The 72,089-nt window shown below is 33.9% G+C and overlaps 1 protein-coding gene across 1 annotated transcript; it reads right to left on the bottom strand.

Annotated features, from left to right (window-relative positions):
- Positions 1-33,664: 33,664 nt before the first annotated feature.
- On the bottom strand, positions 33,665-59,527 carry LOC139870081 (uncharacterized). Its single transcript, XM_071857932.1, has 3 exons — positions 59,100-59,527; positions 33,887-34,702; positions 33,665-33,688 (listed from the first exon to the last, which is right to left on the bottom strand). The coding sequence occupies exons 2-3, from the start codon at positions 34,700-34,702 to the stop codon at positions 33,665-33,667; spliced, it is 840 nt and encodes a 279-aa protein (XP_071714033.1). The 5' UTR covers positions 59,100-59,527.
- Between the last annotated feature and the right edge of the window lie 12,562 nt (positions 59,528-72,089).

Here is a 72,089-nt window from a genome sequence, read left to right as displayed (position 1 = left end):
TCTTGTAAGGTGATCATCCAACCTCAAGAAATCTTTGTTTCTTACAGTAGGTTATCATTCTAATACAAGGTAATAATCATATTTAAACTTTGGTTCAATTTCTATAACTATAACAATCTTATTTCAAGTGATGATCTTACTTGAACTTGTTTTCGTGTCATGATTTTGCTTCAAGAACTTCGAGCCATCCAAGGATCCATTGAAGCTAGATCCATTTTTCACTTTTCCAGTAGGTTTATCCAAGGAACTTAAGGTAGTAATGATGTTCATAACATCATTCGATTCATACATATAAAGCTATCTTATTCGAAGGTTTAAACTTGTAATCACTAGAACATAGTTTAGTTAATTCTAAACTTGTTCGCAAACAAAAGTTAATCCTTCTAACTTGACTTTTAAAATCAACTAAACACATGTTCTATATCTATATGATATGCTAACTTAATGATTTAAAACCTGGAAACACGAAAAACACCGTAAAACCGGATTTACGCCGTCGTAGTAACACCGCGGGCTGTTTTGGGTTAGTTAATTAAAAACTATGATAAACTTTGATTTTAAAGTTGTTATTCTGAGAAAATGATTTTTATTATGAACATGAAACTATATCCAAAAATTATGATTAAACTCAAAGTGGAAGTATGTTTTCTAAAATGGTCATCTAGACGTCGTTCTTTCGACTGAAATGACTACCTTTACAAAAACGACTTGTAACTTATTTTTTCCGACTATAAACCTATACTTTTCTATTTAGATTCATAAAATAGAGTTCAATATGAAACCATAGCAATTTGATTCACTCAAAACGGATTTAAAATGAAGAAGTTATGGGTAAAACAAGATTGGATAATTTTTCTCATTTTAGCTACGTAAAAATTGGTAACAAATCTATTCCAACCATAACTTAATCAACTTGTATTGTATATTATGTAATCTTGAGATACCATAGACACGTATACAATGTTTCGACCTATCATGTCGACACATCTATATATATTTCGGAACAACCATAGACACTCTATATGTGAATGTTGGAGTTAGCTATACAGGGTTGAGGTTGATTCCAAAATATATATAGTTTGAGTTGTGATCAATACTGAGATACGTATACACTGGGTCGTGGATTGATTCAAGATAATATTTATCGATTTATTTATGTACATCTAACTGTGGACAACTAGTTGTAGGTTACTAACGAGGACAGCTGACTTAATAAACTTAAAACATCAAAATATATTAAAAGTGTTGTAAATATATTTTGAACATACTTTGATATATATGTATATATTGTTATAGGTTCGTGAATCAACCAGTGACCAAGTCTTACTTCCCGACGAAGTAAAAATCTGTGAAGGTGAGTTATAGTCCCACTTTTAAAATCTAATATTTTTGGGATGAGAATACATGCAGGTTTTATAAATGATTTACAAAATAGACACAAGTACGTGAAACTACATTCTATGGTTGAATTATCGAAATCGAATATGCCCCTTTATATTAAGTCTGGTAATCTAAGAATTAGGGAACAGACACCCTAATTGACGCGAATCCTAAAGATAGATCTATTGGGCCTAACAAACCCCATCCAAAGTACCGGATGCTTTAGTACTTCGAAATTTATATCATATCCGAAGGGTGTCCCGGAATGATGGGGATATTCTTATATATGCATCTTGTTAATGTCGGTTACCAGGTGTTCACCATATGAATGATTTTTATCTCTATGTATGGGATGTGTATTGAAATATGAAATCTTGTGGTCTATTGTTACGATTTGATATATATAGGTTAAACCTATAGCTCACCAACATTTTTGTTGACGTTTAAAGCATGTTTATTCTCAGGTGAATATTAAGAGCTTCCGCTGTTGCATACTAAAATAAGGACAAGATTTGGAGTCCATGTTTGTATGATATTGTGTAAAAACTGCATTCAAGAAACTGATTTCGATGTAACATATTTGTATTGTAAACCATTATGTAATGGTCGTGTGTAAACAGGATATTTTAGATTATCATTATTTGATAATCTACGTAAAGATTTTTAAACCTTTATTTATGAAATAAAGGTTATGGTTTGTTTTAAAAATGAATGCAGTCTTTGAAAAACGTCTCATATAGAGGTCAAAACCTCGCAACGAAATCAATTAATATGGAACGTTTTTAATCAATAAGAACGGGACATTTCACCACAAAACATTTTAGAAAAGTAGAATTATATATATTCATAATAGGTTTCAAGTTTTTAAATTATAGTCTGTTGGTGAAGCATGGGATAAAGTCCAAAGGTTAAATAAACGTATGAAATCATCTTAATGAAAAATGTCGAGTTACTTAACTTGTCGATATCCAACATCTAAGTTATTTACACTCCACGTTCTTATTTTAATATTAAATAAAATGAAAGTTAACATAGTTTCTTATCAAGGTTACGAGGAAAATATTATAAAACATGCCTTGAAAATTAAACAGGAATTTCCACTAACCCTTGTCTAGTTCCCGTTAATTGACACATTTGTTCTTATTTATAAATCACTTTACCATTTTCCGAATGTTGTCAAAAAGAATAGATTTCTTAAATCACAGTGGACCTCATAACATAGGCCCGTAATCATATCATAATGTATCTGATAATTCAATCATTTGATATCATCTCTTAATTCTGTCGATAAATATATCGAAACAAATACGTTCATGTAAAGTATCATATATCTAATACTTTGTTAATTTTTTCATTTAATATTATATATTATATATACATATCTATATACTCATAATTGTTCGTGAATCGTCGAACACGGTCAAAGGGTAATTGATTACATGAATGTAGTTCCAAACTTTTTGAGGTTCAACATTACAAATTCTGCTTATCGTGTCGGAAACATATAAAGGTTAAGTTTAAATTTGGTCGGAAATTTTCGGGTCGTCACAGAGATGCATATAAAGCTCGCCAGAAATCGACACCCGGGGCTCAAAATACGACCCGATGAACTTTTGAATTAAAACTTATGATTAATTCTAAAACTTATGATAAAAATAATGAAACTCATTATTAATTAATTACTTATGATAAAAGAAGTAATTATTATTATTTAAGAATTATGATATAAATATTTATTATATCATTTAATTATTATTTATGATTTAATTAACATTTTAATTTAACTTATGATTAATGACACTTTTATTATTAATGGAAAATACTTATGATAAGTATTAAATTTATTTTATAAGAATATTATTATAAGACTTATAATGAAGATTAAATAATTATTTAATTATTATAAGACTTAATTATTATTTAATTATGATTTAATTATTAAATACTTATGATTTAATAATTATATTTAGAAACTTATGATATGATTAATAATTCATTATTAATTAATAATACTTATGATATGATTTAAAATTTATTATTAATTAATAATATTTATATTATGACTAATATTTAATTAATTAATTAAATACTTATGTTATATTAATTATATCATTTCAACTTATATTAACTTTAATAATTCATTTTATTTAATTAAACTTATGTTATGACATAATTATACACTTTTAACTTTAATAAACATTATAACTTATGTTATTATTATAACTTACACTTTTCAAATTAACGTTGACTATGTTTGACCAAGTTTGACTTTTGAGTTGACTTTCGGTTGACTTTGACTTTTAGTTGACTTTTGTTGACTTTCTAAATAAGGAAACTTTCCTAACTTAAAAACTTTCTAAAAATAGAACTTTCTAAATTTGAAAACTTTCCAAAAATAGAAACTTTCCAAAAATAGAAACTTTCCAAAAATAGAATCTTTCCTAAAATAGAAACTTCCCAAAAATGGAAACCTGTTAAAAATAGAAACTTTCTAAGAATAGAATGTATGTGTCTGTACGCTGTTCCAGTCAAACCGATGCTTGCCGAGTATAGTTCTATGTCTACTTGAAACATGTACAATAGCTATCATACTAAGACTTGACCTAAGTTAGTTATTTATATCAACCTGCTTTATTTATAGGTCGGCGTTGTGATCTTTCTTGATCACTTTACTTTACTTGCTGTTCGCTTGTTTGTGAGATTTCTTCAGTTGCTATTAAGGTGAGTTATAGTCCCGTTTTTACATACTTTTCAAAGTATATTTTTGGGATGTGATTACATGCATTTTCATTTACGTTTAGACACAAGTAACAGTTAAATTTAATTATTCATTGTGAGTTGGACAAAAATATTCCCTAGTCTGGTAACTGTAATCATTAGTTTCTACCGGTGAACGCGAATCCTACGGATAGATCTATCGGGTTTGACAACCCCATTTCGAGCTAGTCGCGCTAGCAATTTATAATCGGAATGTTTAGTACTTCGTAATTTGTTGTAGATACACTGTCCAAGTGTATATTTTTATTGTGTTTGGCAAGGGTAAATAAAGGGTTAAGTGGTTACCAGGTGGTTCATTGATAATGGAATAATGTTTAATGTTTTCTAACATTTTTAAATCTTGTGGTCTAAAGTTTACTTATTATTTAAACCTATAATTCACTCAACCTTTGTGTTGACAGTTTACTTGCATGTTTTCACAGGTACTTGAGTTTTGTGATGCTTCCGCTGTGTTTAGAAGAGTCTGCATGCATTTGGGCAGATTTTATGAAACATTTTATGAAACTTAAGCTTGCATTCTATTTTTGGATAATTTAAACTTGTGGGTTTGTTGGCAAGGTTTTGTGTCAACTTTTGGTTTATTACTGTGGTTGGTTGTTTAAAACTACATATTTTGGTTTGTTTCCTTTTTGGGAAACTTTTGAAATAAAAGAATGCAACTTTGTTTATTTAATTCATTTAAGTCCGATCAAACTGTGGGACCAACTGACGGATCCGTTAAGTGTTTTGACGGGGTCGTCACACAAACCCTATGGATCCATATCTAACATTCGCGTTCACCGGTTCAAAAACCAATGACTAAACGTTACCGAGCTAAAGGGAATGTTTATGCCGTTGTATAACCCACACATATATAAAGTTTAAGTACTCGTGCCTAGTATGTAAAACGTAAAATGCGCATGTATTCTCAGTTCCCAAAATAGTTAAAGTAAAAAAAGAATGCTATAACTCACAATGATAAAGTAGCGGTAAAGTATGACTCGGAAAGTAAGCAAGTAATGAAGGTTGTCCAAACGGGTCCTCAACCTAAGTCAAATAGTACTAATTCAGTAAATCGTCTGAATAGGTTTAAAAGTATGTAAATAAGGTCTTAAGGGTCATCATCATTCATCATCAAACAAAAGGCGTAAAGTAAGTTTCGTTCATGAAAGTAGTTTAAAACAAAGGCTGACTTCGATCAGTCACCACGGCCTCTACCCTTACTGAATTAAGGTGAGACTAGTGGCCATGGCTCTGTATATGAGTCCTTTAAGTGTGGTAAAATTTACAGAAGCAAACTCGTCTTCGTTTGACCGTGGCGACGGTCTAAGTCGAGTAGGTCAGAAATTTCTGCACAACGTTAAAAGGACATAGTGACGATCGGAGGGCCATAAATCCTAAACCGTAACTCGGATTAAGACGAGTCCTATATGAAAAATTATCTAATCGAAAAGATTTATCTGAAAATCAAGGTTACAGCAGCCCAGGTGTACTGGTCTGTTACAGAAACCAGAAAACAGTAGGCCGAAGACAGAAAACAGAAAAAAAATAGTGGGTTCCGGTGGTCTTGGTGCTTGATGTTCATCATGGTTCTCATCCTTGATGCATATAGCTTCAAGTGTACAACTCATTGATGTGTTTACCTCATCTTGACCAAGTTTTGACCATCATAACTCTTGTGTAAGTCTAAGACATGAAGCACAACTCACTTAAGTGTTGTATGTAGTTTGATGAACCAAAGTTACATCAAAGTCTTAGGCTTGTCACATACATGAACTATAAAGTAATACTTAGCAAGTTTGACTTATCAAGACACTAGTGTAAGTCTAAGATGTATATCACAACTCACTTAAGAGTTGTATGAAGTTTGATGAACCAAAGTTGCATCAAAGTCTTAGATTTAACACCTACATGAGTTATAAAAGTAATATTAAGTTATGAACTTGAAAGTAGACTTATGTAAACAAGATCTTAAGTTGTAGAACATAGTTCTTAGTTAGATCTTGAAGATCTTAGACCCAAAAGTCTAGGTCAAACATAAGTGTACAAAGTTATAATTAAAAAGTTTCATTTACATGTTCTTGAACTAGTAAAGTTAACTTTTAGTTCAAGAGAAATGAGATCAAGATTAACTTGTAGTACTTGACCAACAACAACCAAAATCATAAAATTAAAGTGCAAGTAATGAAGTAGTAAACTAAATAAACAAGTTAATAAGTCATGGTTGTTCATACTTTAAAGATTCAAACCAAAGTTTGATCTTTAAGAAAGTAAACTTGAAGTTTACTTCATGAATCACAAGTATGCTTTACAACCATGAACTTACCATCTTTGAAACAACATATGTAGAACATAAACTAGTAAGTTTAGTTCTTGTGTGTTCTTGTAATTACAAGATAAAATGAAGAATGAAACTAAAGAGTTTAATTCTTGGAAACTAGTAAGTAAATAATAACAAGTAACAAAGTAACAACAACTAACAACTACAAACAATTAACAACAAAGAACAAAGATGATGGTGATTTAAGGTGTACATAATTTGGTTTTTAAGACAAATAAAAGGAAGGAGAGTTGTTCATAACACTTACAAGAAAGAAAGAAAAATGAGAGAAAAGATGAAGCAAGCATGTGTGTGTTTTTGGAAATGAGAGAATATGAGTAAGTAAGTAATGAAAAATTGAAACCAAAACTCCCCTTGTAGATGCAAAAGCCGAAGGTTAAGGCAAGGAGGAGGGGAAGAAAAAAGTTCTTTGGTCACTTGCATGTAAAGCCTACAAAAGTTGGTTAATGGATGGGTTTACATGGGGATTATGTGTGAACTAGATTTCAAGGTGCCTTAACTAACTAGTTTCCATTTACAAGTAATACTTACACATGGTAGGTTGGGCTAAAAGGTCCATTAAGAAGTAGGTTGGGCTTATAAGTCCTCATTCAAGAGTCCATTAACATTAACAAGGCCCAAGTTCAATTAATTAACAAATAAATCCAATTAAAGCCCAATTAACTAACTAATCACCATAGTTAATTAAAATGATTAATAAAATCAATCATGAATGTAAATAATACTTGAAAATATTATTCGTGTAAGTTTCGGGTGTCACAAAGACGTTTCGGGCAATTAAAGTCAAGTACGGTGTATCATGGCAACAGGTAAATGTAATAACATACATTCGTTTTATCACAAGTATTAATAATAATAATAATAATTATTATTAATAAATAACGTTGGAAAATCCAGGGTCGTTACATTACCCACCTGTTAAAGAAAATTTCGTCCCGAAATTTTAAGCTGAGGTAGATGGAGGAGTCGGAAAAAGGTGAGGATACTTCTGCATCATTTGATCCTCTCGCTCCCAAGTAAACTCAGGTCCTCGTTTGGCATTCCATCGTACTCGTACAATCGGAATTTTGTTGCGTTTCAAAGTTTTGATCTCACGATCCATAATCTCAACAGGCTCTTCCACGAAGTGGAGTTTGTCGCCAATAGTAAGTTCTTCAAGTGGTATGATAAGTTCAGGTGCAGCAAGACACTTCTTCAAGTTTGACACATGGAAGGTAGGATGAACTGAGCTCAATTGTGCTGGTAGATCCAAACGGTAAGCAACGGGTCCAACACGTTCTAAGATTTCAAAAGGACCAATGTATCGCGGGTTTAACTTTCCGCGTTTTCCAAAACGAATCACACCCTTCCAAGGTGCAACCTTCAACATTACGCGGTCACCTACGTTGAATTCAAAGTCTTTACGTTTAAGATCAGCATAACTCTTTTGGAGATCACGGGCAGTCTTAAGTCTAGCTTGAATCTGAGCAATCTTCTCCGTGGTTTCGTGGACTACCTCGGGTCTGGTGATTTGCTTTTCGCCTACTTCGGCCTAACAAATAGGAGATCGGCACTTGCGACTATACAATGCTTCAAAAGGTGCAGCATTAATGCTTGAGTGATAACTGTTGTTGTACGAAAATTCGGCGAGTGGCAAATGCCTTTCCCAAGCCTTTCCAAAATCAATAACACATGCACGCAACATGTCCTTCAAGGTCTGGATCGTTCGTTCACTTTGCCCGTCGGTCTGTGGGTGATATGCTGTACTCATGTCGAGACGAGTTCCCATGGCTTCTTGCAAAGAACGCCAGAATCTAGAAGCAAAACAGGGATCGCGATCTGAGATGATCGATAAAGGTACACCATGACGAGATACAACCTCTTTGATGTATAATTGGGCAAGTCTCTCCATTGTATCCGTTTCCTTCATCGCTAGAAAGTGTGCAAATTTGGTAAGGCGGTCAACAATAACCCAAATAGTATCGTATCCGCCCACCGAAGACGGCAGCTTAGTAAAGAAATCCATTGTGATCTTTTCCCACTTCCATTGTGGGATTTTCGGTTGTTGCAGTAAACCAGAAGGTCTCTGATGCTCGGCTTTAACCTTCGAGCAAGTCAAACACTTACCAACATAAGTCGCAACGTCCTTTGATGTGATGCGAGGTGTATACGAAATAGTTATTATTTTTAATACGAAATACGTTACAAATTACACAAGTTTTAATTATTTATTTACAGATGGGATATACCTAAACCTTGCTACAACACTATAGTCAGTGTACCTAATCGTAGAGTAGTATAGTTTTTAGTAAGTCCGGTTCATTCCACAGGGAGCTGGCTTATTTCACACTATATTTTAAACAACTATATTTGTACCAAATATATATTTTTATAGATAATAATGATATAAAAGGGGGTTTACCATTTAATGACCGGTTTGTCGATTTTATATTTTAAGTCACAATTAAAACCTAATAAAAAATATAAATGACGATAATTTAAGTGCGATAATTAAAAGTGCAATAAATAAAATGATAGTAAATAAAAATGCGATAATTAAAAGTGCAATTAAATATGAAATAAAGGAATTATGCTTATTTAAACTTCTGTAATCATGATGTTTGACGTGTTAATTTTTAGTTTATTCCCATGGGTTAATTGTCCTTTGTCCTGGATTATTCAATATGTCCGTCTGGTTTTTGTCCATAACAGTCCATCAGTCATAAATATAAAGTGCGAGTGTCCTCGTCAAATTATTATTATATCCGAAGTCAAATATTCCAACTAATTGGGGACTTAAACTGTAACAAGGTCTTAATACTTTGTTTAATAACTACACCAGGATATCGACTGTGTGTAACCCAAGGTTTTAATACTTTGTTATCAATTATGCCAAGTGTCCTTGTACATAATTTCACCCCTGTTTTAATAATTCCATAGACTATTAATCCATTCTCGTATCCGGTTAAATGAACGATTATTCGTACATATAAATATCCCGGCCATCGTGTTCGATTGAGTGTATATGGTTATTTATAGGTACGTCCAATTCTTTATATTAAAATTAACAAACTATCATTTAGTTAAACAAATATAAAGCCCATTAATAGCCCATAGTCTAATTTCCACAAGTGTCGTTCTTTTGTCCAAACCCCAATTATGGTACAAAGCCCAATTACCCAATTTTAATATTTTTAGTCAAACATCGCGATTACTTCGGCATTAAATAAGCATAATAATAATTTAGCTACGAGACATTAATTTAAAAAGAAGAACATAGCTTACATTGATTATTTATCGCGTAGTGTTACACGGACAGAACTTCAACTTCAAAACCCGTATATAACCTTTACATTACCTAAACTAATCTAATATAAAACTAAACTAATAATAAATATATATTATATATATATATATATATATTGATAGACAGATTGATGGATGGATGGTGGTAAAAACTCGGCAGAATTCGTGGCCTTTTAATAGGAAATTTTGATCCTGGTGTGCTCCGCGATCGTGGAGGTTTATAGACTAAATGCTCCGCGAGTGCGGAGGTCCGAAATCCAGCTCACAAATTTTTGGCCATTTGCTTGTCGACGTTTTATTTAAATATATATAATATATAAATAATTTATATAATTATTTAAATATTATATTATATTCTTGTGCATAGTTGACTCATAATTTTTAGTCCGTTGCGTCGAGCGTTGAGAGTTGACTTTGGTCCCGGTTCTGGATTTTCGAACGTCCTTTCGTATAATTTAATATCTTGTACTTTGCGTTCTGCAACTTGTACTCTTGTCATTTTTAGACGTTTCTCATCAATAAATTAAACCATTTGAATTGTATCTTGTACATTTGAGCTTTTTGGACGTTTGCGTCTTCAAATCTTCGTTTTCGCCTTTTGTCTTCGCACTTATTTATTATAAACGATTACAACTTAAAATAGAACAATTACAACTAAATAATTTACATATTGGAAGGATATTGATACTAAATATATGTTCATTTATAGCACTATCAAATATCCCCACACTTGAACGTTGCTTGTCCTCAAGCAATACAGAACTAGAAATTAAATTACACGAATCACTTCTTTATTCTTCACACTTTATACATCAGTGATTTTGATACGGCGGTATGAACAATGATAGTAACGATGTGGTTTACAGTCCCACATAACTATGAAAATTTAGATCCTTTAAGGAAATTGGATCTTTATGAAAACATTTGATCTTTTGAAAATTCAATCTAGCTTTTACCCTAGATAAGTTTTCCGGAATAACCCTTCACCGGTGTTTGCAAAATATTTTTGTAGATTTTGTGGGTATCAGATTTTAAAATTTTAGCTCAAAACTTGCGGTTTTGTGTCACCCACTTGCAAACCTTGTATTAGGAAAGCAACACGTCCAGTATACTTGCTCCGTATATTACCTTTCGGTAAACTACCGTCCGGTTGTAAAGGAAAGCGTTGAACAAGCAACTGTTAAGGCAATGTCTAATGACATGCATTTGATTATGGTCCAAAAACATGTCGGATGCTATTACTATCCTTTGTATGAGCAATAGTAAAGATCATCCTATGATTTTTCGGTCTGGCACAAGGTCCTGTCTTCGACCATGCTATGCAACCATCGTTCTTACGGTTGACACCCGATTTGGTTCAGGTGACCTAATGAATTTCAGGTGAATTTCTAGGATTTTACGTTCAATGGTAATGAACGCATTGAAAATAGGTTTTCAGAAAACAAATCGGTTTTAATTTTGATCAAAATATTTTCTCGTTCAAGCTCGAGTTTAGATATCATTGAATTCCATGAGTTTATAATTCTCAATCTTTAATGTCAATCTCAAGGATTGAGTAATATCAGGCTTAGAAGCTGATTTTTAATCTTTAAGGAGATTATCCTTTCTGGGGGTCTGATTCATTAGTCTTATCAAGCTAATTTGCACGGCACCCTCCCCATTTTACGAGACAGATCCTCTCATGGTTAGGATAAGTCTGACCACATGGCGACCCTGTTTGATGCTGAGGTCCGTGGATTTTCTGCTGATTTTAGAGATGACTTTTCTAGATTTTTCGTCAACCTACAGCTGGTCTGGACGACAACTTCTTGACCTAAATCAAGAAGCGCGTGTCTTTTTAGGAAGACTTTACTTCCTTTTAATGATGGAATTGATTCATCGTGTAGATCCATCTCTCTTTCAAATATATTACAGTAAACCGGGTAAAACAGTTAATTTAGTCTAAAACAAAAGCACCTACAATAACTTTACAGAAACATGTGATAGATAGTTTTTAATTGAATAACTTGGTACATTCTCCCCACACTTGGCTTTTTTCATGCGTCTTTTTATATCTTAATAAATAAATTCAAACGTTTTAGTTGTTTCTCAATTTATGTCCTTTTCGAGGTAACAATAATTTCGGCATTAACACCTAGTTTTATTGTTCATAAATATGTATAAACATGCTTTTGAATTCATTTAGTTGAAAAATTTTAAAATTTTCACAATATTTAGAAAATAAGCCAAGTATAAACCCGAGAGAATTTATAACCCTTCCTCACACTTGAGATCATGCAATGCCCTCATTTGCATGAAATCAGACTCTAATTATAAATTCATGAGGGTGATTAGTGTAGAAAAGTGACTGAAAATACCCAGTTCGTAATTACAAAGCTCGTCGAATGATAGATGGCGCGCCTCATCGTTCATTCCTTCTTGTTTTATCACACATGTTTTTCTTCAAAAACAGTTGCTTTTCTGAACTGTTTGCTAATTTTTGCAAATGGTCTTTTACCCTTACTCATCATGCATGTTTATTAACGAGTTATGCACTAACCCGAACCCCTAATTTAATGTTAAGTGGGGTTAGACTTCCCTACACTTAGCTGACGACATGTGAAGTCGGTAGAATAAGTTCCACAAATTAGAATAGTGAGCCAGTTATTTACATCTCGGGTGGTGTATAATATATCAATGGGTTTAAAGTTTAGAACCACTCGATTTTCACTACTTAATTCTTTTTTAAGTGTAGCTTTTAGTAAATGGAAATGTCTCTTTTTTGGTTCTTGGTCAAATGGATCGATATACACCGATATACATATTTCTATAGGGTGGACAATTCCTAACATTTTCTTCCGTTCATTCTCGGGATCAAAGGTTTCACCTCTATTACCCAATTGGGTGAAATCTGAGGTGTCATTATCTATTACAGCTCGTAGTTCATCTTCGATAGATGACTCGTCTATTAAGAATATTGGGTTGGGAGATTGTGGAATGGTGAATTTCGGGATCGAAGTAGATTCTTTTTCATTAACAGTACTTATCGGTCCCACCACTTTGGTCTCGGGGGTAAAGTTTTCAACGTTATCGTTTTTCCAAGCGTACCAATTTGTCACCCTTACTTCTTCTTCATTCATTGATGTATCGTTGATTTCGTCGGTAGAGGCTAATGTGTCGATATGTTGTGAAATTGGTAAAGCTGAATAAAAAGTATCATCGGGATAATTGGTGATTTCGGAGCTCTCGAATTCATCAAAATTGGATGATATGAGATTTTCTTGCACACGACTCCTCAGATCAACAGGTGTGTAATCTGATAGAGTTTCAGCTTGCCGATTTACAAACTCTCTCATTTGTTCATTTTGAGCATCGAGTTCTTCGAGTTTGATTTTCATATTGTCTAAAAGATTTTCCGACACATAATTTTCCTCGTCTTCTGGTTGTTGAGTTTGGAAATATTCTTGGGAATAATCCCAATTTGAATTGTATTCTTTATAATCGTTCCATTCAGGTTCCGTGGGTGCGTAATGTTCCATAGGAACGTAATAAAAACATTCCCATGTTGAGTGATAATCTCCACAGATTTCACAACCAGTTATTATTTCGTCATTCGTGATCCAAGATTGACCGAACGAATTGTCATCAACACCCGTTTGAGAGTATTGATTTCGTATGTCATAAAGAGTTTCCAAAATATTTTCGAGATTTTCCATAATGCGCTTATTACCAAATTTTAGCTACAATGTGGTGCATTTACTTAATTATCCTATTAGTTATAAAAATAAAAATTATATAAGTTATCAAATTAATAGACTTTTCTGCTTTTGCCCACGTTTCGAATAGCCAATAGATGCAGCAGGGAGCCAGAACCCTTTAAATCGAAAGCTCACAACTCAGCCACTAACAAATTCAACTATTACTACGAAGCAGAAAATTTGGATGTCTATCAATTTAACCGCTTAAAATAATTTTTTGTTTTGAAATTTAAAGAAATATTAGATAAGAAATAGAGAAAATTCTAAGTCCTAAAAACTAGAATGGCGAGAAATAAGAGAGAAAAAGAGCTCGTCGAAAAACGTCAAAAAATAAAAATAAGAAAGAAAACGTCGAAACTTAAAAGTCTAAAAATTATATCTAAAAAGTTGCGCCTAAAGGTCAAAAGGTAAATGCAATTTTATTCGGAAAATGACAATTACTTAAATTGGCACTAAAATCTATAAACAGCGGCGCAAAATTCTAAAGTTCCTAAATCTTAATCTAAAGAAAGAGCACTCAAGGGATTTTACGGCAAATCCTGAAAGTCTAGAAATAAAAATAACTATGGCAAAAACTACGTTTAAAACTAAGTATGAGCGATAAAATATAAATATTACGAGTAAACGATTAAAAAGGTACAAAATATAAAAATATACTAAAAGTTGTAAAAAGTACAATTTTTATAAAAATATTATTTTTATATTATTTATTTTATAAAAGTATTAATTTTATAATTTAATTAAACTAATTAAACTTAAAATATATATTAATTAAAAACTAAACTAAATAATTAAATAAACAAAACCTAATTAGGGTTTAAATTAAATAATATTAATAATAATTACCGTAATTAATGCTGAACTAGGGTTTTCTGTGGCCGGTCAGAAGACCTCCGCGAGTGCGGTTAGTCCCAGTTCAAAAGCTCCGCGAGTCGCGGAGGGTTCACTTTCAGCTGAGAAAGGTTCGAATTTTTTTTTTTTACTTTTATATTGTTTTTCTAAAAATTATATATAAATATATTTATAAAAATATAAATTAAAAATATAGCGTTTCGCCGAGTTCCCCGGCAGCGGCGCCAAAAACTTGATGTGATGCGAGGTGTTTACGAAATAGTTATTATTTTTAATACGAAATACGTTACAAATTACACAAGTTTTAATTATTTATTTACAGATGGGATATACCTAAACCTTGCTACAACACTATAGGCAGTGTACCTAATCGTAGAGTAGTATAGTTTTTAGTAAGTCCGGTTCGTTTCACAGGGAGCTGGCTTATTTCACACTATATTTTAAACAACTATATTTGTACAAAATATATATTTTTATATATAATAATAATAATATAAAAGGAGTTTATCGTTTAATGACCGGTTTGTAGATTTTATTTTTTAAGTCACAATTAAAACCTAATAAAAAATATAAATGACGATAATTTAAGTGCGATAATTTAAAGTGCAATAAATAAAATGATAGTAAATAAAAATGTGATAATTAAAAGTGCAATTAAATATGAAATAAAGGAATTATGCTTATTTAAACTTCCGTAATCATGATGTTTGACGTGTTGATTTTTAGTTTATTCCCATGGGTTAATTGTCCTTTGTCCTGGATTATTCAATATGTCCGTCTGGTTTTTGTTCATAACAGTCCATCAGTCATAAATATAAAGTGCGAGTGTCCTCGTCAAATTATTATTATATCCGAAGTCAAATATTCCAACTAATTGGGGACTTAAACTGTAACAAGGTCTTAATACTTTGTTTAATAATTATACCAGGATATCGACTGCGTGTAACCCAAGGTTTTAATACTTTGTTATCAATTATGCCAAGTGTCCTTGTACATAATTTCACCCCTGTTTTAATAATTCCATATATAGACTATTAATCCATTCCCGTGTCCGGTTAAATGAACGATTATTCGTACATATAAATATTCCGCCCATCGTGTCCTATTGAGTGTATATGGTTATTTATAGGTACGTCCAATTGTAAATCTTTATATTAAAATTAACAAACTATCATTTAGTTAAACAAATAAAAAGCCCATTAATAGCCCATAGTCTAATTTCTACAAGTGTCGTTCTTTTGTCCAAACCCCAATTATGGTACAAATCTCAATTACCCAATTTTAATATTTTTAGTCAAACATCACGATTACTTCGGCATTAAATAAGCATAATAATAATTTAGCTACGAGACATTAATTTAAAAAGGAGAACATAGCTTACATTGATTATTTATCGCGTAGTGTTACACGGACAGAACTTCGACTTCAAAACCCGTATATAACCTTTACATTACCTAAACTAATCTAATATAAAACTAAACTAATAATAAATATATTATATATATATATATATATATATATATATATATATATATATATATATATATATATATATATATATATATATATATATATATATATTGATAGAGAGATTGATGGATGGATGGTGGTAAAAACTCGGTAGAATTCGTGGCCTTTTATAGGAAATTTTGATCCTGGTGTGCTCCGCGATCGTGGAGGTTTATAGGCTAAATGCTCCGCGAGTGCGGAGGTCCGAAATCCAGCTCACAAATTTTTGGCCATTTGCTTGTCGACGTTTTATTTAAATATATATAATATATAAATAATTTATATAATTATTTAAATATTATATTATATTTTTGTGCATAGTTGACTCATAATTTTTAGTCCGTTGCGTCGAGCGTTGAGAGTTGACTTTGGTCCCGGTTCCGAATTTTCGAACGTCCTTTCGTATAATTTAATATCTTTTACTTTGCGTTCCGCAACTTGTACTCTTGTCATTTTTAGACGTTTCTCATCAATAAATTGAACCATTTGAATTGTATCTTGTACATTTGAGCTTTTTGGACGTTTGCGTCTTCAAATCTTCGTTTTCGCCTTTTGTCTTCGCACTTATTTATTATAAACGATTACAACTTAAAATAGAACAATTACAACTAAATAATTTACATATTGGAAGGATATTGATACTAAATATATGTTCATTTATAGCACTATCATCCTTCTTAAGATTCGGCCACCAATACTGTTCTTTAAGGTCGTGGTACATTTTGCCCGCTCCAGGGTGAATCGAATATCTCGATTTGTGTGCTTCGTCAAGTATAAGGTTCCGTAGATCTCCATAATAAGGTACCCAAATTCTTCCGGCATAACATCGGAGTCCAGACTCCCTAACCTCGAATCGAGAGACAAGTATGTTCAAATGTTCGTGAGATATATTCTCCTCCTTGAGAGCCTCATCTTGTGCTACTCTGATCTGGCTGTTGAGGTTCGAATGGATGGTGATGTTCAGAGCCCTAACACAAAGAGGTGCCGTCCTCTCCTTTCGGCTCAAAGCGTCAGCTACAACATTGGCCTTGCCAGGATGATAACGGAGTTCACAATCGTAGTCGTTGAGCGTCTCGATCCATTGACGCTGTCTCATATTCAGTTGCTTCTGATCGAAGATGTGCTGGAGACTCTTGTGATCGGTGAAGATAGTACTCTTAGTTTCATACAAATAGTGTCTCCACAATTTGAGAGCAAAGACAACGGCTCCAAGTTCAAGATCGTGAGTAGTGTAGTTCCGCTCGTGAATCCTAGGAGATAATTGTTATATGTATACATATAACTATTGATGTTGAAATGCTTCAAGATTCGAAATACTGATTGCTGATTCCTGGTAATTGGTATGGCAATTATTGTTACAGGTTATAGATGAATACAAGATGGGGTTTCAATGAATATAATAATTTTTCAGAAAGTCCAAATTCATTGAAGTTGCTGGTAATTTTACCGCTGATGTGGTGAAGTATAAATCCGGTAACGATGACGACAGGCAAACTTATATATCGAGGTTATAATAAGGCTAATTTGAATGGAAGTTGAAGTTGATTTGCCAAAGCTGTGATAAAATTGGCTAATTTGAAAAAGAGTTGAAATGTTATTTTTTTTTCTAATAAATGCCAAAGGATCTGACGCGGCTACATATTAAACTTTTACTCAGTTGCCGAGAGTTTCTCAGGTGCATAACTATATGCATAAATCTTTCCTTCCGTAGATGAAGTGTGGTTGATTCATCCTATCGATAGAGGTGTTTTCAAGAATCATGAAAGGTTTGAACGCAGAATGTAATCGTGAAGATACAAATGAGGTTTAAGACGAAATCAAGTGGCAACTTGAAGAATTGTTTAGTTTTATATGTTATAATTAATATTTTAATTCATTTTAATTGTCCACTGTTATTAGTCCTCAGTTGATTAGTTTATAGTATGCTAGGAACAGTTAGTTAGGATTTTGTTAGCGTGGATTATTAACAAAATTTCTCAGAGTTAATTTTTTTGTTTCAAACAAATTTTATTCCATCAAATGTTTTCTTCATTATGCCACTTGTTGGATTCTGATAGGTCAAAATCCAATATGAAATTGAACTCGGATGAAAATAGTTGCTCTTTGGTGAACGGATACGTATATACGTGAGTTTGAGCAGTGTTGTTAATGACTGCTGAGTCTGAATTGAAGAATGTACAGTGTAACTTATTAATGTGAAATATAAATATTCCTCGGGTATTACCTACCCGTTAAAATATTTTCACCATTAACAATTTGTACAAAAGAGTTTTTGATTACAATCTTTATGAAAATATATATACATATATATTTTCTTCGGATGTAATTATAGATTTAATGAGTCAATATAATATTAGACTCATTTGATTTTCGATTTGAGCTAGAATAAGTAATCTCTAAAACTATTAGAATCCACATATTCTTCGCAGAATATTAGTAAAATTATGGATCAATACTTCATCATTAATTGCTTGTTGGTACTTCTTGGTATTCATGGTGCGTTTGATGTTGATGTTCGTGGAACAGATTGTGATGTTGAGGTGTGGGATGCGAATGTTGTTGCTGGTGGTACTATTTATGCTGCTGGTGCTGCTGATGGTGACGGTGCTGATGTTGATGGTGCTTGTGATGCTTGTAATTCACGCACCATTCTCGTCAGGGTTTCTATCCTACCCTCTATCATTTCTATCCACCCACTCATCTGATTTGATAGATCTTGATCTGATTTGATAGATCTTGATTATCAATTCGAAGTTCCCTAACTTCTTCTGATATCCCCCTTCGATTGGTATTCGGAAGTAGAGGTTGAATATTTTCTGAGATTGCAGTAATGCGACCTTCGAGGCGGAATATTTTGGAAAGAAGGGTGAAAACAGTGTTGCGCATAGGTTCACCGGTAAGTACATCATTTTCTCCGATGTTAGGTGGTAAGTTTGGTTCACGATAGGGTTCGCCTTCTTCATTTCTCCATCGAGTGAGTAAGTCTCGGACCCACCTCCATCTCCTCCAGAAAGAAAAATAGCTAAATGGTGGAGGCACTTCGAGTTCATTGACTTCGGAGTCTACTTCAATATACATCTCGAAATCGCTTCCGAAACTAATGGAATCCAAACCAGATGTAGGATCCATCTTACACGATCAATTAGAATATTTTTGATATGAAATGATCTTCGGATATCGGATGATATTCTAATTAAATAGAATACCTAATACCTATATATATAGTATAGAAGGTCCCGTAGATTGCGGAGGGAATTAAGGAAACGTGTCAAATAAAGTCTACAGTGACAGATACGCTAAGATATGGATTAGCAGATATGCTAAGATATGAATTTGTCTGTACACCATCTAGACAATAATTGCAATAAGAAGTGTCGAGACTGACAATGATAGATAGATATTTTTCGACAAAGAATGATAAGCAAAACTTTTGACATGCGGACCAGGTTGAAGTCCAGACTCATTAATATAACCTAACAACTACTAGGTCGAAGTCCAGACTCACTAATGCATCCTAACAACTCCTAGTTAGACACACTAATGCAAGACCTGGTTCGTTACGACCACCGCTCTGATACCAACTGAAAGGACCCGTCCTAATCCATCTGGACGAAGTCCATATCAATTACAAACGATTCACAATAGTTGGTTACATCGCGAGGTACTTGACCTCTATATGATACAATTTTTCAAATATTGCATTCGTTTTTAAAAGACAAACTTTCATTACATCTAAAGTTGACGACATGCATACCATTTCATAATATATCCAACTAAAATTGACTTAATAATAATCTTGATGAACTCGATGATTCGAATGCAACGTCTTTTGAAATATGCCATGAATGACTCCAAGTAATATCTATAAAATGAGCAAATGCACAGCGGAAGATTTCTTTCGTACCTGAAAATAAACATGCTTTCAAGTGTCAACCAAAAGGTTGGTGAGTTCATTAGTTTATCATAAACAATTATTTCATAAATTTAATAGACCACAAGATTTCATATTTCTATTTCTCATAAACATACGTCCCATACATAGAGACAAAAATATCATTCATATGGATTGAACACCTGGTAACCGACATTCACAATATGTATATAAGAATATCCCCATCATTCCGGGATCCTCCTTCGGACATGATATAAATTTCGAAGTACTAAAGCATCCGGTACTTTGGATGGGGCTTGTTGGGCCCGATAGATCTATCTTTAGAGTTCGCGTCAATTAGGGTGTCTGTTCCCTAATTCTTAGATTACCAGACTTAATAAAAAGGGGCATATTCGGTTTAATAATCCAACCATAGAATGTAGTTTCGATCACTTGTGTCTATTTCGTAAAACATTTATAAAAGCAGCGCATGTATTCTCAGTCCAAAAAATATATATTGCAAAAGCATTTAAAAGGGAATAATGAAAACTCACCTAATGTATTTTGTAGTAAAAATACATAGAACGATATTGAACAAGTATAGGGTTGGCCTCGGATTCACGAACCTATATCATTTGTATAATTATTAATATTCATGGTTGTAATTGAACACACATATATATAAATATATTAATTATATCATTTTTGTTAATAATATATATATGTTTTATATGTTCATTTTATATATAATAAAATATTAGATTTTGTTATGTTATATGTGTTAAATATATATGTTTATGTGTGTATTTCATTTGTTTATCAAAAACGGTAATTCTGTTATATTAAATTAATACTAGTAAAAATAATGATAATAACATTAATAATATACATATGTTAATAATAATCCTATTAATGATAATAATCATGATATTAATAATAATACTTGTAAAAATATTAATTTTACTGTCCATGATAGTTATTAATGATTTACTAATAATAAAAACAATAATCTTATTAAGAATGACAATATTAATAATGATATTGCTATTAATGATAAATTTGTTTAGTAATAATAATAATAATAATGATATTTATAATAATACTTATGTTAACAATAATGATACTAATATTAGTATTACTTATATTATCATAAACTCATTCATAACATTATAATTTAACTTAATCAATTCCTAATATAATTATTATTGTTTTATAACAACAAGTTTGTATAAAAAAAAAATTTATTATTATCTTCATTCCTAATTCTATTTACATATTTATATTTATATTCATTTTCATATCATACATATATTTTTGTCATCAAAACCTATCAATCATTATCATTTTTTTTTATAATAACACTAACATGTATAATACTTAATATTAATAATAATAATAATAACAATAATAATAAATATAATTACAATAATAATAATAATGATAATAATAATAATACTTGAAATAAAAGTAATGAAAATATACCCTTTAGAAGCTTTTTGTAAAAAAAAATGCCCTGAACGGGACTCGAACCCGTGACATCCCGCTCGTTACACACTCCCCCAATCCGTTGGGCTGTTGCCCATTTCGTGTTTTATAACTCCAATTTAATTAATATAACCCGTAATATTTTCCCTCTATTGCATCTTCTTCTCCACTCAGACATCATCGACCAAACATCACATTACTTAACATTCAATCATTTAAATGATTGAGAATCAATATTTAATTAATCTATATCAGTTATGAATAAATTGAAATCGAAATAAAAAAAATAAAAAAATAAACCGCTGCTGTTTGGTTCGGAAAAAAAAATAAACTCATATTATACTTATGAATTCTAGATCATATTAGGCTAAACTTATAACGTGAAATAGATTTAAAATCATTACTAAAAACTACAGGAACCCTCAATTTGACTTAATTCATAACAGAAGGTTTGAATTCGACTGAAGAACATTGTTTGACTTTTTCAATTTAAAACTTTGACTTAAGAATTAGAATTTAATAGAAGGAATTGGAAGACAGGAATTTGCAGATAGTTTAAGTATAAGATAACTAACAACACTGCAATTCCACTTTTTGAAATTCATTACAATATCGTGATTTGGCCTAAAAGTTGAAGAACAGGACATATATCGATGTCTGTTAAAAAAAAATTTTGGTTTAAATTGATTTAGCAACTCTGGTTGTTGTAACTGCTATTGATAGAAAAAAAAAATTAGAAACACTCTGTTTATCCCAGAAGTGATACGTTAAATATATAATGTGTGTATTAATCTTTCTTTCCTCAGACAACAAGAACACTAGAAAAAAATAATTATATCAATAAAGGTTGATTGCGATTGTAAACAGAATTTGGAGTGTTTTGACAATTTGGGTCGTGATTTGTACTGACTCAGAGATTGAGGATCAATTTAGCACAGTTGATAGCAACAAGGAACTGATTTATACCATTTCCTTGATTTATACATTATATAATAAATATTAATAATGAATAAATGTATTAGTAATTATAAAAATAAATAATAATAATAATAATACAAATAATAATAAAACTGATAATAATCATATTATTAATGTTCATAATAATAAAATGTATTAATTGTTAACAATCACAATTACAATAATGATAAAAAATAAAAATAATAATTCTTTAATGAAAATGGTAATAATAATAATCAATAATATTACTAATATTAATCATATACCAAAATTATAATTTTACTTCTAGTTATAATAATATTGATATTTACAAATCAAATGTAGAATTTCAGTATTATAATTTTAATAATATTGTTAACAATAATATTATTGTTAATACTAATATAGTATCTATAATTACATAAAGGTTATATTCGCACTTGTAATTTAATATATTACAAATTATAAACTTTATTCTTGTTACTAATTATATATTATGTTACATAATAACTTATATTAAATATTTAAAATTCGTAATTTACAATCCCTTATTATTTATGTTCAGAATTTATATATATATATATATATATATATAGTAACTTATTTATTATGTATTTTATTTTCACATTATTAATTCCAATTGACAGGGGGCATTTTATTAGTTCAAAATAATACCTATGTATGTATATATATATATATATATATATATATATATATATATATATATATATATATATATATATATATATATATATATCTATATATTTATTTACAAACAAATTTTTGTAGATCGTTGGGCATAGGTCAAAAAGGCAAATGCATCTATGTAACAGTTCCAAAGTTTTCGAGGCTCCACATTACAGACTTTGCTTATCGTATCGAAATCAAATAAGATTCAAGTTTAAATTTGGTCGGAAATTCCCGGGTCATCACAGTACCTACCCGTTTAAGAAATTTCGTCCCGAAATTTGAGTAAGGTGGTCATGGTTAACAATAAAAATGTTTTCATGACGAATATGAGTTGATAAGTAGAGTTTTATTATCATTGAGTAATATGGATAAAACGGTTCGATTTCTCGAAGCGTACGAGTGAAGTTATCACTATATAGTGAAATGAGAAAGACATGTTTCATCATAACTTTTGACTAATCATGGTTGAATTTAGAAGATATGGTGCGTCATAGCTTTTGACGTAGAGGGTTGAATTCCGGAATTCAAGGAATTTAAAGAAGATCTTCAAAATCTAAAAGATTTGGTTCTTCGGCGAATAAGGAGATTAAGATCTCTATAATTAAATACAATGATCTACCTCGATTACTCTATCTGATATTTCCATTATAAATTAAACTTCTTCGTTCCATTATTCTCACCATTTCTGTACTTTCTTTCTTAGTTCATACATCCAAAAGATTGTGAAAATGCTTAATCCCGTTCTAATCCTTGTTCTCATTCTGACTATCGTAATGTTCATTCTTCTTTTCCAACTTTCATCCGAAGAATCTGTTTATTTCTACTATGCTCTAGTGGTTATTGTATTTATAATCCTCCCGTGTCTTTATATTGCTATACGCACTGATATTCACGGTTTGTAATTTATGTGTTGTTATTGGGCTGTATATCTTCCCTGATATTTCGAAGTCCCTGCTTCTATCTTCTATAATCATTGTCATCTCCAGTTAATACTCCTTCCTCTTTGTTGCGATTTATACTCCAATTTATATTTCTTTTGGAGCTTTGTCCCTTCGTTTCTTCTTTTTACGATTGGACATCTCTTGTAATGGTCCAGAATTCGTAAGTATGGAGTTTCGAATGACTATAATGTTCTAAACCAGAAAGAACGTAATAACACGATTTAATTTGTCAAATTACCAGAATCATTGAGAATAGAGCTATCAAGAATATACTTTCTTGATATGTTCAGAAGTTAATTAAAATGAAAGAGTTATGTAACATGACACCTGATGGTGGTATGATCTACTGTGAACCATCATGTCCCATTAGAACTCAGCATGATTTACTATAATATAATCACGTTGATCAAGTGTCATTATATTATACTAACTCATGCATCAGTTCCCAACATTACTTCAATAACATTCATATTTTAAGCTCGAAAGTTTACAGAATATAGAAACTAACAGTTTCTATATGATGTAACACTGATAGCACGAAGAGATAAATGATTTCAGATAGTATTAGTTATAAAAATATATTCAGAAATATCGAGGATATTTATAATGAAAGATACGATAATATCTTTGAATATTTAAGATCAGAGGATGATGGAGACTATTGTCCGCAAGGATTTAGGGTAAAGAGCAATATATTCGCTTAAGACTTCAGCAGACATTGAATCATTCGGATTCTTTGAAGTCAAATTTATTCTTTGTGATTTGTCCACGGTTTTCTTCATAGTTTCGCATAATCTGCTTTTCGGTACTAAATTTTCTATCGAATGTTTCCATTATAATGATACACAGGAAGCACGAAGAGGTAAATAATTTCGGACGAGAATATTGATGAAAATATCCTCAGAAATATCGAAGATATTGATGATATTTTGGAATTTCTAAGTTCGATGGTTGATGGAAAAAGATTTTTCCGTAAGATTTTAACATGACTTCGGAGCAAGATATTCTCTAAAGATTTCAACGGATCCAGAATTATCTGAATTCTTTGAATATAGGGTATGGTCCTTGTATTTGTCCTTGGTCTCCTTCATGATTAACTCTATCCTTTTTCCAGTTCCAATATTTCTGAGCTTTTTCCAACATATTATTCTTTATCATCAAACTTCCGACGACTAAGGTCGTTTACGGTTGCCTATAGTTTCTGCTGCTTCATTCAGCTTTTTCAAAGTTCAATGTATTGATTCGTAAGCTGGGTGCCTCCTCAAAATTTCAGAATTGAAGATTATAATCCTAGGAGATAATTGTTATATGTATACATATAACTATTGATGTTGAAATGCTTCAAGATTCGAAATACTGATTGCTGATTCCTGGTAATTGGTATGGCAATTATTGTTACAGGTTATAGATGAATACAAGATGGGGTTTCAATGAATATAATAATTTTTCAGAAAGTCCAAATTCATTGAAGTTGCTGGTAATTTTACCGCTGATGTGGTGAAGTATAAACGGTTTTCCGGTAACGATGACGACAGGCAAACTTATATATCGAGGTTATAATAAGGCTAATTTGAATGGAAGTTGAAGTTGATTTGCTGAAGCTGTGATAAAATTGGCTAATTTGAAAAAGAGTTGAAATGTTATTTTTTTTTTTTCTAATAAATGCCAAAGGATCTGACGCGGCTACATGTTAAACTTTTACTCAGTTGCCGAGAGTTTCTCAGGTGCATAACTATATGCATAAATCTTTCCTTCCGTAGATGAAGTGTGGTTGATTCATCCTATCGATTGAGGTGTTTTCAAGAATCATGAAAGGTTTGAACGCAGAATGTAATCGTGAAGATACAAATGAGGTTTAAGACGAAATCAAGTGGCAACTTGAAGAATTGTTTAGTTTCATATGTTATAATTAATATTTTAATTCATTTTAATTGTCCACTGTTATTAGTCCTCAGTTGATTAGTTTATAGTATGCTAGGAACAGTTAGTTAGGATTTTGTTAGCGTGGATTCTTAACAAAATTTCTCAGAGTTAATTTTTTTGTTTCTAACAAATTTTATTCCATCAAATGTTTTCTTCATTATGACACTTGTTGGATTCTGATAGGTCAAAATCCAATATGAAATTGAACTCGGATGAAAATAGTTGCTCTTTGGTGAACGGATACGTATATACGTGAGTTTGAGCAGTGTTGTTAATGACTGCTGAGTCTGAATTGAAGAATGTACAGTGTAACTTATTAATGTGAAATATAAATATTCCTCGGGTATTACCTACCCGTTAAAATATTTTCACCATTAACAATTTGTACAAAAGAGTTTTTGATTACAATCTTTATGAAAATATATATACATATATATTTTCTTCGGATGTAATTATAGATTTAATGAGTCAATATAATATTAGACTCATTTGATTTTCGATTTGAGCTAGAATAAGTAATCTCTAAAACTATTAGAATCCACATATTCTTCGCAGAATATTAGTAAAATTATGGATCAATACTTCATCATTAATTGCTTGTTGGTACTCCTTGGTATTCATGGTGCGTTTGATGTTGATGTTCGTGGAACAGATTGTGATGTTGAGGTGTGGGATGCGAATGTTGTTGCTGGTGGTACTGTTTATGCTGCTGGTGCTGCTGATGGTGACGGTGCTGATGTTGATGGTGCTTGTGATGCTTGTAATTCACGCACCATTCTCGTCAGGGTTTCTATCCTACCCTCTATCATTTCTATCCACCCACTCATCTGATTTGATAGATCTTGATTATCAATTCGAAGTTCCCTAACTTCTTCTGATATCCCCCTTCGATTGGTATTCGGAAGTAGAGGTTGAATATTTTCTGAGATTGCAGTAATGCGACCTCCGAGGCGGAATATTTTGGCAAGAAGGGTGAAAACAGTGTTGCGCATAGGTTCACCGGTAAGTACATCGTTTTCTCCGATGTTTGGTGGTAAGTTTGGTTCACGATAGGGTTCGCCTTCTTCATTTCTCCATCGAGTGAGTAAGTCTCGGACCCACCTCCATCTCCTCCAGAAAGAAAAATAGCTAAATGGTGGAGGCACTTCGAGTTCATTGACTTCGGAGTCTACTTCAATATACATCTCGAAATCGCTTCCGAAACTAATGGAATCCAAACCAGATGTAGGATCCATCTTACACGATCAATTAGAATATTTTTGATATGAAATGATCTTCGGATATCGGATGATATTCTAATTAAATAGAATACCTAATACCTATATATATAGTATAGAAGGTCCCGTAGATTGCGGAGGGAATTAAGGAAACGTGTCAAATAAAGTCTACAGTGACAGATACGCTAAGATATGGATTAGCAGATATGCTAAGATATGAATTTGTCTGTACACCATCTAGACAATAATTGCAATAAGAAGTGTCGAGACTGACAATGATAGATAGATATTTTTCGACAAAGAATGATAAGCAAAACTTTTGACATGCGGACCAGGTTGAAGTCCAGACTCATTAATATAACCTAACAACTACTAGGTCGAAGTCCAGACTCACTAATGCATCCTAACAACTCCTAGTTAGACACACTAATGCAAGACCTGGTTCGTTACGACCACCGCTCTGATACCAACTGAAAGGACCCGTCCTAATCCATCTGGACGAAGTCCATATCAATTACAAACGATTCACAATAGTTGGTTACATCGCGAGGTACTTGACCTCTATATGATACAATTTTTCAAATATTGCATTCGTTTTTAAAAGACAAACTTTCATTACATCTAAAGTTGACGACATGCATACCATTTCATAATATATCCAACTAAAATTGACTTAATAATAATCTTGATGAACTCGATGATTCGAATGCAACGTCTTTTGAAATATGTCATTAATGACTCCAAGTAATATCTATAAAATGAGCAAATGCACAGCGGAAAATTTCTTTCGTACCTGAGAATAAACATGCTTTCAAGTGTCAACCAAAAGGTTGGTGAGTTCATTAGTTTATCATAAACAAAATTTAATAGACCACAAGATTTCATATTTCCATTTCTCATAAACATACGTCCCATACATAGAGACAAAAATATCACTCATATGGATTGAACACCTGGTAACCGACATTCACAATATGTATATAAGAATATCCCCATCATTCCGGGATCCTCCTTCGGACATGATATAAATTTTGAAGTATTAAAGCATCCGGTACTTTGGATGGGGCTTGTTGGGCCCGATAGATCTATCTTTAGAGTTCGCGTCAATTAGGGTGTATGTTCCCTAATTCTTAGATTACCAGACTTAATAAAAAGGGGCATATTCGGTTTAATAATCCAACCATAGAATGTAGTTTCGATCACTTGTGTCTATTTCGTATAACATTTATAAAAGCAGCGCATGTATTCTCAGTCCCAAAAATATATATTGCAAAAGCATTTAAAAAGGGAATAATGAAAACTCACCTAATGTATTTTGTAGTAAAAATACATAGAACGATATTGAACAAGTATAGGGTTGGCCTCGGATTCACGAACCTATATCATTTGTATAATTATTAATATTCATGGTTGTAATTGAACACACATATATATAAATATATTAATTATATCATTTTTGTTAATAATATATATATGTTTTATATGTTCATTTTATATATAATAAAATATTAGATTTTGTTATGTTATATGTGTTAAATATATATGTTTATGTGTGTATTTCATTTGTTTATCAAAAACGGTAATTCTGTTATATTAAATTAATACTAGTAAAAATAATGATAATAACATTAATAATATACATATGTTAATAATAATCCTATTAATGATAATAATCATGATATTAATAATAATACTTGTAAAAATATTAATTTTACTGTCCATGATAGTTATTAATGATTTACTAATAATAAAAACAATAATTTTATTAAGAATGACAATATTAATAATGATATTGCTATTAATGATAAATTTGTTTAGTAATAATAATAATAATAATGATATTTATAATAATACTTATGTTAACAATAATGATACTAATATTAGTATTACTTATATTATCATAAACTCATTCATAACATTATAATTTCACTTAATCAATTCCTAATATAATTATTATTGTTTTATAACAACAAGCTTGTATAAAAAAAAATTTTATTATTATCTTCATTCCTAATTCTATTTACATATTTATATTTATATTCATTTTCATATCATACATATATTTTTGTCATCAAAACCTATCAATCATTATCATTTTTTTTATAATAACACTAACATGTATAATACTTAATATTAATAATAATAATAATAATAATAATAATAATAACAATAATAATAAATATAATTACAATAATAATAATAATGATAATAATAATAATACTTGAAATAAAAGTAATGAAAATATACCCTTTAGAAGCTTTTTGTAAAAATAAATGCCCTGAACGGGACTCGAACCCGCGACCTCCCGCTCGTTACACACTCCCCCAATCCGTTGGGCTGTTGCCTATTTCGTGTTTTATAACTCCAATTTAATTAATATAACCCGTAATATTTTCCCTCTATTGCATCTTCTTCTCCACTCAGACATCATCGACCAAACATCACATTAACTTAACATTCAATCATTTAAATGATTGAGAATCAATATTTAATTAATCTATATCAGTTATGAACAAATTGAAATCGAAATAAAAAAAAATAAAAAAATAAACCGCTGCTGTTTGGTTCGGAAAAAAAAAATAAACTCATATTATACTTATGAATTCTAGATCGTATTAGGCTAAACTTATAACGTGAAATAGATTTAAAATCATTACTAAAAACTACAGGAACCCTCAATTTGACTTAATTCATAACAGAAGGTTTGAATTCGACTGAAGAACATTGTTTGACTTTTTCAATTTAAAACTTTGACTTAAGAATTAGAATTTGATAGAAGGAATTGGAAGATAGGAATTTGCAGATAGTTTAAGTATAAGATAACTAACAACACTGCAATTCCACTTTTTGAAATTCATTACAATATCGTGATTTGGCCTAAAAGTTGAAGAACATGACATATATCGATGTCTGTTAAAAAAAATTTTTGGTTTAAATTGATTTAGCAACTCTGGTTGTTGTAACTGCTATTGATAGAAAAAAAAATAATTAGAAACACTCTGTTTATCCCAGAAGTGATACGTTAAATATATAATGTGTGTATTAATCTTTTTTTCCTCAGACAACAAGAACACTAGAAAAAAATAATTATATCAATAAAGGTTGATTGCGATTGTAAACAGAATTTGGAGTGTTTTGACAATTTGGGTCGTGATTTGTACTGACTCAGAGATTGAGGATCAATTTAGCACAGTTGATAGCAACAAGGAACTGATTTATACCATTTCCTTGATTTATACATTATATAATAAATATTAATAATGAATAAATGTATTAGTAATTATAAAAATAAATAATAATACAAATAATACAAATAATAATAAAACTGATAATAATCATATTATTAATGTTCATAATAATAAAATGTATTAATTGTTAACAATCACAATTACAATAATGATAAAAAAATAAAAATAATAATTCTTTAATGAAAATGGTAATAATAATAATCAATAATATTACTAATATTAATCATATACCAAAATTATAATTTTACTTCTAGTTATAATAATATTGATATTTACAAATCAAATGTAGAATTTCAGTATTATAATTTTAATAATATTGTTAACAATAATATTAATGTTAATACTAATATAGTATCTATAATTACATAAAGGTTATATTCGCACTTGTAATTTAATATATTACAAATTATAAACTTTATTCTAGTTACTAATTATATATTATGTTACATAATAACTTATATTAAATATTTAAAATTCGTAATTTACAATCCCTTATTATTTATGTTCAGAATTTATAAGTATATATATATATATATATATATATATATATATATATATATATATATATATATATATATATATATATATATATATATATATATATATTTACAAACAAATTTTTGTGGATCGTTGGGCATAGGTCAAAAAGGCAAATGCATCTATGTAACAGTTCCAAAGTTTTCGAGACTCCACATTACAGACTTTGCTTATCGTATCGAAATCAAATAAGATTCAAGTTTAAATTTGGTCGGAAATTCCCGGGTCATCACATAGGATAGGTGCGGTGGTTAACTTCTTCTTCAAAGTTTGAAATGCTGATTCGTGTGCGGGTTCCCAAATGAACTTCTTACCCTTGTGAGTCAGTGCGGTCAAAGGACGCGCAATCAGAGAAAATCCTTCAATGAACCTTCGGTAGTAACCGGCGAGACCTAGGAATTGGCGAATGTGGGTCGGAGTAGTGGGAGTCTCCCACTTGCTGATAGCTTCAATCTTGGTGGGATCAACTTTGATACCCTGGTCGCTCACAACATGACCCAGAAACTGAACTTCCTTTAACCAAAATTCACACTTGGAGAATTTGGCGTAAAGTTGCTCTTGTCTCAAGAGTTCAAGTACTAATCGGAGATGTTGCTCATGCTCTTCTTCGCTCTTAGAGTAGATGAGGATATCATCTATGAAGACGATAACAAACTTATCCAAGTACGGCTTGCAGACACGATTCATGAGATCCATGAACACGGCAGGTGCATTGGTTAATCCGAATGGCATCACGAGAAACTCATAATGACCATAACGGGTCCTGAATGCAGTTTTCATCACGTCACTTTCCTTCACCCTCAATTGGTGATAACCGGATCGTAAATCGATCTTTGAGTAAACGCTCGATCCTTGTAGTTGATCAAAAAGATCATCAATTCGTGGAAGAGGATACCGATTCTTGATAGTCAATTTGTTGAGTTCACGGTAGTCGATACACATACGGAAGGATCCATCCTTCTTCTTCACAAACAACACAGGTGCACCCCAAGGTGAGAAACTTGGTTGGATAAATCCACGGTCTAACAGTTCTTGTAGTTGGCTCTGTAATTCTTGCATCTCGGAAGGTGCGCGTCTATAAGGTGCGCGAGCTACAGGTGCAGCTCCTGGCACTAAGTCAATTTGAAACTCTACTGCTCTCTGCGGCGGCAATCCCGACAATTCCTCAGGGAAGACATCGGAAAATTCGCTCACAATTCGAACGTCGTTCACGCTTTTCACCTCAGTTTCTACTGTTTTCACGTGCGCTAGGACAGCAAGACGTCCCTTCTTCATAATCTTTTGCGCTTTCACGCAACTAATGAGGTTCAACTTCGAGGTACATCTCTCTCCATAGATAACCAGTGGCTCGCCATCTCCTTGTGGTATACGAAGTGTTTTATCTCCACAGATAATATCAGCCCTTATCTTACTTAACCAATCCATACCGACGATCACGTCAAAACTTCCCAATTTGATGGGTATCAAATCAATTTCGAAATCTGCACCAGCTATGTTGATAATAGCTCCTCGACTAATATGGTCAACTTTCTCAAGTTTTCCATTGGCGACCTCGACAAGCATACTCTCTTTTAACGGGACTAATGACCAATTAATCTTATCGCAAAAATGTCTACATACATAACTTCTATCCGCACCAGTATCAAACAAGACAGAAGCTAAAAGATTATTGATTTTGAATATACCTGTCACCAAGTCGGGGTTTTCGCGTGCGTCCCTTGCATTAACATTGAAAGCTCTAGCGCGCGGTGGTCCGCCGTCTTTTCGCTTGTTTGGACACGCATTTCTGAAATGGCCCGTCTGTCCGCATTCGTAGCACTTCTTCGGTCCATTGGTGTTCGGCTTCCCATTTAAAGTGGTGACCTTGCAGTCTTTTCCAACATGCCCAGACCGTTGGCACTTCTCGCAGACAACATTGCAATACCCAGTGTAGTGTTTGTAACACCTCTTGCATTGAGGTAGGGTTCCCTTGTAGTTCGGGTTGGGGTTGGTGTTGTTGTTGAGGTTTCCACCGTTGTTGTTTTCCCTGAAACCCTCATGTCGTTTCGCCGGGTTCTGTTCATAGTTTCTTCCCCTGTTGTTGTTGTGGTTATCCCATTTGCGCTTCTCACTAGTACCCGCTTCAGATTTAGTTTTCTCCGGTTCATCGATGGTTATTTGGTTCACTAAAGTATGCGCCATGCGCATCGCTTCGGGAACATTTGGTTGTTTGGATGAGGTGACGTTTCCCTTAATGCTCTTAGGGAGTCCCCAGAAGTATCTCTCCATTCGCTTGAATTCTGGGGTGACCATTGTCGGACACATCAGGGCTAGTTCCAAAAATCTCCTGTTGTAACCATCAAGGTCGTTCCCAACGGCCTTTAACTGCATGAATTCCATTTCCATCTTTTGGATTTCGGTTCTCGGACAATACTCCTCAATCATGGCACACTTAAATTCCTCCCATGGCGTAGCATACGCCTCATCAATGCCTTGTGCCTGTGCCATTGTGTACCACCACGTGAGCGCGCTGTCAGACAGCGTGCAAGAAGCAAATTTGGTTTTGTTGTCCTCCGAACAGTTGCTAACTCGGAATACTGATTCAAGTTTCTCGAACCATCTGGTGAGACCAACCGGTCCCTCGGTTCCACTGAAGTTATGTGGTTTACAGCTCTGAAATTCCTTGTAAGTACACCCATTTCGAACGGGTTGAATAACCGGTGGTGGTGGCGGTGGCGGTGGAGCTTGGGGTTGCATTTCCGCAATGGCTGCGGCCACACGTTCTTGGATCATCTCTTCAATTTGAGCAGCAGTAGGTGTGAATCGATCGTTAGCCATGGTGTTCTATACAAACATTTTGACTCAAGTCAAAATCCAGCATTCAATATATGATAATATAGTATATAACAACCAACATGTAAACAGCACAACACATGTTAATTAAGTAACGCAAGTTGATACAAGTACCTCAAAACACTATACAGTAACGTAAATAGAACACTTGTGCAAAAAGTAACATCACAAAGTTTTCATTCATTAATAATAAGTTTCATACATCATGATAGATTCGTACAATACATAAGTGAAATATGAAACTACAACTAGATTACATCATGAAATCTAATACAAAAGGTCCTACGGTGAATGTGGGTGTAGGATGTCTAAAACTTGAGCCAACTGCTCCTCGAGCTCAGTAACCCAAGCTCGGAGGATTCCCACCTCCCTCCCCAGTTCCTCGTTAGAGGGAGATGGTGGGGCAGGTGGTGCGGGTGGTGCCGGTGGTGCGGGTGGTGCAGACCGCACAACACGGGGTGCAGACGTTCCGGCTCCAGAAATAGTCAGTACGTAACGGGGTGTCTTACGCACTTGTGGGTCGGCAGGGTACGGTACAAGCCGCATACGAGCAGTAACCCTACGACGTCGACCAAACGCGTCAGTGAAAGCACGACCTCCATTCACCCCTGGAGTGACGGTGCCATCAAAACGGTACCGCTTCTTCCGCGGGGTGGAGGGTGCCTGTATAGGTACATCAGCAGGGTCCTCATCATCACTGGAGTCGTCTGAGGAGGAGTGGTCGGATGAAGCACCAGTGGATGACGGGTCGTCCGAATCATGTGGTGGCTGTACGGGTAGCTGAACTGGCAGTTCGTGGGCGGCCATCATCTGTCTGTATCTGCCTGGCGGAATCGGCACTAAACGTCCATTTGGAGCGCGTCGGCACGGCATGCGCATATGGTTACGGAATGGCCCTTCCCCGAACTCCGCGGGAATCACAACACCACCGATGCGGGGCTGTGGTTCCGAGGGTCCGGGAGCAGACGGAGCTGGAATCTCCGTAGGGTCCACGTGTCCGTCAATAGTAGCCACTGGTGCCGGCGCACTACTACTAGCTCCGGAAGACGAAGCGCCGGAGTCACTGGTGCGTATCGGGATCGGTGTGTCGGCAGCAGCAGCAGGTGGGGTAGCTGAAGAGTCTAAACTGCCCAAAACGATAGCAGGTGGAACATCCGACATCTGAACAAGGAAAAATAAATTTTCCATGTTAGTAAGTCATAAAGCAAGCACGTATTAGGCCAACAGCTTAAATCATGTATAACAATAAGTAGCATGGCAATAATAACGTATCGTACAGAAGTAGCATGCAATCGAAAGCAAGTAATATCATACAGTAGTGAAATCATGTAGTAGCATACGGCATATAGCAGTAAAAGTAAGCAGCAGCATGCAGTAAGTTCAGCAGAAACACGTAAACTAGCAAGGTGTAGATTAGTCCTATTAGTGAATCCTACTCGGGTCGGCCTTAGACTCATTAATGCAACCTAATTCCCTACAACCAATGCTCTGATACCAAATGTGATGCCCCGTACAAAAGTATCGTGTACGAATCATCAACAACAGGATCATTACAAGGTTAAGTACTATATGCTGTAATAAAAGAAGTTGCATTTACGATAAAAAAAAGGTGACGTCATAACCGACATCAAATGTTTTACACCAACAGTATGCTTCTACGAATAGCAAGCATGAGTAAATGTATGTGACCCTTAGGTCGTTACAAAACATAGTTCAAATGTATTAAAGTTTGAATGCAGTTAAACAGTTCATGCGGTGATAACACTAGAGCAGCGGGTGTCTACGGCAAGACTAGCACGACAGCGGAAACAAATAACCTTAAGCACCTAAGAAAAACATGCTTAAAAACGTCAACACAAAGGTTGGTGAGCTATAGTTTAAGTATAACATTATGTAAGGTAGGCCACGAGATTTCAGTGCTACAAAGAGCGTTTCAAAACAGTATGATAAAGTATATGTTGACCGTGGGCACTTGGTAACTAACTTAACGTTTATACCCCCTGAAAGTACACTTGGCAAGTGCGTATGTATACGAAGTATTAAACACTCGTTAAATGCTAGCGCTACTAGCCCGAGTGGGGATGTCAAACTCTATGGATCCATATCTAAGATTCGCGTTCACCGGTTCAAAAACCAATGACTAAACGTTACCGAGCTAAAGGGAATGTTTATGCCGTTGTATAACCCACACATATATAAAGTGTAAGTACTCGTGCCTAGTATGTAAAACGTAAAATGCGCATGTATTTTCAGTTCCCAAAATAGTTAAAGTAAAAAGAGAATGATATAACTCACAATGATAAAGTAGCGGTAAAGTATGACTCGGAAAGTAAGCAAGTAATGAAGGTTGTCCAAACGGGTCCTGTCATAACCCGACCTTAACCATAAGGACGAATACAATAACATATGATTTCATCGCGAGGTATTGACCTCTATATGCGACATTTTTCAAAAACTGCATTCGTTTTTACAATACAAACCATAGCTTTTATTACAAATACAAGGTTTAAACAACTTAATAATGATTCTCGTTTAGCGATAATCTTAGACTTACAAACTTTACATGTGATAATAACAATACGACTTCCAACATATTTTACATTACAAATCCTCCGATATGCAGTTTTATTTTTGACACAAATATGCATACTCAAGATCTTGCTTAAATTCAACATGCTGCAGCGGAAGCTTTTAATTATCACCTGAGAATAAACATGCTTAAAACGTCAACATAAAGTTGGTGAGATATAGGTTTAATGCCGGCAGCGTTATAAATATAGACCACAAGATTTCATATATAAATGTTTTAATAAAAATATTCTAAGTTGTTGAGCACTTGATAACCATACTTAACATTTAATCAACGTCGCATATTCCCTTTATTATGAAATCTTACTACACAGTACCAAGTGTAGTCACCGAAACGAAGTACTGTGCAACCGTTGAATACAGATCGTCCAGTCCGGTTGGGGTTGTCAGGCCCGATAGATCTATCAACAGGATTCGCGTTTACAATACCTCATGTAAATAGTAGTTACCAAGTTACAGGGAAGTATGCAGTGGTACAACTCAACGTAGAATATATATTTTTAATCACTTGTGTCCATAACGTAAATCATAAAATGCATGTATTCTCATCCCGAAATATTTAGAGTTTAAAAGTGGGACTATATACTCACGTTTTGCCTTGAAGGTAATAAACACGACTTGATCTCCGATTGATATCACAAACCTAACCATATATATAATATATCAACATATTTTCTTTTTAAGTAATCGTTACATATATATATATATATATATATATATATATATATATATATATATATATATATATATATATACACTTTTAATACTTTTAATATTTTCTTAGTCCGTAGTTAGCAGTCCGATGTTAGTGGTCCACAATTAGTTGCTTAAATAAAATAAATAAAGACCCCATCGTATTCGTATTGATCAGAATTAATCTCGACCCATGGTACCATGTTGTCAAGTGACGTGTTGCGTACAATCATGAGGTCTTATGATTAATCTTCTCGTGTTTTTTACGGGTGGTCCTGAAATATATAAAATCAAATCATAAGTAAATATATATCAAATATCATATTAATTAGAAATATATGATTAATTTAATTTTTCTCCAAATATTTTCGTAGCTAAACTAGCTTCGGATACCCGATCTTGTTTTAGTCGTAGTTTCTTCATTACAACTCCGTTTTTGTTGGTTCAACTTGCCACTTCCTTGGATCGAGTCAAATTTTAATAATATGAACTGAAAATACCTTAGGTTGTATTCGAAGTCACAGGTTATAGGTCAAACTTTGGTGAAACTTATGAAAGTGATCATTTTCCATCATAAAAACAACATTTAATGATCATTTTTCTAAAAATACTTACACTTTGAGTTAAACCATGAAATTTTTATGTGTTAACATATTCATAAGAAATATCATTTTTCCAGAACATGAACTTTCAATTCAAAGCTTAAGATGGTTTTTAATTATCCAACCCAAAACAGCCCCCGGTTGCACTCTGACGACGTAGATTCAGTTTTTAAGATGTTCTTTGTAAAACCAAGTTATATCTTGTTAAGTTAGCATATCATTATGATATATTACAGGTCTTGAAGTGTTTTAAAAGTTAAGTTAAAAGGATCTATTTAGTTTGCAAACAAGTTTGAAATCATTCAAACTATGTTCTTGTTAAAATTTTACAACACAAAATAAAATAGCTATATGAATCGAATAAGGTTATGAACAAGGTTACTACCTCAAGTTACTTGGACAAAGTTACTGTAAAAGATGTGAAAAATCCTAAAATCAAAAGGGTGGTGGAGTTGGATCAAAAGGTTGGAAGTAAACTTGTATTTTTGAAAGGATTATTGAAGTTTTCTTGTAAGGAATTTATTATGATAATTAAGGCTTGTTTTTGAAGCTAGATCTTCATGGTTATTTGCTGAGATTGTGAAGAACACTTAAGGTTCCTAAGAGTGTGCTTTTGGTTAGAGAAAATGTGTAGTAAAAATGAAATTGGAATGGAGTATAAATGGTGGTGAAAAGATGTATAAATTTGTAATATTGTGTAAAAGTCTTGTAATATGCCAAATTGATTAATCATGCATGCTAAGATCCAAAATTGGCTGACTCATGGCTGCTAATAAAGTGATTGTGATGTGTATATACTAATAGTAAATACGTATAGAAGTTGGGTATGATACGAGTACATATACCCTAGATATACGTATAAAAATCTTGAGAAAACGGAACAAGGATTCATGGATAAGCATTATAAGTTTTAAGTATTTAAGTCGAAGAACGTCACATATAGTTATCGTTTTGAAAACTCATTGTTATTAGTACACAATGAGATGTTAAAACATTCTTAGATCATGTTAAATATATAAAAATACATATATATACACAAACGTATAATTATCGTATGTTATATAGTTCGTGATATCATCGGTCAAATTGAACGGTCAAACGTTGTGTAAAACTCTTTTCAAAAACATAAGTCTCAACAATTTAGATTGCTTATCATGTTGGTAAGGTTTAATTTATGTAAATATTAATCTTATAAGTGTAAAACGATAGGAAAAATCCGGGTCGTTACAGGTCCTCAACCTAAGTCAAATAGTACTAAGTCAGTAAATTGTCCGAATAGGTTTAAAAGTATGTAAATAAGGTCTTAAGGGTCATCATCATTCATCATCAAACAAAAGGCGTAAAGTAAGTTTCGTTCATGAAAGTAGTTTAAAACAAAGGCTGACTTCGATCAGTCACCACGGCCTCTACCCTTACTGAATTAAGGTGAGACCAGTGGCCATGGCTCCGTATATGAGTCCTTTAAGTGTGGTAAAAGTTGTCCCGATGGAATAATACGCCGATGTGTATTTGGAGATGAAGCTAGTAAAATTTTAAACCATTGTCACACAGGACCAACAGGAGGGCATTATGGGTCTCAACTAACAGCAAGAAAAGTTTATGATGCTGGATTCTATTGGCCTACAATTTACAAAGACGCACACCTTCTTTGCAAATCCTGTGATGCTTGTCAAAGGGCCAGAAAAATAAGTCAACGTGATGAAATGCCACAAAATGTCATCGAAGTATGTGAATTATTTGACATTTGGGGTATTGACTTTATGGGTCCATTTCCAAAATCTCATAATAATCTCTATATTCTCGTAGCCATTGATTATGTATCTAAATGGGCGGAAGCACAAGCTCTCCCAACTAACGATGCACGAGTTGTAGTCAAGGTTTGGAACACCGAAAGCTTTAATAAGTGATCGGGGTACTCATTTCTGTAATAATCAACTTGAGAAAGTTCTTAAAAGATATGGAGTAACTCATAAAATCTCCACCGCATATCATCCACAAACAAGTGGACAAGTTGAAAATACCAACCGAGCCTTAAAACGTATTCTAGAGAAAACCGTAGGATCAAATCCGAAGGAATGGTCCATTAAATTGGAGGATGCACTCTGGGCTTTTAGAACAGCCTACAAAACTCCAATTGGAACCACACCTTTTAGACTTGTTTATGGAAAAGCATGTCATCTTCCAGTAGAAATTGAACACAAAGCATTTTGGGCTTTGAAGACATGTAATCTTGATTTACATGAAGCCGGACGTCTACGATTAAGTCAACTAAACGAATTAGAAGAATTAAGACATGAAGCATACGATAATTCGTTAATCTATAAAGAAAGAACGAAGAAATGGCATGATAAAAGAATCAGAAGTTCAAAAGAATTTAAAGAAGGAGACAGAGTTCTTCTTTTCAATTCACGATTCAAGTTATTTCCTGGAAAATTGAAATCAAGATGGTCTGGATCATTCATAGTCAAAAGAGTTTTCCCATACGGAACGATAGAATTAATAAATTCAAATGGGATTGAATTTAAAGTTAATGGTCACAGAGTTAAACATTATATAGATAGTCCGATGGAAGTCGACAACGAAGTTAATCACAATTTCGACACCACAGCTAACTAAGTGTGGGGAGAATCAAGTCTTTAAAGGATAATATGTATTTCTGCTAGAGTTAGATTGTCTGTTTTCGTGTAGTTCTCGAAAATGGAACCCGAACGGTCTTTCCCTAGCAGACCCTAAAGAACTAGTCTTCTCCCCCCATTCTGAATTTTTATTTTTTTTAGGAAATGAAGACTGCCTGTGAACTAAACCATGGTCTAATGCTACACGCTTTGATCACTAAACGTAATAAAGACACACTTCCGAGTGAAATAGTATCAGTAATCAAAGAAAGATTGGACGGAGTTAGAAAAGAATCCAGATGCGAAGATAATAAGTTACAATTTAGTAAAGGAAAATCAAAATCCGCAGCGAAAAGAAGAGCACGACACCTAGAAAGATGTCACAAATGCGAAAAATGGTCACATGGAGGTAAATGTTCAAATAATCAAACCTATTCAAACACCGAATTTGTTACTTTATGCAGAGACGGACCGTTCATATGTTTAGAAGAAAAAACACTGAATGCTCGAGGTTACGCCTATGTAGCCATGGAAAACCAATTAAACCGACTATCTTATGAATGGGATAGATCATATAACTAAGAAATCTATTTCACAGGTATGTTTGTACAGTTTTTATTTTTTTTTTATTTTTAACCTTTTGATAATAAACGCTAATTTGTTCGCTATAAAGTATTAAATTGGTATTGAATAAAATTAGGTTTGGCGACCGAAATTATTGATATCATTCAAAAATTTATTACATCACTGCGAAATTTAACGTTTATTCTTAAGGTATAAATATCTTTAATCAATCAACCCAAAATATTTCAAAAATTCGTCATGAGTTAAATTAGGTCTTGGAACCGAAATTACTTTACCGAAAAGAGGGGCGCTTATTTTTGATAATATTTGATTGATTAAAGTGGGATAAAAAGCCAAAAAGATTTTTAATTTTATTTTTACCATGTTTTTAAAATTAATATATAAATCTTAAATTAATATTGTAAACTTTGTAATATGAATTTTTAAATTAAGTTTGGTGTGAATTTTTAATTTTTAAAAATATGAATTTTTAATTTTATGCATTTCAAATTTTAAGTTTGGTGTGAATTTTAAATATTAATTTTGAATTTTATATTTAAGTTTTGTAAATTTAAAAACAAAAATTTACTTTATCTCATCAAGTTAAAAATATGATCTTTAAAATTCGTCGTAAGTTGAAGACGAGGTCGTTGAACCGAAATTGCTTTACCCGAGGGAGGGACGAGAACTTTTATTATCATTATTTTTAATCTTATTAAATTAAAGTATGCCAAAAACATTAAAAAACCCAAAAATCTAAGCTTTAAAAACAATCGCTTGAAAAAGACAAATTTTAAAATTTTGTCGAAGGACGGACTAGGCCATCGATCCGAAACGACCTCGTCCTAAACAACAAAGGAAAACAAAATTTTAAATTTATTTTATATTTGTTTATTAAGTTAAGATTTTATAAAATAAAAAAAATAAAAAAAAACCAAGCACCGCGACTCGCGGTGTTTGAGGCTACCAAACCCCGCGACTCGCGGAGTTCCAAAAATACCGAAAAAAAAATAAAAGGGGCAGAACTGATCAGTCCCCAACCCACACCACACATACAGCGAAAATAAACCCGAAAAAATCCGAGAAAACACCCTCAAAATCACATTTGAAATTTTAAAGTTAAGGGGTATAAAATACTATTAATTTTTAGCAGAAATACTATTAAATACGATACGATACAATTTTACACAAGATATTTATTTATTTAGATAATGGATATACTTAAACCTTGCTACAACACTTATAGGCAGTGTACCTATTACGTTCCGGTTCGTTCCACAGGGAAAATCTTTAAACAAAGCTTAACGCAATATTAGTTTACTTTTATAAAAATACAAATATATATATAAGTAATATTATTGTTATAAAGGGGGTTTTTACCGTTTAATGACCGGTTTGTCGATTTTAAAACTTTAGTCGCAGTTAAAACCAAATGTAAAATAATTAATAAATACAAGACTTAATTTAAAGCGTAAAGTAAATAACGATAATGAAATTGCGAATAATAAAAGTGCGATAAAATAAACTTGCGATAATTAAAAAGTACGATAATTAAAAGTGCAATTAAATACAATAACAATAAATAAAATACGATAATTAGAAGTGCAATTAAATATAAAATAAAGGAAATAAAATATGAAATAAAAGAATTATGCTTATTTAAACTTCCGTAACCATGATGTTTGACGTGTTGATTTTAGCTTTAAGCCCATGGGTTAATTGTCCTTTGTCCTGGATTATTTAATATGTTCATACGGATTTGTCCATAATAGTCCATCAGTCATAAATATAAAGAGCGAAAGCCTTCGTCAAATATTCCAACTAATTGGGGATTCGAATTGTAACAAGGTTTTAATACTTTGTTTAATGAATACACCAGGTTATCGACTGCGTGTAAACCAAGGTTTTACTACTTTGTTAACAATTACACCAATTACCCTTGAATGTAAATTCACCCCTATTTCAACAAGTCTATTAACTATTAATCCAGTTCCGTATCCGGTAAAATGAATAATTATTGGTATTTATAGATATCCCGCCCACCGTACCCAGTCAAGCATATGTGGTTATATATAAATACGTCGAATTATAAGTTTGTATATTAAATTAACAAGGTATTGTTTAGTTAATATAAAACCCATTAATAACCCATAGTCTAATTTCCACAAGTGTCGTTCTTTTATCCAAACCCCAATTATGGTACAAAGCCCAATTACCCAATTTCAGTAATTAGCCCAACATCATGATTACTTCGGATTTAAATAAGCATAATAATAACTTAGCTACGAGACATTAAATTAAAAAGGTTGAACATAACTTACAATGATTAAAAATAGCGTAGCGTTACACGGACAGAATTTCGACTTACACCTTTACAACTTTCGCTAACATACCCTTATTATTAGGATTAAAATTAAAATTAAAATATAAATTATAAATATAAATATTACGTATATAGATAGAGATTGATGGATATTGGATGATTTTTGCGATCAGATTTCGTTTGCTTTTACAGGGAGTTTCAGTTTTTGGGGCTCCGCGACTTGCGGCAATTTTTGCCTTCAAACTCCGCGACTCGCGGAGCTTGAAAATACAGCTCACCCACCTTTGGCTTCTTTCTTGCCGACGATTTATAAATATATTATAATATATATATTAATTTTAAGAATTAATTATATATTATATTATATTTATGTACATAGTTGACTCGTAATTTTTAGTCCATTGCGTCGAGCGTTGAGAGTTGACTCATGTTCCGGTTCCGGATTTTCGAACGTCCTTGCGTACAATTTTATATTTTGTACTTTGCGTTTTGAATCTTGTACTCTTGTAATTTCGAGACGTTTCTTATCAATAATTGGAACCTCTTTGATTGTATTTTGTACTTTTGAGCTTTTTGGTCGTTTGCGTCTTCAATTCGTCGAATCTGTCTTTTGTCTTCACCTTTTAATATTTAAACGAATATCACTTGTAAATAGAACAATTGCAACTAAAAGCTTGTCTTTCTTGGGGAATAATGTTATGAAATATATGTTCGTTTTTAGCATTATCTAATATTCCCACACTTGAGCGTTGCTTGTCCTCAAGCAATATAGTCTTGAAATACTAGAATCACTTCTTTATTCTTCACACTTTGTACATCAGTGATTTCTATACGGCGGTATAAACAATGGTAGTAACGATATGGTTTACAGTTCCACATGACTATAAAAATTTAGATCCATTAAGGAAATTGGATCTTTATGAAAACATTTGATCTTTTGAAAATTAAATCTAGCTTTTACCCTAGATAAGTTTTCCGGAATAACCCTTCACCGGTGTTTGCAAATTATTTTTGTGGGTTTGGTGGGTTTCATATTTGAAAATTTTAGCTCAAAACTTATGGTTTTGTGTCACCCACTTGCAGTTTACTTGTCCCGTATATTACCTTTCGATAAACACGAAAAGCAACACGTCCAGTTTACTTGTCCCGTATATTACCTTTCGGTAAACTACCGTCCGGTTGTAAAGGAAAGCGTTGAACAAGCAACTGTTAAGGCAATGTCCCCTGACATGCTTTTAATTATGGTCTATAACGTGTCGAACGCAATTACTATCCTTGGTAGGAGCAATAGTAAAGCTCACCCTTATAATTTTTCGGTCTGGAACAAGTCCTGTCTTTAACCATGCTATGCAACCACCGTTCTTACGGTTGACACCCGATTTGGTTCAGATGACCTAATGAATTCCAGGTGAATTCCTAGGATTTTACGTTCAATGGTAATGAACGCATTGAAAATGGGTTTTTAGAAAACAAATCGGTTTGTAATTTTGATCAAAATATTTTCTCGTTCAGGCTCGAGTTTAGATATCATTGAATTCCATGAGTTTGAATTCTCAATCTTTAAGGTCAATCTCTAGGATTGAGTAATATCAGGCTTAAAAGCTGATTTTTGATCTTTTAAAGAGATTATCCTTTCTGGGGATCTGATTCATTAGTCTTATCCAGCTAATTTGCACGGTGCCCCCCATTGTACGAGATAAATCCTTCTCATGGTTAGGATAAATCTGACCACTTGGCAACCCTGTTTAATGCTGAGGTCCGTGGATTTCCTGCTGATTTTAGTGATGACTTTTCTAGGTTTTTCGTCAACCTACAGTTAGTTTGGACGACAACTTCCTGACCTAAATCAAGAAGCTCGTTTCTTTTTCGGAAGACTTTACTTCCTTTTAATGATGGAATTGATTCATCGTGTAGATCCATCTCTTCTTTTCTTTCATCGGGTAAAACAGTTTAGTTTAGTCCAAAACAAAAGTATTTTCAGTTATTTGTACAAAAATATGTGACATATGTTTTGAATAACTTGGAAAATTTTCCCACACTTGGCTTTTATTTTCCTTTTTATTGTCCTCTATTCCATTTTAAATGAATTTTAACATTTTGGTTTGTTTATCAATTTATGTCCTTTCCGAGGTAACAATAATTTCGGTGTTAAAACCTAGTTTTATCATTCATAAATATGTATAAACATGATTTTGAGTTTATTTAATTGAAAATTTTGAAAAATTTTACTAGAATTGGGTAGTCAGTATATAAGAATAGGGCTGTTCTTTATTATCAGATAGCACTAGATTCTAATACAACTACTACTTTACTAGTATTTCTAATGGTAACCAAGTGTATAAAGTAAAAATTTTAAAATCCGAAAGAATTTAACCCCTTCCCACACTTAAGATCTTGCAATGCCCTCATTTGCAAGAAATCAGTAACAATTTAAATTATTGAGGGTGATTTGTGTGAAAATGATTAAATTTTACCAAAGTTTCCAAACATATTTGTGTTTGCTTGCTGAATGATAAATGGTGCATATCATTTGTTTATTCCATCTTGTTATTTCACATATATTTTGCATCTTGTCGTCAAATCAGTTGCTTTTGCTGAACTTAATGCCAGTCTTTGAAAATGCGTTATTTTACCCTGTTGTGTACATAAGATAAACTGCAAACATATATACATATTTTTGAAGTTTGGTATATTACCCCACATTCAAAAATTATTAAAATCTAAGAATAAAAGTTAAAAAATTATAAAAACTATTACAATATTAACATAAGTATTAAACGTATCAACATTACAAATTACAAAATAAATAAAACTAAGTAGACTAGGGATGATACTGATACCAGTAGGGGTTTCATGCATAACCATAGGTGCTATAAAATGCTTCGGCTGGGTTATACGTAGGATACGGTGGTTGAATCTCTATAGACCAGGAGGGAATATGGGCTTTGAAGTAGGAATATAGTTTCTACCTATATGTTGGCAATAAGCTATGATTTGATTTTGATGAACTTGCCAATCTTCAAATGCTCTATGTCTAGCATTTTCGTACTCCTGTGAAGCTATAAACCTTTGCATTTCTTGCATTTCATTTCCCCCTCCTACATTACCTTGCTGTTGGTTTCTCTCAACCTGTGGATGTCTACCATGGTATTGTACTGCGGCGTTATTTCGCCTCTTCAAAACTTTCGCACCATGGTATACATTTAAACCTATTGTATCGCGGGGTTCTGGTTCTTCGACTAATAATCCCCCCGACTTATATCCACACCGAGATATTCAGCAATCAAAGTAATAAATATATCACCTCCTATTATGCTATGCGGTCTCATCCCCCTAACCATAGCTGATAAATAATAACCCACACAATAAGGTATACTTACAGCGCTTTGTCGGTCTCAAATACACATATGGTAAAACAAATCCTGTTCATTTACCTTTTCCTTGTTCTTACCTCTTTGTGTAATCGAATTAGCTAAAAACCTATGAATTACTCTTAATTCAGCTCTATCTATATCCAAATAAGAGTAATTTCCCCCTTTGAATCGGTGATGGCTAGTCATTTGACTCCATACACCATGCGTATCAAAATTTTCGTCTATCTTCCTACCGTTCAATATCAACCCTCTACAATCGGCAGATGCTAACTCCTCAGGCTTATATATACGTAAAGCCTGAGCCATGTCTAGTAAAGACATGTGGCGCATCGAACCTCCTAACAAAAATCTAATAAAAGATCGATCGGTTAAACTATCTACCCGATCATTTAATTCTATACTACACAACAATTCTTCACACCATACTTTATATACAGGTCTACGCATGGTGAATAAACGTACCCAGTCGTTAAAAGTAGAATTACCATACCTCTGTGCAAGTAATTCCCTAATTGGCCCGGCCAATTCTACAGCTTTTAATGGTCCTCATTCTATGACCCTAGGTACCTCAACAACTTTAGAATGAAGAGTATGCAAACCCCTTTGGTATTTTGGATAATCTATCCAAAGTCTGTCAAATCTCAGGTTCGGGTGCAAATCTTCCAAGTGCATATTAGAAAATGTCATGACTGGATGAGGTATATCTTGTTTGTAGTAGTTATCCACTTCCTGTTGTTCCGCATTCTCAGCAGGAGCATTGCGAGCTTGGGATTAAGATTCACACCCCTTTCAGTCTGCAAAACACATCAAACACAATTTTTGTGCATCCAAATATGCATTAGTGTCAGCAAAATCATCAATCAAAATAATTACAATGACATGATCAATTTATATCAAACTTAAGCTCATTTTCATATTTTCATCAAATCTACACTTTTTCAAATAAGCATATACGAAAATGTTTGCCAAGTTCATAAGCATTCAACTCAAATAACATGTCAAAATAATCATTACTAGTAATTAAACAAATTTCAAATGGCATTATCTCTCAAAAATCAAGTTCATGAATTTTAGACTTGAAAAAGTCCACTTTAATTCTCAAAATCATGTTTAGGCTCAAAGTTTGGATCATTTAACTACCTAAACATGTTACACTACTTAATTTAGCAACAATTCATGACAAAAATCGGCCATAACCTGTTTATATCAAAAAGCCCCAAATTACTCAAGAACACAAACCCTAGATTACTCAAAATTTGAAGTTTAAGGCTTCTAATCATGTTAAATAGCATCAATCTAGGTTATACAAGCATAATACATAAACAATTTAAGCATAATTACACTAAAAAGCATCAAAATTAAATTGGGGAAAAAATTGCTCAAGAACACTAATTTTCGGATTAAATGGTGTTTAGGTGTAGAAATTTACCGTTTTTCTTGAGTAATTCCTTGATAGCATCCTTCTCAACATGATTTTAGTAAAAGATTTGATGATTAACGGTCAAAAATTGTGAATTTGGGGGGGTATTTTTCGGGTTTTTGCGGTTTGTTTTCGCAGTATTTTCTGTATTGTGGTGTGCAACTGAGCTGTTCTGGCGTTTAATTTTTTTCTGTATTTCGGTCCCTCCGCGAGTCGCGGTGTTTGACCCATCAAACTCCGCGAGTCGCGGAGTTTGTATTTTTTTTTTTTATACTAATTAAAACAATTAAGTAATGTTTTTGGCATACTTTAATTTAGGACAAACCCGAAAAAACACCCCCAAAATCACAATTTTTAACCGTTAATCATCAAATCTTTTACTAAAATCATGTTAAGAAGGATGCTATTAAGGAATTACTAAAGAAAAACGGTAAATTTCTACACCTAAACACCATTTAATCCGAATATTAGTGTTCTTGAGCAATTTTATACCCAATTCGATTTTGATTCTTTTTAGTGTAATTATGCTTCAATTGTTTATGTATTATGCTTGTATAACCTAGATTGATGATATTTAACATGATTAGAAGCCTTAACATTCAAATTTTGAGTAATCTAGAGTTTGTGTTCTTGAGCAAATTTGGGGCTTTTTGATATAAACAGGTTATGGCCGATTTTTGTCATGAATTGTTGCTAAATTAAGTAGTGTAACATGTTTAGGTAGTTAAATAATCCAAACTTTGAGCCTAAACATGATTTTGAGAATTAAAGTGAACTTTTTCAAGTCTGAAATTCATGAACTTGATTTTTGAGAGATAATGCCATTTGAAACTTGTTTAATTACTAGTAATGATTATTTTGACATGTTATTTGAGTTGAATGCTTATGAACTTGGCAAACATTTTCGTATATGCTTATTTCAAAAAGTGTAGATTTGATGAAAATATGAAAATGAGCTTAAGTTTGATATAAATTGATCATGTCATTGTAATTATTTTGATTGATAATTTTGCTGACACTAATGCATATTTGAATGCACAAAAATTGTGTTTGATGTGTTTTGCAGACTGAAAGGGGTGAATCTTCATCTCAAGCTCGCAATGCTCCTGCTGAGAATGCGGAACAACAGGAGGTGGATAACTACTACAAACAAGATATACCTCATCCAGTCATGACATTTTCTGATATGCACTTGGAAGATTTGCACCCGAACCTGAGATTTGACAGACTTTGGATAGATTATCCAAAATACCAAAGGAGTTTGCATACTCTTCATTCTAAAGTTGTTGAGGTACCTAGGGTCATAGAATGGGGACCATTAGAAGCTGTAGAATTGACCGGGCCAATTAGGGAATTACTTGCACAGAGGTATGGTAATTCTACTTTTAACGACTGGGTACGTTTATTCACCATGCGTAGACCTGTATATAAAGTATGGTGTAAAGAATTGTTGTGTAGTATAGAATTAAATGATCGGGTAGATAGTTTAACCGATCGATCTTTTATTAGATTTTTGTTAGGAGGTTCGATGCGCCACATGTTTTTACTAGACATGGCTCAGGCTTTACGTATATATACGCCTGAGGAGTTAGCATCTGCCGATTGTAGAGGGTTGATATTGAACGGTAGGAAGATAGACGAAAATTTTGATACGCATGTTGTATGGAGTCAAATGACTAGCCATCACCGATTCAAGGGGAGAAATTACTCTTATTTGGATATAGATAGAGCTGAATTAAGAGTAATTCATAGGTTTTTAGCTAATTCGATTACACAAAGAGGTAAGAACAAGGAAAAGGTAAATGAACAGGATTTGTTTTACCATATGTGTATTCGAGACCCACAAAGCGCTGTAAGTATACCTTATTGTGTGGGTTACTATTTATCAGTTATGGTTAGGGGGATGAGACCGCATAGCATAATAGGAGGTGATATATTTATTACTTTGATTCCTGAATATCTCGGTGTGAATATAAGTCGGGGGGGATTATTAGTCGAAGAACCAGAACCCCGCGATACAATAGGTTTAAATGTATACCATGGTGCGAAAGTTTTGAAGAGGCGAAATAACGCCGCAGTACAATACCATGGTAGACATCCACAGGTTGAGAGAAACCAACAGCAAGGTAATGTAGGAGGGGGAAATGAAATGCAAGAAATGCAAAGGTTTATAGCTTCACAGGAGTACGAAAATGCTAGACATAGAGCATTTGAAGATTGGCAAGTTCAACAAAACCAAATCATAGCTTATTGACAACATACAGGTAGAAACTATATTCCTACTTCAAAGCCCATATTCCCTCCCTGGTCTATAGATATTCAACCACCGTATCCTACGTATAACCCAGCCGAAGCATTTTATAGCACCTATGGTTATGCATGGAACCCCTACTGGTATCAGTATCATCCCTAGTCTACTTAGTTTTATTTATTTTGTAATTTGTAATGTTGATACGTTTAATACTTATGTTAATATTGTAATAGTTTTTATAATTTTCTAACTTTTATTCTTAGATTTTAATAATTTTTGAATGTGGGGTAATATACCAAACTTCAAAAATATGTATATATGTTTGCAGTTTATCTTATGTACACAACAGGGTAAAACAACGCATTTTCAAAGACTGGCATTAAGTTCAGAAAAAGCAACTAATTTTGACGACAAGATGCAAAATATATGTGAAATAACAACAAGACGGAATAAACAAATGATATGCACCATTTATCATTCAGCAAGCAAACACAAATATGTTTGGAAACTTTGGTAAAATTTAATCATTTTTACACAAATCACCCTCAATAATTTAAATTGTTACTGATTTCTTGCAAATGAAGGCATTGCAAGATCTTAAGTGTGGGAAGGGGTTAAATTCTTTCGGATTTTAAAATTTTTTACTTTATACACTTGGTTACCATTAGAAATACTAGTAAAGTAGTAGTTGTATTAGAATCTAGTACTCTCTGATAATAAAGAACAGCCCTAGTCTTATATACTGATTACCCAATTCTAGTAAAATTTTTCAAAATTTTCAATTAAATGAACTCAAAATCATGTTTATACATATTTATGAATGATTAAACTAGGTTTTAACACCGAAATTATTGTTACCTCGGAAAGGACATAAATTGATAAACAAATCAAAATGTTAAAATTCATTTAAAATGGAATAGAGGACAATAAAAAGGAAAATAAAAGCCAAGTGTGGGAAAATTTTCCAAATTATTCAAAACATATGTCACATATTTTTGTACAAATAACTGAAAATACTTTTGCTTTGGACTAAACTGAACTGTTTTACCCGATGAAAGAAAAGAAGAGATGGATCTACACGATGAATCAATTCCATCATTAAAAGGAAGTAAAGTCTTACGAAAAAGAAACGCGCTTCTTGATTTAGGTCAGGAAGTTGTCGCCCAGACCAACTGTAGGTTGACGAAAAACTTAAAAAAGTCATCACTAAAATCAGCAGAAAATCCACGGACCTCAGCATTAAACAGGGTCGCCAAGTGGTCAGATTTATCCTAACCATGAGAAGGATTTATCTAGTACAATGGGGGGCACCGTGCAAATTAGCTGGATAAGACTAATGAATCAGATCCCCAGAAAGGATAATCTCCTTAAAAGATCAAAAATCAGCTTTTAAGCCTGATATTACTCAATCCTAGAGATTGACCTTAAAGATTGAGAATTCAAACTCATGGAATTCAATGATATCTAAACTCGAGCCTGAACGAGAAAATATTTTGATCAAAATTACAAACCGATTTGTTTTCTAAAAACTCATTTTCAATGCGTTCATTACCATTGAACGTAAAATCCTAGGAATTCACCTGGAATTCATTAGGTCATCTGAACCAAATCGGGTGTCAACCGTAAGAACGGTGGTTGCATAACATGGTTAAAGACAGGACCTTGTACCAGACCGAAAAATTATAAGGGTGAGCTTTACTATTGCTCCTACCAAGGATAGTAATTGCGTCCGACACGTTATAGACCATAATTAAAAACATATCAGGGGACATTGCCTTAACAGTTGCTTGTTCAACGCTTTCCTTTACAACCGGACGGTAGTTTACCGAAAGGTAATATACGGGACAAGTAAACTGGACGTGTTGCTTTCCTAATACAAGGTTAGCAAGTGGGTGACACAAAACCATAAGTTTTGAGCTAAAATTTTCAAATATGAAACCCACCAAACCCACAAAAATAATTTGCAAACACCGGTGAAGGGTTATTCCGGAAAACTTATCTAGGGTAAAAGCTAGATTTAATTTTCAAAAGATCAAATGTTTTCATAAAGATCCAATTTCCTTAATGGATCTAAATTTTTATAATCATGTGGGACTGTAAACCATATCGTTACTACCATTGTTTATACCGCCGTATAGAAATCACTGATGTACAAAGTGTGAAGAATAAAGAAGTGATTCTAGTATTTCAAGACTATATTGCTTGAGGACAAGCAACGCTCAAGTGTGGAAATATTTAATAATGCTAAAAACGAACATATATATTTCATAGCATTATTCCCCAAGAAAGACAAGCTTTTAGTTGCAATTGTTCTATTTACAAGTGATATTCGTTTAAATATTAAAAGGTGAAGACAAAAGACAGATTCGACGAATTGAAGACGCAAACGACCAAAAAGCTCAAAAGTACAAAATACAATCAAAGAGGTTCCATTTATTGATAAGAAACGTCTCGAAATTACAAGAGTACAAGATTCAAAACGCAAAGTACAAAATATAAAATTGTACGCAAGGACGTTCGAAAATCCGGAACCGGGACATGAGTCAACTCTCAACGCTCGACGCAATGGACTAAAAATTACGAGTCAACTATGTACATAAATATAATACAATATATAATTAATTCTTAAAATTAATATTAATATATATATTATAATATATTTATAAATCGTCGGCAAGAAAGAAGCCAAAAGAGGGTGAGCTGTATTTTCAACCTCCGCGAGTCGCGGAGTTTGAAGGCAAAATTTGCCGCAAGTCGCGGAGCCCCAAAAACTGAAACTCCCTATAAAAGCAAACGAATTCTGATCGCAAAAATCATCCAATATTCATCAATCTCTATCTATATACGTAATATTTATATTTATAATTTATATTTTAATTTTAATTTTAATTTTAATTTTAATCCTAATAATAAGGGTATGTTAGCGAAAGTTGTAAAAGTGTAAGTCGAAATTCTGTCCGTGTAACGCTACGCTATTTTTAATTATTGTAAGTTATGTTCAACCTTTTAAATTTAATGTCTCGTAGCTAAGTTATTATTATGCTTATTTAAATCCGAAGTAATCATGATGTTGGGCTAATTACTGAAATTGGGTAATTGGGCTTTGTACCATAATTGGGGTTTGGATAAAAGAACGACACTTGTGGAAATTAGACTGGGTTATTAATGGGTTTTATATTAACTAAACAATACCTTGTTAATTTAATATACAAACTTATAATTCGACGTATTTATATATAACCACATATGCTTGACTGGGTACGGTGGGCGGGATATCTATAAATACCAATAATTATTCATTTTACCGGATACGGAACTGGATTAATAGTTAATAGACTTGTTGAAATAGGGGTGAATTACATTCAAGGGTAATTGGTGTAATTGTTAACAAAGTAGTAAAACCTTGGTTTACACGCAGTCGATAACCTGGTGTATTCATTAAACAAAATATTAAAACCTTGTTACAATTCGAATCCCCAATTAGTTGGAATATTTGACTTCGGGAATAAGAATAATTTGACGAAGGCTTTCGCTCTTTATATTTATGACTGATGGACTATTATGGACAAATCCGTATGGACATATTAAATAATCCAGGACAAAGGACAATTAACTCATGGGCATAAAACTAAAATCAACATGTCAAACATCATGGTTACGGAAGTTTAAATAAGCATAATTCTTTTATTTCATATTTTATTTTCTTTATTTTATATTTAATTGCACTTCTAATTATCGCATTTTTATTTTTATTGTATTTAATTGCACTTTTAATTATCGTACTTTTTAATTATCGCAAGTTTATTTTATCGCACTTTTATTATTCGCAAGTTCATTATCGTTATTTACTTTACGCTTTAAATTAAGTCTTGTATTTATTTATTATTTTACATTTGGTTTTAACTGCGACTAAAGTTTTAAAATCGACAAACCGGTCATTAAACGGTAAAAATCCCACTTTATAACAATAATATTACTTATATATATATTTGTATTTTTATAAAAGTAAACTAATATAACGTTAAGCTTTGTTTAAAGATTTTCCCTGTGGAACGAACCGGACTTACTAAAAACTACACTACTGTACGATTAGGTACACTGCCTATAAGTGTTGTAGCAAGGTTTAAGTATATCCATTATCTAAATAAATAAATATCTTGTGTAAAATTGTATCGTATTTAATAGTATTTCCTGCTAAAATTAATAGTATTTTATACCCCTTAGCTTTAACTATCAGTGACCCATAGGTCGTTACAAATACATCGTTTCAAAAGTAATATAGTTTGAATGCAAAATAAACGTTTCATGCGGTGACATCTCTAATAACAGCAGAGGGTGTCTACAAAGCATGACTAGTACAGCATAATCAAGCAAACCTTAAACACCTGAGAAAAACATGCTTAAAAACATCAACACAAAGGTTGGTGAGCTATAGTTTAAGTATAACAGTAATGTAAGATAGGCCACGAGATTTCAATGCTTTAACAGCGTTTCAAAACAGTATGAAAAGTATATGTATAACCGTGGGCACTTGGTAACTAACTTAACGTTTATCACCCCCTAGAAGAACACTTGGCGGGTGCGTATGTTTACGAAGTATTAAACACCCGTTAAATGCTAGCGCTACTAGCCCGAGTGGGGATGTCAAACCCTATGGATCCATATCTAAGATTCGCGTTCACCGGTTCAAAGACCAATGACTAAACGTTACCGAGCTAAGGGGAAAGTTTATGCCGTTGTATAACCCACACATATATAAAGTTTAAGTACTCGTGCCTAGTATGTAAAACGTAAAATGCGCATGTATTCTCAGTTCCCTAAGATAGTTATAGTAAAAAGGGATGCTATAACTCACAGTGGAAAAGTAGTAGTAAAGTTGACTCGGGAAAAGTAAGCAAGTACGTTTTTTCAAAAGGTCCTCAACCTAAGTCAAAAGTTACTAAGTCAGTAAATCGTCCCAATAGGTTTAAATGTATGTAAATTAGGTCTTAAATATCGTCAACATTCATCATCAAACAAAAAGTATAAAGTAAGTTTCATTCTAGAAAAGAGTTTAAAACAAGGCTGACTTCGATCAGTCGCCACGACCTATATTCGTTTGACCGTGGTGACGGTTTAAGTGCGAGTAGGTCAGAAATTTCAGCACAACGTTAATAGGGTGTAGTGACTTTCGGGAGGCCATAGATCCTAAACCGTAACTCGGATTAAGACGAGGTCTAAACGGAAAATCATCTACTCGAACCGAACTAGCTGAAAATCAACTTTCCAGTAGCCCAGGTTACTGATCAGTCCCGGAAAGACAGTAGGTAAAGGTGTTCCAGTGGGTTCTTGGTGCTTGATGTTCATCACGGTTCTCATCCTTGATGCTTGTAGCTTCAAGTGTACAACTCGTTGATGGGTTTACATCATCTTTACCAAGTTTTGACTATCATAACACTAGTGTGTGTCTAAGATATGTAGCACAACTCAATTAAGTGTTGTAAGTAGTTTGATGAACCAAAGTTACATCAAGATCTTAAATCCGACACATACATGAATTGTAAAAGTAATATTAAGCTATAAACTTGAAAGTAAACTAAATAAACAAGATCTTAAGTTGTAGAACATAGTTCTTAGTTAGATCTTGAAGATCCTAGACTCAAAAGTCTAGATCTATAGTTCTTAAGTTAGATCCTAAGTTATAACACTTGAATCTTTACTTTTAATGAAACCATAAGTTATGAAACTTAGATTTTCATCTTGTAAAGTGTATGTAAGCTTACAAGCTTTTGTTTATAACAAAATAAGTAGACCATAAGCTATAGAAACTTAGATCTTTCATAAGTATATGAAGTTGTAACTAGAAAGTTATACTTCCATGTTCTTGAACTTACGAAGTTAACTTTAGTTGAAGAAAAATGAGATCAAGATTAACTAGTAACACTTGACCAAGCTTAACAAGAATCACAACTTTAAAACATGAACAAAAGGAAGAAATAAGTTAAATTTACAAGTGACAAGTCCATGGTTGTTCATACTTTAAAGATTCAAGCCAAGGCTTTGATCTTTAAGAAAGTAAACCTTAAGTTTACAAACATGAACACAAGTAATGATTTTACAACTCATGAACTTTAAATCTTTAAAACATTAAGTGTAGAACCATAAACTAGAAAGTTTAGATTCTTTGTTCTTGGTTCTTTACAAACAAAGGGTGAAAGTAACCAAGATACATGGAGATACAAGTTAAAGAACTTGATCCTTAACAACAATAAACAACAACAAGTAATTAAACAAGAAGAAATGATGATGATGTTCATGTTTGGTTTCGGTTTTAGTAAAGAAAAAGAAGGAAGTATGAAGTTTGTTACTTACAAGTCATGAGAGAAAAAAGAGAGTAAAAGAATGCAAGTAAATGTGTGTGTGAGAAATGAAGTGAACTAGTGACTAAGTAATAAAAAAAAATAAACTTGAACCTCCCCCTCCCCCTGCTTGGCCGACGGTCAAGGCCTCCCAAAAGGGGAAGGTCCAAATCTACTCTCATGTTCTTGGAGTATGGTGTGAGCTAGAAGAAGAAATAAAGCTAAATGGTTATGGGAACAAGGTGTAAATGTGTAAGTAACTAGATTCCTTCACTAGTTAATCCTTGATTAAGTTTAATAAGTCATTAACATAATGTTGGGCTCTTAATTAATCCATTAAGATAAGTAGGGTGGACTTCTAAGTTCATTAACACAAGCCCAAGTCCAAGTAAGCAATTAAAATAAATAAAGCCCAAGTAATTAACTACTAACCTTAGTTAATTAAAAATGATTAATAATAAATAATCATGAATGTAAATAATATTTGAAAATATTATTCGAGAAAAGTACGCGAGTCACAAAGATGCGTCGGGTCATGTAAAGTCAAGTACGATAACAAGTAAACGTATAAAAATACATTTATTAATGCGCAAGTATTAATAATGAATATTATTAATAAAAGTTGGAATTTCCAGGGTCGTTACAAGTAACATCTTTTTTTATCTTCAATTTCCCGGAGTCATGGTCTCGAGTAGATTGCCGGAACGTTTTTGAGAAGTACGGTACTCTTAAAGACGTGTTCTTTCCACGAAAGAGATTGTCGAGCGGTCAACGTTTCGAGTATTTTCGTTTTGACGACATTACTGATGTCGATTCTTTCACAAAAACCCTGAACACCATAAAAGTTAATGGGAAGTGGATTCGTGCTTACAAGGCCTTGGAAAGAAATATTGTTCATCGTTCACCGTGTACGGGTAGTGAGAAAAAATCGAATGTTGAAGGATTTGATGACTTTCCACCTGCTCCTTAGAGCTGTGGGCTGTCCAATCCTTCTAAATGGGAAGGGAAAAGCTTTGTTGATTCAGTTACAGGTTCTTTCAACGTAACCAAGGTGTCTCAAATTCCTGTGAACAATAGCATCGAGTTAAAAATTGGTGGCAGATATATCGAAATTAATCTCCTCGAGTCGGTGAACAATCACAATCTCATCTTTAGTTTCAACAAAGATCGACTAATTTGGTCATTGGTCGAAGTGAATCAAAACGTTTTTGATGCGGATACTGGAGTTGCTTATGACAAATCCAGTAAAAATCAATCAAATTCAGAATCGAACATAAGTACTAGCATGGGAAAAAAGATATTATCAAGTGAGGAAGTAAATTTTGGAACCTGTGATGAAGGAATCAAGGATAAACCTGGAGACGAATTAATTAAACCTAAATCTGCAGATGGGACGGATGATAAAGAAGAAGGTGAGTTCATCCCGGCCGACGACTGCTTCGAAAATGAATCTGCGTCCGATGAGTCGGAGGAGTTTCAGGTTGAATCTGAGGTTTTTCAGGTTGAATCTATTAAAATTCCGGTCGATTCCTCACCGGAATTAAGCTCAGATCAGGAACCGTCGTTGTGTGAAGTTCAAGAATCGAACGTTGATGTAGCGAATTCCAATGTCTGCTCTGCAGGTCTCGAGGGAGTAGGTATTGATTGCACGCGTGTTCTTTCTGATCATAAAGTTCCACCTAAATCTCAAAGTGGGCCTGAGATTAAAACACCATGTGGGTCAGCCCAATCTAGTAATTCTGAGCTAGACACTTCTGCAACAAATGGGACGGAGCAGGCTTCCGATGAACGAGATCTGAGTGACCCTTGTTTAAACAAACGCGATTGTGTCGAACTGCAGGACGTGACTACAGTTGCTCGTTTTCGTGTTAAGAGGAGAAAAATCCCCCCATTGATTAAAAGTCATTTCATTAAACATGTTTTGGGGAGGTGTAATATGAAGCGTAGACGACGTCGAGAAAATTTTCGTTGGCACGAAAGATATTTTATCGAGAATCTGATGCATTGTTCGGATGAGGACGATGATGATGTTGGTTATTGTTCATGCTGCTCCTCTTGCGTGCCCTCGAATTCGAATACAGAGTCTCCTGAGTCTCCTTAGTGTCGTCGGGTGTTTTTTTGTCTTCGTGCTAAATTGCTAATGCCCTTTTAGGGTTTCGAGCGAGTTTATTGTAGGTTTGTGTGTGGTCTCGTGTGCATTTTCTTTTAGGGTTTCGAGCGAGTTTATTGTCGGTTTGTGTGTGGTCTCGTGTGCGTTTGGGCGGTCGGTGAATTTCTAGCTTCTTGCTAGTGTTTTTCGTGTACTTTTTTTTTTATATTTATATAATCTTGCTTGCCTTTCAAAAAAAAAAAATTTATTAAATATCATCACCGACTTACAAAAATCAAAACAATTAAATCCATGTATTTTTATTTATATTTAGTTATACCATTTACCATTTTCTCTCCCCTCAAACCCATACAAGTGTCCCATACAAGTCCACCTTGCCTCGAAAACTGATTTCCGGCCAACACAGTTTTTCCGGCAATATACCGGCGACTGCACGTACACGGCTACACTGACACCGTCTCTCTCAGACTTTAACGTTTACAAAAACTTTTATATAAAAATGAGGTATGTAACATATATAGTACTAATTACATAGTATCATCTCTAGACTCTAGTCATATAGTACGGAGTACATCTTTAACAGGAATTAAATAAATCTAAAAATTCAATTTGTAGGAAAAGTATCAAGAACAGCGACAGAAATAAATATATGCACAATTTAAAACGTTATATAAATTACCTGTTTTAAAGTTCATAAACACGTCATAGTTGGTAATCGTGTGATTGGATGATGTTGAATCATACGCCATTGAAGATTTGCTTTGTGGATCTTTATGTATCTCATGTTTATTGGAATAATATTACAGTCGTGAACAATGACCAACTGAATTGTTGCAGGATTCTTGGTAGATGGTTAAAGGTAGGTGGTTGTAAAGTGAAAATTTAAGATGTTTAATTTTTTTGGGTGAAAAGAGAATATCGTAAAACGGAAACAAACAAAAAAAATTAAACATTAACAATGCTTCGTCTCTACTGGTATCACGAGAAGCATAAATTTAAAATGGTGAATGGTTGTTGGTGGAATATAAAGTTGAATATGATTGATGGTAGGTGAAAATTGAATGTTTGGTTGCAGGTGTAATTTAAAGGCGGATTAGGATTCTCTACGGTTACTAACAACATGACTAGTCATGTTAGACAAATAACATCCATTAGATTTAATGAAGAGTCAAGATTGAAAGTTTTTCCCATATTTGTTTATTCGCTCCATTTTGTTATAACTTCCCTCCATTTTATTATAACTTCCATATCTTATTCTCAACTGACGTATACGTTATGTACTACGAGTACAAAAGTAACTCATTATCAAATACGGAGTAGTTTTCATATAATTTTGAAGATTCATGTAGTTATTGTAGAAAATTGGAAATGAGAATCAGAATTCAAATTTAACTTTAAAAATGAATTGATTGTTGGAGATCAAGTCTTTGATATTCGATGGAGTCAGATTTTAAATTTAAACTTAATTTGTTTTTTATTATGAATATGAATAATCTTTATTATTTATTGTTAGTATGTTGCATTAATTTGATGGAGGAAAGTTAATAAAATGGAGGGAAGTTGAGGTAAAACAGGACGGAAGTTAAGGTAAAGGTTTAACGTTCGATCTTAACCCTTTATTAAATCTAACGGATGTTATAAGTCTAACATGACTAGTCATGTTTTTAGCAACTTTAGAGAATTCTATTCCTTTAAAGGCAGAGTAAAAATTGGTTTTACCCTCACAGTGAGTTGTCACATCCGAATATCTGTTTTACAAGGCTTTCCCCCACCCCACCCACTACCTATGCATAGATCATAGATGGCACTCATACATTTTTAGATTTTTTATTTTTAAAAAGGTATAGATTTAGATTTTTATAATTTATAATTTATAATTAATCCGTGTAATATTAGTCCACTTTTGTTTAAAAAAAATTATACTCCGTGATTAGTCCAATTTTTGTCTCAAAAAATTTTATACGATTTGAGATATTAAAAAAAAAAAAAAAAATTTGAAAGTATTGACTGCAGAAATTATTAGATTTATAAAAATAGTTAAGGTTTTGAAAGTTTAAGGTTTTGAAAGTTGACACTTATTTTAGAGGAAATTTTTTCAAATATATTTATAAATTTAAATGGTAAAATAAATAATTATTTTGAAACACGGTAATAACTTTCTTAAGTTTATCGAGTACAATGTAACCATGTGGTGACTGACGATCAGTCGACACCCCGGAGGTGTCGGTTAACCGTTTTGAAGCCCAAAGTCTTCCACCCTGTTGGTGCATAAAAGTCTCAAGTTCGTATAACTGAAGCCCGATAAAAGTCAGACGGGAATGTCGAGTGTTAGCAGGCCCAATTAGTATATAAGGAGTTTTTTTTTTTTTTTTTGGACAGCGATTGGGATCACCTGATGGGGACTAAACCACCCGTTACGATCATCTCCCGTTTCAACTATTCCGATGCAGCGATAATAACCCCGCCCACATCGCTGCTCGGAAGGAAACCTTGAAACCGATCCAAGGACACGGCCAAGTAAAAACCCCTCCCCTTTACCCCCCAAACGATATGAGAAAGGTGTCATGGGTGGATACTTTATGGCAGGAATGAAATTGTGTTTTTAATATGTATCCAACGGGAGTCGAACTCCTGACCTCCTCTAAAGGAGGCATAATGATACGCATACCCGATTGGCTCGTGTTGCGCATCACACTTGCACCGTGCGCATACCCTCCGCGCTTCTGCACTCTTGGCGCAAGTAAATGTGCGCTATGTGCGCCAACAGGATGATGGCGCGCGGGAAGAAGATGACGTGTCATGTACTTGTCACGGCCTCTGTACGAAAGGCCGACAGGCAGGAAAAAAGGTAGTAGTACTGTTCCCTGTTCCCTCCATGAGGTTACCAGGCAGTACAGGCAAAAAAGTAACGTAGAACACGTGGCTCCAATGAACGAACAGCACTGTAGCTATAAATAACGGACTCGAATCACAAGGCAAGGGGCTGGTTCCTTTCAGAAAATTACACACATACTATTTTTAGTATATTCGTACGGATCAGTCGCGCTGTCTATACAGCGCCACTCTTACCCGCGCTACCGGACTTGTAGCACTTCACTAGACATCCTTGATATACAGGTAACGTTCCTCGAACATAAATCCTACCCTATTGCGCGAGCCATCAAGGACCGGACTACCCGCTGATGGTGGGTCTAACGTTTAACTACCCTTGTTGAGATCATCATCTCGCAAGGGGTTATTCACGGTACTTCGGACCGGAGAGTTAAACTCAATTGACCCTTAAATCCCCCCTTATTGATGTCAAGCATGGACCGAACCCGACCCGATTATTATATGCTTGATCATTTGGCGCCATACGTGGGACATACAAGTTAAAAGGTTTTGATTTGATCTTTTTTCTATATGTCCACTTCTCATTTATTTTTTCTATACAGACACCTGTCGCGAAAAAATAAGTGCATTCAATGGCTAACTGCCTACCGCAGCAAGGAACGAAGCGCAAAGCCAGCGCCGCCGGAGGCTCGGGGACAATGGAGATATCATTTCCCGCCATACAGGCATTCAACACTTCCTGCGCACCAATTGTAGTGCAGGGATATCTGCCAGAGTCAGGGCACGGCGTCAAGCGCCTTCACATAGACAACGGCAGTAGTGTCGATATCATGTACGAGCATTGCTTCCGACAGCTACCCACAATAGTGAGGCGAACTATTAAACCTCCGACTACGGCCTTGTCCGAATTTTCCGGAGAGTCAGCGTGGCCCATCGGAATCTTGGATATAAAGCTAGAGCTGAGAGACAGCAGGGATAAATCAAAGAGGCGCACCGAGAGCATAGAGTTCTGCATTGTACGGTCGTACTCTAGGTACAACGCTATACTAGGAAGGACTTCCATTCAGAAATTTGGCGCTATACCATCCACAATTCATGGGATGGTCCGATTCCTGACGGATCAAGGAGTTGCCACACTTGAGTCAACGCCACTGGACGCTTTGTGCGCATCCGTTAATGATAAGGGTAGCGCTACTCTAGAAGAAAAAGGCGCGAATGAATGGTGGGTTATAGTCGATCCCGAGTATCCGTAACAGAAGGTAAAAATAGGGGGAAGCCTCACACAGGAGACTAAGGAAAAGCTGAGGAATATCCTCATCGCTAACTCCGATGTGTTTTGTTGGCGCGATGCTGACATGACTGGAGTACCACGGGAGATAGAGCAGCATCACCTCCGCGCCAGCATCAATTTGACCCCAATCAAGCAAAAGAAGCGGCCAATGGCCCCAGAAAGAAGCGAATGGCTGCGCAGAGAAGTGGATAAGCTGGTTAAAGCCAACATACTGCGCAAAGTAAACTATCAGACATGGGTAGCCAATCCTGTGCTGGTAGCCAAGTCAGATGGAACATGGCGGCTTTGCATTGATTTCAAAGACATCAACAAAGCTTGCCCTAAAGATAACTATCCTTTGCCAGAAATTGACTGGAAGGTAGAGTCGCTTGCTGGTTTTAGGTTTAAGTGCTTCCTAGACGCCTACAAAGGATATTATCAAATACAAATGGCGGAAGAGGATGAAGAGAAAACCGCGTTCCACACGGACCAAGGGATCTACTGTTACACCAAGATGCCCTTTGGATTGAAGAATGCGGGCGCTACATATCAACGCACTATCGATACAGCATTCGCTAAGCAGATAGGGCGCAACCTTGAGGCGTATGTCGACAACCTCGTCATTAAGAGCAACACCGAGGAACAGTTGTTAGCCGACATACTTGAAACGTTTAACACGCTACGAAGCATCAACATGAACCTCAAGCAGGCAAAGTGCAGCTTTGGAGAAGAAGAAGGGAACTTTTTGGGGCACATTGTGACTCCGCGCAGAATCAAGGCTAACCCGAAGAAGATAGAGGCGATTGAAAAAATGCCCTCCCCTAAAACAAAGAAGCAAGTTCAAAGCCTCAACGGGAAGTTAACCGCATTAACGCGATTCTTGTCCAAGGTCGCTGAAAGATCACTACCGTTTTTTACCACTTTGAAGGACTGCGCTAAGAAGTCGGATTTTAAGTGGACTGACGAGGCAGAAAAGGCGTTCCAGGAGATGAAGGCGCTCCTCAAAGATACTTTATCTTGCGGTATCTAGGGAGGCTGTTAGTTCCGTCTTAGTTGCTGAACGAGGGGACGCCAGATGCCAATTTACTTCGTCAGCAAAGCGCTGTCAGGATTCGAACTGAATTATCGCCCCATCGAAAAACTTGTGTACGCGCTTGTCGTCACCGCTCGACGCCTGCGCAGGTACTTCCAAGCGCATCCGATAACGGTACTCACTGATCAACCTATTCGGAAGTTACTCTACAAGCCCGAGATATCAGGTAGGCTGACCAAATGGGCCATAGAGCTAGGTGAACATTAGATCTCATACTGCGCTAGAAGCGCTATCAAGGGGCAAGTGATGGCTGACTATTTGGCCGAAACGGCCGCCGACATGTCGGCAATTAACGACCCTGAGCAACTTCCCGCGCCACCACTCGAACTGTGGGAGCTCTATACCGACGGTGCGGCAAGCTCTGAAGGTGCCGACGCTGGATTAATCCTCATCGGCCCGCATCAAGAAGAGCATACATATGCGCTACGATTTAACTTCAAGGAGACAAACAATGAGGCGGAGTATGAAGCGCTGCTAGCAGGAATGCGCATAGCCCGAGAGCTGGGAATCAAAAAGCTGCAAGCTTACGTAGATTCACAGCTTGTCGCCAATCAGATAAACGGTACCTTTGACGCCAACGACAAATCCATGCAATCATACCTGGCTCTGGTTCATTCTCTCGCCGACGCGTTTGTCGACTTCAGAATCAGCCAAATTCCAAGGAGCCAGAACAAGCAGGCAGATGTGCTCAGCAAATTGGCGGCCCTCACCTTCAATCACCTCGAAAAGAAAATATTAGTAGAGCAGATCTTCACGAAGTCTACAGAAACCGAAACAACGATCGCATCTGTTGAAGAAGAAGAAGCGATAGAATTCCTGCGAACCGAATCTTTGCCCGAGGGAGAGAAGGAAGCGATGAAGATCAGGGTGAAGGCACCAAACTACGAGTTGTGAGGGGAAATTTTATATCGAAAGTCTTATTTAGGTGCATCTCTACGCTGCGTGGGACCTAAAGAGGCTGCCATGATCATTGATGAGGTTCACAAGGGATTCTTGCGCATAATATCGAACTGGGGGACTTAATGATACGCATACCCGATTGGCTCGTGTTGCGCATCACACTTGCACCGTGCGCATACCCTCCGTGCTTCTGCACTCTTGGCGCAAGTAAATGTGCGCTATGTGCGCCAACTGGATGATGGCGCGCGGGAAGAAGATGACGTGTCCTGTACTTGTCACAGCCTCTGTACGAAAGGCCGACAGGCAGGAAAAAAGGTAGTAGTACTGTTCCCTGGTCCCCTCCATGAGGTTACCAGGCAGTACAGGCAAAAAAGTAACGTAAAACACGTGGCTCCAATGAACGAACATCACTGTAGCTATAAATAGAGGACTCGAATCACAAGGCAAGGGGCTGGTTCCTTTCAGAAAATTACACACATACTATTTTTAGTATATTCGTACGGATCAGTCGCGCTGTCTATACAGCGCCACTCTTACCCGCGCTACCGGACTTATAGCACTTCACTAGACATCCTTGATATACATGTAACGTTCCTCTAACATAAATCCTACCCTATTACGCGAGCCATCAAGGACCGGACTACCCGCTGATGGTGGGTCTAACATTTAACCACCCCTGTTGAGATCATCATCTCGCAAGGGGTTATTCACGGTACTCCGGACCGGAGAGTTAAACTCAATTTACCCTTAAATCTCCCCTTATTGATGTCAAGCATGGACCGAACCCGACCCGATTATTCTATGCTTGATCAAGGCAGGCCACCAACCGCCGAACCACATCACAATTTCAGTATATAAGGAGTTTAAGGGATTCATTAGAACGTTAATCACACATTTTGGTTTCCTGGTTGTTTTCCTCTCATCATAGCAATCTCAAAGACCCACCAAGTCTAATCAAGACTCTAGGGCATCATTCTAATCCGATCCAAAACGATCTGGTTCGACTAATTCGATCTTCAATGTCAACGACTCACGAAAACCTTCGATCCCAATATCCAAACGACTCCTACACACCCTACGGTGGAAATAAACATTCATGTGGGTCCAAAATTCAAATTACTATATGTTGAATTGCCTTTTAAACACTTGTTTTTTATTTTTACATTCTTGTGTATTGTATTAAGAAATGAATGTGAAGCATTCATAAGGTGAAAATAATGTGAAGAATAGTTGTAGGAAAAGAGGTGTGAAGGTGAAGAGAGGAAAATTATAGTTTTAAATAGGTAAAAGATTGTAGTATTACGTCAAAAACAAATTATATGGGCGGAAAATATGGACCAAAATTCTCTTTGATTTTATATTTTTAGATTGCAGCTTTGTAGTTTTTTATAAATGGATGGACTAAATTTAATATGTTTTATATAAAGTTTATTTTCTAGAAATTATATAAAGTTTGTGTTAAAAAAAATAGTTGTATGGTAGGTGAGTATAAAGTGAAAATTTAGGACGTTAATAAGACCATTTCCTACCATGACACATTTCTTCAAATTAACACATTGTCACATAAACGCAAATTCATCATTTCTTCTCATTTATTTTTCATCACTGATCCATCACATTTCACTCACAACCATGTCACTCCTCCACACACTTACAAAATTAATTAATTTAAAAAATTTACGAATATTATTGCTATATGTGCAAGTATATACAACACATATCTCGTGATACAAAAAACTTCAGATTCACTAAATGAAATACGGGAGAAAATTGACGAGGGATTAACAAAGCTTTACCATCAACATCATACAATTGGCAATGCTTTCACATAAGATTTGCAATGCTTTCACTTCCCCGATGGGAATGCTCTAATATGTGAATATAAAGTGAAAACTGAAAATGAAAAAAAAGACTTTAATTCTTTGAAACAAGCTTTGAGATCACTTAGACTTCTCACAATCATGACATCTGTCAAAGATAGATACATGTGTTACATCAGCGCCACCTCATAAACTTCTTCCTAAGACTAGCCCAAGACACTCCCTAGTATCTATGACACCTGTTATACAATGACACAGGCTCCATTTTTTAATATTTATTTTTTTATTTAAAACCAAATAAACCGGTTGAATTCCGTTTTTGACGAAAAAATTCAATATAATCGGGAATACGTTGTTGATTAAAGATGTATATACCTCTACATATACGGATAAATAAAGACTTGCTCATACGGTAGTGTCTTCGAAACTTAACCTCTGAAAATGTGGGCGTGTCAGAAAAATAATCGAGGGCTTGAAGTGGATTATACGCATTTGCAATTGCAAAGGCCTCTTCATAATATTGATCGTCGTGATCCTTTAACCGAACATTTTTTGTAATATTGAGTGATAGTTTTGTAGTAATGTACAATATGTGATATGGAGTAGTGGTTATATAGAAAATAATTTGTAATTAAAAAAAGAAAAAGAAAAAGAAAGAAAAAAGAAGATACGTTGGCAATTCAAACGGCTAGTTTGGAGTATTTATTTATTTATTTAACAAATATATACACTCCATCTTGTAGTATGGTTAAACACAACAATACTCAACGACGGCCACCCCCACGATGGCCCATTGACGGATGCTAGCAATGGCGTCGTTTGTCGACGGCCCATGGACGCTGCAACAAAACCACTGTTGCTAGTAGTCTCAGACGACTCCCATAAAAGTCAATATAATACTAGTAAATTAAATTAGATAATGATTAGGATTATGATATAATAATGTTGGTATTAACGATAAGATTCATGATAAGCTCATAGCTAATGGTTATACTAAAGATTAACTTCATGGCCACGAAAATAAGAGTTAGAGTAATTTATGGTCACGAGAGCCATAAATTACTCTAGCTCTTCTTCTCATGGCCATGGAGATTATCCTTATCATAACCGTGAGCTCGAAGCTTATGATTTACTTAAAAAATGGAATATCGTTATTTTTATAACGGAGTTGTAACTTAACAGTAACGATACTCCTCTTTTTGATTAGCATTTGATAAAATAATCCTCTAAACGTTAAAATAAACATAGATTACCTAAAATAAGAATTGGGTTAAAATGTTATTGTAAGTAACTAGAGGGGGGTGAATAGTTACTTAGCCGATTTTTCAAAATTTTCTTTGCGTTTTGTTGAACTTGATATAGTGTGATTTGAAATGTTTGTTCTCTAATAATACTAACAATATAAATATATGTAAAACTTGTAATCAAAAAGATAAGGGAAGAGAGAACAAACACAACGATTTATAGTGGTTCAGGAAGATGTTAACTAATCTTCCTTAATCCACTCCTCAATTCTATGAATTGAGATTTTTCTTCACTATGATACTCCAAACTCGATGGAGTGTCCAGATACAACACTAGTACTTCAATAAGCCGCAACTCGTGAACTCTTACGTCCCTTTGAAGACTTCACAATCACCTATAGCTCTTACCACAAGATCCTAATGAACTATCCTAGTAAAAACACAACTATCCTCTAGATTCCTTTAAGAAGATAGTTTACAAGTAAACTTACAACTTTAAGCTTACAAGTGCTCTTGCTTGAATCACTCAAAAAGATTACAATTTAATTATAAGAATGAATCAGTAAGTATGAGAAAATATGAGTGCAAGAGGTGAGTCTTCAAATGCTTCAAGGCTTGGCTTTTATAGGAAAGAGAAATCTACCTGGAAGCTATATGGCTCGCTAGTGTACCTCTGACATCTGATTCTTATGGCTGTTTTTGTCCTTTGAAAATTGTCATTTTCCCTTGTTGAATAGCTACAACTAAAGGCCAATTACTTCTGAAATTATCCTCATTACCCTTTATGTTTTGGACATAAGCTTGGAAGTTGACATGTCCATTAAAGAAGAAAGTCTTCAATCTTTGACCATTTGTCATTGATTACCAAAAGAGGTAATTGCAGATTTTTGTCTCTTGACAAACCATTATCTTCCAAAAGCTTCATCAACCTTTCTTAATTACTTGTCATTTTGCTTATGGGAGTATCTTACCCTTTAGAACATTGTTACAACTTAAATGAACTAGTTTGAATCTAGTTTGAACATAATGATTCTCGTTACAACTTGACTAGACTTGAACTAATTACATTTTCATACAAATAATGATACATAGAACTAATGGGAGAGCAACTCTTTAATTGGGACTTTAATAACCATTATTAGTATGTTTAAATGACACTATGCATTAGGATAAAGAGATATGACACTTGAGTGTTTTAGCCTAAATCAAGCTTAAAATGTCATTAAGATGTCATTAGGTGTGATTAGTAAAAATTAACATCTTTTGGTTCAAAACTCTTTTGAGATCAAAGAGGGCAACTATTATAAGCATGTTTAAAAAGGTTTTGTAAATTATAGATGTCGAGAACTAGTCAAACTTTATTTGGTCAAAATTGGTAACAGAGAAAACTGCGGTCGGGCTGCGGTCGTCCGTGAAGTCAGCCGTAGATTTACAGTTTTAGAAAAACTTGAACTCGTTGATATAGGACACACACAGTTGGTTTCACGATCGACCGTAGTTCAGCCATGTAGTTTTTTTACCAAGATAATTACTTATGTATTGGTCTTTTGCTAGATATAGTTTAGGCTCATGAACTCATGTCGTCCTACATATGATTAACTACTTAGTTCTTGTGTGTCATCATCAAAACAAAGTGATTAACCTTTGAATATTATGATTTGAATCTTAACCAACATTCCCCCCTTTTGATGATGACAAACATATGAGTAAGTGTTAACTATGTAAGTCGACATAAGTGTTAACATCACTTACCATACACTTTATCCCCCTTTTGTCGAAGCAAAAAGGTTAGTCCCACATGGAACTAAGCGCGCCCTAGAGTAATGCCCCCCCTTAAATCGTATACACTTATCAATTGTTCATGCTCATAAATAAAATGGCTCCCCCTCGAAACAATAGTAGACATAAAGAGTAACAAACATAATAAGCATAACAAGTGCATTAATACATAACAAGCTTCAATCCTAGGACAAGTGTTGTATCTACTCGCCCTTATAAGTATTCTTAACCAACATTAATTGTTTTTAAGGATAAATCCCATTGGTGCTAAACACATCGGAGATTGTTGAGTTTTCATTGTCGGACGAGAGAATGATTACCGGATGAGCTTTTGTAACGACCCGCACTTTTTCGATCGTTCTATACTTATAAGATTAATATTTACATAAATTAAACCTTACCAACATGATAAGCAATCCAAATTGTCGAGACTTATGTTTTTCGAAAAGAGTTTTACACAACGTTTGACCGTCTAGTTTGACCGATGATATCACGAACTATACAATATATGATAATTATATGTTTGTGTATATATATGTATATATACATATTTAACATGACCTAAGAATGTTTTAATATCTCATTTTGTATTAATAACAATAAGTTATAAGTATATTTTGAAACTACTAACTTAAGTTTTCAAAACGATAACCATACGTAACGTTATTTGACTTAAATACTTATGACCTATAATGTTTATACATATATCGTATAAGTAATGTATTTAATCACTTTTAAAGACTTAAATACATAAAACAATATAAGTATATTTACAAAAGATAACTATATTTGAATCCTCGTTCCGTTTTCTCAAAGATTTCTATACGTATACCTAGGATATATGTACCCGTATCATACGCAGCTTCTAGATGTATTTACTATTGGTATATACCAATAAAAATCTGCTCCTTAGCAGCCTTAAATGATTAAGAAACATGTGGAACCAACCATTTGTCAAGTAGCATGAATTATTTAGCAAGAAAACAAAGTTAGGTATCTTTTTTTTCCTTTATAACCTAAAAACGTTTTTATGCATGCACACCATTTCTTCACCCCATTTTCTCATACTTACACTTCCATTTCTCTCTCAAAATACTCTTAACTTCATACTTGATCATCTCCAAGCATTTTCCCCATCATTTAGCTTCAAAAACAACACTTAAACCTCATAAGAAATCCTTACAAAAACACTTCAAGAAATCCTTCCAAGAACACCAACTTACTTCCAATCTTTCATCCACTTCCATCACCCTTTTGGTTCTAGGTTCTTACTCCTCTTTTACAACAACCTTGTCCAAGGAACTTGAGGTAGAATCTATGTTCATAACCTTATTCGATTCATATATATATAGCTATCTTATATTGTGGTATAAAATTTTAACAACAAGAACATAGTTTGAATGTTTTCAAACTTGTTTGCAAACTAAATAGATCCTTCTAACTTAACTTTTAAAATACTCCAAGACCTGTAATATAACTTAAATATATGCTAATTTAACAAGGTATAACTTGGTTTTTCAAAGATTATCTTAAAAACTGTTTTTACGACGTCGGAGTGCCACCGGGGGCTGTTTTGGGTTGGATAATTAAAAACCATCTTAAACTTTGAATTGGAGGTTTATTTTCTGGAAAAATGATTTTTACTATGAATATGATAACACATAAAAATTTCATGATTTAACTCAAAGTATAAGTATTTTTAGAAAAATAATCATTTAAGGTTGTTTACATGATGGAAAATAATTAACTTCATAAGTTTCACTAAAGTTTGACCTATGCCGTGTGATTTTGAATACAAACTAAGGTATTTACAGTTCATAGTCTTAAAGAGGGACTCGATCCAAGGAGATGGCAAGTTGAATCAACGAAAACGGAGTTGTAACGAAGAAACTATGACCGAAACAAAATCGGATATCCAAGACTAGTTTAGCCACGAAAATAATTGGGAAAAAAATTAAATAAATCACATCTTTTTAAGTTAACATGATATTTTATATATATGTACTTATAATTCAATTTTATATGGTTCAGGATCACCCGTAAACAACACGAGAAGATTAATCATAAGATCCCATGATTGTACGCAACACGTCATTTGACAACACCGGTACTTTATGTACGCAACACGTCATTTGACAACACCGGTACCATGGGTCAAGATTAATCTCGACCAATACATATACGATGGGGTTTTATTTATTTCGTTGGGGGTTTTATTTATTTCATTGCGGGTATATTAAACATCTAAAAATGAACCATTAAAATTGAATTACTAACAACGAACTGCTAACTACGGACTAAGGAATTATTCAAAGTATTAAAAGTATAACAAGTATATATATGTGACGTTTGTTTAAAAAGAAAAGGTATTGATATATTATATATGGATAGGTTCGTGATATCAACCGGAGACCAAGTCAAATTATATATATATCTTCAAGACGAAAGTGAGTATATAGTCCCACTTTTAAACTCTAAATATTTCGGGATGAGAATACATGTATTTTATGTTTTACGTTATGGACACAAGTAACTGAAAAATATATTCTACGTTGAGTTGTACCACTAGCATACTTCCCTGTAGCTTGGTAACTAATATTTACAGCGGTATTGTAAACGCGAATCCTGTTGATAGATCTATCGGGCCTGACAACCCCAACCGGACTGGACGACCAGTATTCAACGGTTGCACAGTACTTCGTTTTGTGACTACACTTGGTACGGTGTAGTA

The sequence above is a fragment of the Rutidosis leptorrhynchoides genome, chromosome 10 (assembly GCF_046630445.1).
Source record: "Rutidosis leptorrhynchoides isolate AG116_Rl617_1_P2 chromosome 10, CSIRO_AGI_Rlap_v1, whole genome shotgun sequence".
Taxonomy (NCBI): Eukaryota; Viridiplantae; Streptophyta; class Magnoliopsida; order Asterales; family Asteraceae; genus Rutidosis; species Rutidosis leptorrhynchoides.
Note: the sequence above shows the minus strand (reverse complement) of the source record. Positions and strands in the feature narration are given on the sequence as shown.

Coding starts and splice junctions, on each gene's coding strand:
- LOC139870081 (XM_071857932.1), bottom strand. CDS start 34,702: ATGTCGGATGTTCCACCTGCTATCGTTTTGGGCAGTTTAGACTCTTCA. Junction 33,689..33,886: donor TGGGAATCCTCCGAGCTTGG/GTTACTGAGCTC, acceptor TTTTTGCACAAG/TGTTCTATTTACGTTACTGT.